The 72,089-nt window shown below is 42.3% G+C and overlaps 1 protein-coding gene and 1 pseudogene across 2 annotated transcripts in view; both read right to left on the bottom strand.

Annotated features, from left to right (window-relative positions):
* The window catches only part of LOC306961015 (NXPE family member 3-like), a 10,410-nt pseudogene extending 8,025 nt beyond the window's left edge, over positions 1–2,385 (bottom strand). Inside the window, exon 1 of the transcript XR_013794271.1 lies at positions 1,965–2,385. The product of XR_013794271.1 is annotated as an NXPE family member 3-like (transcript). The remainder of the gene's footprint in view (positions 1–1,964) is intronic.
* Positions 2,386–19,439: 17,054 nt separating this feature from the next.
* Positions 19,440–62,360, bottom strand: LOC306961014 (NXPE family member 3-like; the record flags this gene model as incomplete). The annotated part of the gene is made up of 6 exons (XM_079553623.1): positions 19,440–19,993; positions 20,859–21,053; positions 51,998–52,065; positions 54,549–54,566; positions 55,727–56,022; positions 61,941–62,360. The coding sequence occupies 6 exons, from the start codon at positions 62,358–62,360 to the stop codon at positions 19,440–19,442; spliced, it is 1,551 nt and encodes a 516-aa protein (XP_079409749.1).
* Between the last annotated feature and the right edge of the window lie 9,729 nt (positions 62,361–72,089).

Raw genomic sequence — 72,089 nt, 5'->3', positions numbered from 1 at the left:
GATGATGTCGGAGGAGCGAAAAAAGCTAGAAGATGATACAAGCCTTAGTGGCAGGATCGGTTCAAAGGTTAAGGTGAGAACTAATCAATTTAATGCAGTGTTGATGCGCCTTAAGGAAGGAGCGCTGCAACGATGCTGTGAGCTTTGTTGCTTGGATAAGCGACTTGGGACTGTTGACTTTCGCTACAAAGTGAAATTTTAACGTAACTTTGTTTTCCTAGGACCTGACAGCCAAGCCTGCGGTGGTGGTGGTGGATCCCCTGGTGGTGGCCCCCTTTTGGTTTGTGTTGCACTATTTACTGGTTTGGTTTGTTTTGTTGTGCTTTGATATTTGTTTAAGTTGTTCCACCCACGGTTGTCCCCTCTAAATCCACAGCTAAGCCCCACTCCCAGGTACTCATATTGATTGTGTGTTTTAAAGAAACTTGGTACCATTTCATTAGAAAAAAAATAACACATTTAATAAAGCTAAGTTTTAACTTTTCTACTATAAATAAAAATTGTCAAATTAAACTGAACAGTCTCCTGGCTCTCAGTAAAAGCGAACCTGTGTGCTGTAACTGTGGTATTCTCCAGGCGAAATTCCTGGAGTGGCGTTGTAGGCCCTTGTACCGTAAACATTAAGAGTTGTACCCAGCAGTTAGTCAAATCTACACCCCCCCCCCCCCCCCTCGCCACATACAGATTGGTGGCAGGGGTGTTTTTTTGCTAACCTTCGTCGATGCTAACTAGCTTAGCCAGGGCAGTCAACTGGCTACGCCGGTGGACAACTTGCCGGGCAATACAAGATCGTAGCCTACGAATTTTTGTGCATTTTTGTGCAGACCCAGAGACAGTTTTATCAGCATGTCGCGGGAACGGCGGGCGCCAGAAGAAGGAGTTGAGGGCAACAACCCCCGTGCTAATGGCAATGCTCCGGCGGGCGCAGCAGCAGCCCCGCGGGACGCGTCAAGGACTGTAGTTCACTATCGAATGGATTTGCCGCCATGTTTCCACGGCGATGGTAAGGACAAAGAAAGTTTTGCCCTATGGAAAAAAAGATTGGAGCTCGCAGTTAAAGCTTGCTCAGATGGACAACAGCTAGACATTGCTACAATACTCCCCACTCGCCTTAGTGGTGATGCGCTGTCATTTTCACCACATGTAAAACAGGACTATGACCAATGTGTGGCTAAACTCAATGAAGTTTTTGGCAGGAAGGAATTTTTGTTGCATTTCCAAACTTTTGTTAATTCAAGGCAACGCCTGCCCAAAGAACCATTAGAAGTTTTTGCTGTGGAAATAACGAGGCTGGTACTGGAAGCTTTTCCCAACTATGGGGAGGCAGCCATTACCATGGAACGCTTCAGAAGATTTATTGCCGGACTTGACCCCACTCTTTAGTCAAAATGTCATGAGCATGGTGCATCTACGCTCGAAGAGGCTTTGGCCATCGCCTGCAAATATGAATGTGCACAAGAGGCTCTAAGACTCCTTCCGCCTCCTTCCCCAGTGAGCACCACACCATGTGCATCATCTTCTATGCCCAGAGAAGAGCCGCTGTCTGCCATGGTGTCCACCAACAAAGAGAAGAGGCAGGTGGACCGCTCTGATGAACTTTTTGATGCGATTAAGTTGCTCACCAAAGATGTTCAGGCTCTGAAGCTGCATGTTGCGGGACGAGGTCATGAGGTGAGTCGCTCTAGACGTGACGACCACTCTGACCACCTAACCCTAACCATAAAGAGTTTTTAATGGGGAGAAAATATTTTAATCTATAAAGTAAAACACCTAGTGCCACACCTGTTCTAAATTCACATCAATGAAAGCCACATAAAAACAACAAAAAGCAGCAGGCAATGCCGGGTCAAAACGTTTCCAAAAATAGGAGATGTGTGGCCCGGGCCTGACGCCTCGGTCACGTTTGGTCTGAATACATCATTACAGTTCCTTCAGGTCATATATATATATAAGTCAAACCTCACCTCTACGTCAGCCGCCCCGTTCCACAGCAGAGGAAACACCGCGGTGAACGTCCCGTTGAGGTGGTCCTGCACCTGTCCCACCACGCCCGCCCCCAGCTTTCGGTTGTGGAGTCTGGTTGTGAGATAGTCCCCTCCACTCTTCTTTGGGTTCCCATTGTAGTCCCTCAGCTGGATCCTCACCGTCAGCTCGTCCCCCACTCTCCACCCTCCGTCACGCGGCACGATGGTGAAGGAACTTTTGGCACCGCTCGTCGTCAGAGCCAGAGAAAACGGTTTGGGTAGAGGAGGAGTTTCAGGCTCAAGTTATAGAGTCCAGAAGTCTGCGTCCCTCTTGAGTGTTTTCAGGGGAGAGGTATGTGTAGCTGCAGCGCTGTGGTGTGGATCTGTTAGAGGATCTGCTGGCGGGATCAGGTGCTGACATCAAGGACTTTAACTCAAAATCTGGTATTGTGAAGTGGACGACTTTTGTATACCACTGATTTGACATGAAGTGATAAACCTGTAGTCAGATAAAACAAAGCAGTGCTTCATTAACGTTGAAGTTATTTCATTAACATCTTCTACTAAGTAAATGTAGTCTCTTCCGGGGTCGAACCGTCATTCCACTGCACACCGCCAATCCGATGCACCGTCATTCCGACATCCCTCCATTGCAACATCCCGTCAATCCGACACTTTTGACACCGCTATTCCGACTTTTGGTCCTTAAGGTTAGGGCTAAGGTAAGGTGACGGTTCGTTAACTAACAACTAATGTATGTCGGAATGGCGGGACGTTGCACAAAAAATAAAAGTTTCACCACTTCGACAATGGGGGAAAAAAAAGACAATTAGACCTCAATGTCGGAGTGGGGGGGGGGTCGGAATGGCTGGGTGTAACCGTCTCTTCCTGCTAAAACTGAGCACAGAATACACAGTTTCTTTCAGTCTAGAGAGAGAATTTGTGAAGAAAAGGGGGGCCACACTACACAAGTCAATTTAGCGAGGCGCAGGGTTCACACAGTTCCGATACAGTCCTGAGCAAAAAGACGAGTTGAAAAATGGCAAAAAAATTAATTTTGCACAGTTGGATCTTAACAATGTTCCAAGTAGAATTTCAATATGCAACAAGAAGAAATGGGAGTGAGACAAGAGTCTGTCTTAATCGGGGGCAAAGCTCTCGATTTACCGATCGATCTACGTTCCCACCCTCACCTATGGTCAGTGGTTAAAGTGGGATTTGGGAGGTGGGGGAACTCTAACATTTAACAAACAGTAGAATGCACACTACATTTTATATTTTTATGTACTTATGTACTGACATGTAGTTATGGGTTCTGAACAGTATATAGTATTCACTAGCTGAGACCCTTTGGCTGGGCCTCGCTAGTCTCCACATGTGATATTTTGAGATTATGAGTTATTACATAGAAATGTCCTCTATAGTCCCTATAACCCGTCACTCAGTATAGCTGTAAACCCGCACTAAGTAGACCAGTGGTTCCCAACCCATTCCAAAAACTATGACCACTACAAATGTATAAAAGAATGAATGCTAAAACTAATTTCAAACAAACTGCAATTGGAGTGTTTGAAGCGTACTCCTTTCTTACATTTAATGATTTTTACTCATGACCCTTTGACCAGACAAAGCTCTGAGCCTCTGCAATCCAAGTACCACTGTAATGACTGTGTAGTCTAGTGCAAAGTTATCTACTCCTGCATTGTGCAGAATGTGCAGAATGAGCGACTACAATATGTTCGCTAAACTCAGGAAATAGAATTTGAGAGACAGTGGAATATTTATGGATCAATATTAGGGGTTCAGCTCTCACAGTTTGGTTCACGGTGCAGGACCAATCTAAAAAGTTGGTTTTGAAATGAAATAGCCTAATGATCATTATTAGACAGTATTTATAATCTTAGAATAAAATTGGCAATGCTTTCAAAGCTGCTTTATAATAAAATGTACCTCTGGGCTCATAATACGTGAAAGCAAAATAGGAAACAAATGGTACAACAGCAAAGGGGAAAAAACAAAAAAAACTACGCAGTGCAGGCCATGCACTCGTTAAGTGGTAGTTTCATTTTCGCTTTCCGCACACGGAGGCTAAAGCACTCGAGCAGCGCGTTTGATTTGAAGCTCGTGTTTGGCCAGTTGTTGGAGAACTTTCTGCGTGTACTTTTTTTCGGAGACAAAGCTTTGGAGACGGAATACGGCCAGGATTGGATCTTACGCATTTGTCTGCGCCTCTGACATTACGCAGCACTGGATCTATAATGAACCACAGCCTCGGTCACAGCAGGAGAAAGTTAAACAAAGACACACAGATGTCATGTGTTTTGGAGGATGTCACTGTACCTGTGCGGAGCGTCTCCAGCTGCAGTTTAGTGGTGAGTGACGATGACACACATCGCCCTGTTTGGTTGCACACACACACACACACACGCACACACACACACACGCACACACGCACACACACACACACACACACACACACACACGGCAGTCAGATCTTGTGCACTCGCGTTGTTGTGACGCCGGGTTGTCCTCGGACAGCAGCACCGCGGTCCATATGGACCCGTGGCCAATGCCCGCGGCCGGTGGGACGGTCACGTGGGGGCCGGCCGCGGAATTCTGGGAAATAAACATGCCGGCGCCCTTATGGAGCTTAAGCCCCGCCCTACTCGCGATTGCGTTTTATATTATAGATACAGCACAATACAAGGGGCCAGATCTTATGACTGGCACAGTCCGTGCGCAATTCTAAACACAACGTGGTTCATGCACGATCTTGCATGTGGCGCAGGTTTTACGCTAAAGGCTGCGCCACTAGGGAGAGGGGGTTATTTAAGAAAAAGAGGCCGACTGAGGCGTGGTTCATTACAAGCAGCACAATTGAAAACAAAAGGGAAATTGCCTTGAAAAGTCTGATTGAGCGTAGGTTACGCACAGGCTTACTTTAATAGATCAACGCGCACACCCCTAACACCAAAACAACAACAGTATTCCATAAATAAACCACACGTGCCTTTAAGTGCCACAACACCAGGTCTACTCTGAGTTTTAAGGAGACATTTCCATCGTGTGTCAGTGTTTACTTCCTGATGATGCTCCTTGTGTAGCCACAGCTCAGTCCAAAAGAAAGAAGCGCATTTTACAGGGTGCAAAGCAACTTCTTTTTTTTTTCCAATTCAGCCGCTCCAAAAATCCTGCAGCTGGAGCGCAAATGTTCCAATAAGCTACAATTTTCTTGTAACTGCTTCATAACTCTGCAACTCCTCCACAGCCGATATGACAGTTTCTGATCAATTAACTCCTTTACATTTTGTAACTTTGCGCATTTGAACGGTGTCTAACACGAGGCTGCTGCCTCTCTGTCCCGCCCGCTCATCTTGGATCTGCAGTGAGTGGCTGCAGCAGCGGAGGGACAGTTTTATTTCTTTAATCTTTATTAAACATTGCGCGCTGCATCATGCATGTTACGCGTTTACAGGAGAACCGCCCGCCCCCCCCTCGCAAATCACCGCCTTCCGCAGGTCTGGGGAAAGCATGGGGAGGGGGCGGCACCACAACATCACAATGCGAGTCTGTCCCCCCTCCTGTCCTGCCCACTTTTTGCACCAGGTATGACACTGAAGATTGCAAGGAGCGCCACCCGTCTGCGCACTCGTCTTCTCTACAGCCTGAGCTATGAACCACAAGATCTGGCCCAAAGTGTTTGATGCTGTAATTATTTTATTTTCCAATATTTCTTACGGCCTTGAATTATTTTTAGATATCCTTTAGCAGGTTTTAACAATCATAAATGATGGGGGTCTGTGTGATTTACTAAATGAACAAATTCTCCTTTTGCCAGATCCACTCATTTTATTTGTTTCTATAATATTATATGTTAAGCTCCTCTCTGGGTGGTCTGCAGTCCTACGACTAAGAAGAACCCATTTCTCGACATAATTGTCAGGATACACTTATTCAAAAGAGGCACAACCAAAGAAATGAACATGAGTGCTGAAACATTACAGATTAACAATATTGGCCACTGGGCCGATCGGGGGTGAGCCTCCCACCACCAAATATGTTCATATTTTGGGAATAAATAAACAAAAATGAAATTAAACCAAGTTGGTTGGATGAAGTAATTTATCAAGAGTGGGCAGTGTTGGAGCCATTTCAGCCACGTTCGGTCCTCCTGCCACCGTGTGGCGCTGTGTGTGTGTTTACGTAATTACCTGCCCTATATAAGGGGCGAGGAAGGCGCATTCAGGTGTTGCAGTATGGAGGCATACATCTTTTTGACCGTGTCTATGGAGTCGGAAATCTGTATACTTGTTGATGGCTGTGAGGTATGCCAAATAAACCTTTGAAAATACAGTATCAAGCGACGATTTGTTTTGGAAGACACGCGTCCAAGACGCCTAATTACTGTAGCCAGAGCGGAACTTTGCATAGGGCAAATCCTGGCCGCTACATTTGTCAAAAAGATAGCCTTGGGCACCGGGCGTACAGAGCTTGCGCCGGCTGTAAGAGGCACAGCGCGGTTTCCTGGAGTGGAGTGGACCCACCAACTACCGTGGCGGTGATCGTCGCGAGGTCTACGGCGAACCGGCGGACTGTTGGCGGGAAGAGGAAGGAAGGGGACTGTATGTGCGTCCTCTACCAGGAGCGGTGGTGGCGATTGGCGCGGGACGGGCTCTGCGCGGGAGCTTGGAACATGAGGGAGCGGCCCGCAGTGGAAGCCTGCCACGCCACGCATTTCGGAGACTACACGAAGCAAAGGCAGATCACCCACCTGGTATGCAACTTCGTGAGTTCGATCGTGGAAGCACAGTTTCTTTCTAATAATGGCACAGGAAAAAATGAATGAGTTTTGGGAACGGGACAGCGAGTGCACTGTAAAATTGAACACTGCAAAAAATGCACACCATATGTTTGAAGAATATGAAGTGGATTGGGAGGGACCAGTGATCTTTATCCCTTTAATGGCTGTCTGTGAAGACACAGGGGCCAGTGATGGCTTTGATGAGGTGGACTGGGAAGGGCCTGAGACATTTGTTCCACAGTGTGTTGCCTGCGATGATACAGGGGCCGGTAACTCCACTGAATTGCAACCTTCACTTCCTGATGTTGATCAGAAGTACACAACTCTGGTCAGATTGGACTGGGAAAATGGATCACTGGTCGACCAACCTACTGCCGAGGTTGTTGCTGCTGGCTCTCTCAAGGATAAGGAGCCAGAAAAGAACATCGTGAACAAGGACTGTTTCAACGCAGAGAAAATGTTGGTGTTTGTAGCTATGATGTTCGCACAAACTCCTGTAGAACCCACATGTGTGAAAGGTTGCTCAATGAACTCTGAAATCTGTACCGTTGCCATGTTGACCTGTTTTATGTTCTTGCTTGACACACAAACTAGTCCAAATTAAGCAATACAAAACCTTCAAAAGAAGGAGGTGGAAATGTATTTTTTGAACTAAATTAATCAGGATGCAAACTACGCTAATCTCAAAATTGACTTGACATGATTTTTGAATTTGGATTGATTTTAATGTCTGTATAAAGTAAACTGTTGTTGAAAATGTAAATGTATGAAATGTATTTGTCATGGCTCCATTTTATGTTGTGTATTTGTATTGGTAATTGCTTTCGCATCTGGCTTCAGCAATTAAGGGGCCGGTGTGTTGGAGCCATTTCAGCCACGTTCGGTCCTCCTGCCACCGTGTGGCGCTGTGTGTGTGTTTACGTAATTACCTGCCCTATATAAGGGGCGAGGAAGGCGCATTCAGGTGTTGCAGTATGGAGGCATACATCTTTTTGACCGTGTCTATGGAGTCGGAAATCTGTATACTTGTTGATGGCTGTGAGGTATGCCAAATAAACCTTTGAAAATACAGTATCAAGCGACGATTTGTTTTGGAAGACACGCGTCCAAGACGCCTAATTACTGTAGCCAGAGCGGAACTTTGCATAGGGCAAATCCTGGCCGCTACAGGCAGTATTTCCGTCAGTTCCAGAACTAAACCCTGGTTAATCAGTCCTGTAGAGCTAGAGCTGCAAGTCTAACCATGTCCTGGACAGAACCAGGTCAAACTGTACCGTACTGTTGTAATGACTTTAAGTAGTGCGAGAACATCAATTCTCAAATTAACATTATTTTAAGGCATACTTTGACAAAACTATTATGCGATCCATTTTACCACAAGGATTAAAGAAATTGTAAGACCCATGCACTGAAAATGTAATGTTTTTTTGTGTGTTAAATGTAATGCTTTTAAGTCCTTAAATTTGGAATGATCAAATGTAATACTTTTTTAATGATTTAAGACTCCGCGGCAACCCTGCTGATGTGGCAGGGCGTTAACGGCAATAATTCGAAGTAAACTTCTTTTTCTGATGACAACATTCTGTCCTATTTGGTACAAACGTGGCACACTTCATAATTTACCCGTTAATAACTTTATTCTCACATAAACCACGCTTTTTGCTTGATAGCACACAGGAAGTGACGTGTGGAGCGCAACTTTCAAATGAGGGGTTCCCAAAGGGGGGCCCTCCAAAAACAAAATCCTTATTTAACCTGTTGGTCACTGTTATTTGTGAATGGATTGATATGGACATTAATGAGGAGTTTATGACAAAACAGTTATTATTTAACTTCTCAACCCCCACCTGAACTGAGTGCAGGTTCTCCAGTTTGGCTTTACCCAAATCTAAAAGTTCCTCGGCTTTTTACTATGGCTATGATCAGTGTGACTGGCCTGTCCATGTGGATAATCAGCAGGAAGATTAACTTTGGTGTATTTTTTGTTTTAGTGTAAAGGCCCCATAGACTCCCATTATAAATGCAGGCTTTTAGAGACCCCCCATTATACAAAGCCCAAAAAACATTTTTTCTTACATTTGACATTTTTCAGCATCACACTGCTTCCAATTATGCAAAATGTCAGAATTTTTTATTTTTTTAAACTAAATTAGCACATTTTCAGTGTATCCTGAAACCACACATGTTACTGTTACTGACACCTAACTCAATAATGCTAAGACAAATTTCACTTTGGCTGATATCATTGTGACCGGCTCACCCATATGAATGATCAGTGGGAAGATTAAGTTTGGGACAGTTTTTGTTTTGGTATAATATCAGTTTGAACAATACAGTTACTTCCATAGTGTTAAACTACAGACGTGTCCCATTGATTTACATTGGAATTAGCAACATAAAGTGAAAAAATATATTTTTTCTTTTACTGGCCATTTTCTTGCAGCAGTATCCATCTAATAAGCAGAATTGTGGAGTTTTGCCATTTTTTCCCCAAAATTAACATATTTTTTCCCACAACAAAAAAAAGTCCCTGAATGCATATTTTTGACGACTATTTGAGATTCCCACACATTTCCCACGGCCTCCACGCCCCCACACGCTCCCACATGCACCCACAAAAGGTCAGTGGGTATTGAACATGAAGGTACGAGTCGAAGTTGTGCGTTTGCACAATAATATCTAAAAAAATTAAGATATTATGTCAGTGTGGCCTGTAATGTCCACATTTTTACAGTTTTCTGTTCATTTTTTACTTGTATTTTTTAGGCTTGGTTGTTTCTTTTCAGGAAAACTATTAAAAACCCTCTAAATCAACTAAATCTGGGTAAAAAAAAAAAAGAATTTGGACTCTTTCCTTTAAAATGAATGCCTGCACTTGTTAAGATTTTTTTTCTGTGCCTTACAAGAGGAGCAAGAAGTGTTGTTTTGTGTTGTTTTTACAGTTTTGTTTACTAATACAATGAGGAGGGTGGAGCCTGTTGAATAAACGTCCATGGACACACTTCTGGGACATATTTTTTCATTCCAATCATTCAGACTCAAAGAGGGGTTCACTGACAACACATCCAAACCATTTTAGGAAAAAAAGTCTGGTTTGTAGACCTGAATAAACCAATGCTGCCTGGTACTGGTTTAGGGCTATAATATAGGGTAGGGAAGGGGCTAAAAATGGCCCGAACTACATTAAAGTGAAGTACGGGGATGGTAGCATAAAAAAATGGAAAGTTATTTTTAGAGGGGAAGTCAAAATCTGAAATTATAATGGAAGTCAATGGGAAACACTGATTTGTGGGTCTGCAAGAGAGGCCGGGCGGAAGGGGTTAATAGTGGGCAAAATTTATAATGACCTTATTTTAAAAAAATGTAAAGGGTTTAGAAGGAAAAAAAAGGAAATTGCAGGAAAAATAAGTTTCACCTTGGTCAAAAAAGAGTTTTTAACGGAAGTCTATGGGTACGCAGATTTCCGAAGCACTCCAGAGGGGAGGAAACTTCTCACACCGTCAAAACTGATCAGAACCGAATGAAACTCAGATACGTTCAAACACATGTAAAAACACACCTCCGTGCCAATTTTCATGGGAATTGAAAAACCACAGCAAATGTTATCGCAACAAGTATACCCTCAGATTCGCAGATTTCCCTAAACAGGGCACAAGGGTTAAAGGGGGGGTATTATGCAAAATCGACTTTTTCAAGCTTTACATCATGTTATTAATTCATTCCCTCATTAAAAACATGCCTGAAGTGTTGCCTTGGCACATTCATGTATTGTCGAGTAATCTGTAAAAACTCTGATGGCGGCCATTTTAGGAATAAAACGCCTGATTCCTTCAGGGAACGCCTTGACCGCCTAGAGACGCCTCCGACCTTTCGTCACCAGCCGAGTAACCAACCACTGCTCCTCAGCAGAACCCCCTCCCCACAGTGTCTAGCCCTAAGATGTAAACAGAGTCATCATGGAGGATTAGCTTCATGTGTTGTGAACTGGAGCCACAGCAGACTTTTACAAAGACACACATCAGTGTTTCTGTTACCGAAACACCCAGGATTAAAACCGGTGACAAGAACACTTATTTCAGTGACTGGTTCTGTGCTGGGAATGTCTTAGGGCCTTGATGATGCACAGAGCCTCCGGAGAAAGCTAATGCTAAGCTAAACCTCGAGTCATCACGTGAAAACGAGAAATATGCACAAATAAAGTCAATAAAACCACCACACACATAAAGAACCGTTTAACAATGATCACACACGGAGCCTGGCTTGTTGATTTGGAAGTTTATTGCTCACATTTCATCTACAATGGGTCATAGCCGAGTGGCTTTCTCCCAGAGCTAACAAGCTAGCCGCGACAAGCTAACGGGAAAATTCACTGAATACAAGCAGCATATTATGCACTAAAAACATCACTAAAACAGGCAACTGCTTGAAGCAGCCTTTATTATGATCACACACGGAGCCTGGCTTGTTGATTTTGTAGTTTATTGCTCACATTTCATCTACAGTGAGTCGTAGCCGAGTGGTTTTCTCCCGGAGCTAAGGCACTATTAGCCGCGACAAGCTAACAACCTTCACCTTTACAACATTCATTGAAAACAGGCAGCATATTATGCACAAATAACGTCAATAAAGCAGGCAACTACTCGAAGCAGCCTTTACGATGATCCCACAATGAGCCTGGCTTTACATATGTGTGGTTTATTGCAGACTTTTCATCAACAATGAGCTGTAGTCGATTATAACAAGCTAACGGGTAACCTCGAAAAACCATTGTCCACCTGCACAGATAATGTCCGTCTTTTGAATCGTATGGGCTCCTGTAGATCCTGGTGTCGTCCATGGGGGTATAGTTAGAGATCCATAGGGCATGGCAGATGCAAAGAGATAGCCTCCAAACAGCAGTTATTTTTCAGGCAAGAGCCCCTTCCAAGTGTCCGGTGTGGAAGGTTCGTCTCCAAATAATATCCTGTGTGGCCATGTTCACAAGTGATAAACAGTAGCTCCTTTCCAACAATTAAAATTAAAATGCACCGATCATAGTTTCAATACTGTGGAGACAACGAGCGCAGTGTTGTTGTGATGCCACAACGATGATGTGTGGAGGGGGCGTGTCGGAAAGGGTCAGAGGTTCTTAAAGAGACAGAGGCCTATTTCAAGCCATTTGCTATGGCCATTTTGAAAGAGCAATTTTATACAAGGCAGTTTACTGCAATTACAGACCAACAGAAGGTTTCGTTATCATTGTAGTGTGCTATAGACTGGTGCTATGTGGCTGAAAAAAGCATAATACCCCCTCTTTAAGAAAATAACAAATTAGATTCATTAAAGGCTATAAAAATATAGTAATGAAATGAATAAATGAATAAATACATTTTGTTTCAATTATAAAATAAATAATATGTGTTTCCATCACAACTTAAAAATGTAGCCAATTATACCTGGTGGTTACCTTGGTTTATACAAAATAAACTTAAATATTGGAAATTACAATGAGTTGGTAATTAAAGAGAAACCATTTTAAATTAGTATCTAAAAACAAAATAAAAAGTGTATGCACGGTGTTTGTTGCTGAGGGTTAAACCATCTTTAGTCTCCGCTTTGCCTTACAGTATGTGACCAGGGTTTTCTTTACCTTTGTGTTGCGGAGAAGGAAAATGAGAGCAGTGGTGATCAGCAGGAGGAAGACGATCTTCTTTTTGCCTTTTGCAATGTTTAAATCATCGAGCTTCATGCTGGTGCTTCTGCCCCTGTCACAACAAAGCAGTGAAAACATATTCAAAGACATACTAACCATAACATAACCCTGACTGGTTTCAATGATTAAAGGAATAGGCCACCGTTTTTACTTACTGAGATATCTTCTAACCTAACCTTAGCCGAGTTAATATATACCCGTCTGGTCTTTGTCCGTGCGCTCTGTCACGCAAACGGAACACATACGCAGCCTCTCCCACATGTCATATAGCTCCAAAAAAGCTCATGATAGAAGCTACCAAGCTCTTCCACGTGTTCCCTATTTAAATAAAGTTACGTGAAGTGTTCCTCCTAAAGACTTCCCCCCGCTCACTTCCGTCAATAACCTTTAGGAGTTACTGCGCGGGCGTTGTGCTCCTCGTATCATTACGCCTCACAATATAGTACTCCTTTTTATCTGCTTATAAAATCGACATGTTACATTTCTGTGTAAATATACTTCGCTTGAAAACACTTCACGTAACTTTATTTAAATAGGGAACACGTGGAAGAGCTTGGTAGCTTCTATCGTGAGCTTTTTTGGAGCTATATGACATGTGGGAGAGGCTACGTATGTGTTCCGTTTGCGTGACAGAGCGCACGGACAAAGACCAGACGGGGATATATTAACTCGTCTAAGGTTAGGTAAGAACATATCTCAGTATGTAGAAACGGTGGCTTATTCCTTTAAGTTGAGCAGTGTTTCAAAATGTTAAAATGATGTATTTTCCTCCCCCTACATGTTCAGCCATGTCCTGATGTGTAGAATGAGCTCAGACCTGCCTCTAAAATCCTGCACTGTCACTTAAAAAGTTGTTACTTCGGGCCTGAAGTACTGTCATGCATGAACTTAATATAGAAACTGCAGTTACACGTAAGTCCTGAGGTGGCAGTAGCAAGTGCAAAAATGTATAAAAATGACAACTTCCATCTAGTCCATTTAAAATAAATCAAATAATTGTATTCAATTTTAGTGTAGTTTTAACTGACTAAAATTCTTCTCTCATCTCTTCCTGGGTAGACAGCAGTAATCTTCGCCATTTGGCCATTTTGATATTCTTTCATGAGTACGATGTCTCCTACTTTAACATTTGTGTTTGTTTTTGTCCATTTCCTCGGAGTTAGAAGAGTTTGAAGATACTCCTGACGCCGGCGATGCCAGAACTCGTCTGCGAATGCTTGCACTTGTCTCCACTGTTTGCTGTAGAGGTCTTTGCTTGTGAATTGTCCTTGGGGTGGTGGGACTCCCACTTTCTGAGTGAGAATCATGGCAGAGCACAATCTGGAAGGTGAGTCTGGGTCAATTGAGACTGGGACAAGAGGTCTGGCATTTACGATTGCAGCTACTTCACAAAACATCATCAGTGAGCTGAGTTTTCTTTGAGCAGGATAGCATTCAGGATGTGTCTTGAAAGTCCTATTAGCCTTTCCCAAGACCCTCTTATGTGGGATGCATGGGGTGGGTTAAATACCCACTCACAGCTGTGATTGCTCAAAAATGTCTGCATTGCCACATTTGGTCATTTTTGACTCAGCCCTAGTTCTTTGGCAGCTGCCACAAAATTTGTGTGTCCAAGGAGACAATGATCTAAATGTGGACAGCCCATGTACTCATGCAGCAGAAGAGCAAAGTCCACCGTTTGCTTTCGGCCTGGCCGCCTCTAGTGTGTCTGGAAACAACTGGCCAGGAGCCAAACATGTACACTCCAACGTACGTGTAGGGGGGAGACAATCCAATCTTTATTGCTCTTTAAAAACAACATTGCCAAAAAGTCCAGTAAAGTCACACAAGTACTGTGGTGCAAGCCCATGAAGGCATTTAAAAACAAATAACACAATTTTAAACTCAATACGGAAGCGGACGGGGAGCCAATGCAAAGATTTTAAAATAGGAGATACAGTATCTTCAATATGAAATAAGAAAATATGTAAGTTTCATTCACTGAAGAAACAAGATGGCCGTCCCAAATGTACTGACTGATATTCAGTTAAATTGTAATATCTTCGAAATTATACCAGATTTTCTGAATAAAAAGAAAAAAGGAAAAACTCACTGTATATAGACTTAATCATTTATGTATAAACACATATTACATTTAATTTGAGTCTAATTATACTATAAAAAGAGAACGCAGTACATAGAACATTTGCCCCTCAAAAATTCTCACATCTGCTGCCATCACTCACTTGAGGACCATCTCAGTTCGTCAGTAAAGCGAAAGCGGTACCTGTCTCTTGGCTCAAACCTGAGATCTGATATATCGCCCCCTCCCTGCCTCACGCCTGCATGAGTTTCAGTTAATCTCTCACCGTTTGGTCACTGTGGAAAATAAATGCGTTTAAACCACTCTTCAACACGCTTTCACTTATGTCCAGTTCAAACATGTGGTGGAGTAGAAAGGGCAGATAAAAAAAAGCTAAAAAATGTAGTAAAAAAAATCATCATTGATACTTTTCACCACTATTTTCCTTACTTTTTAACATTTGACACAATACCTTTGGCAAAGTACGTAAGAGACTAAAAAGGAAAGTAAATGCATGAAATGCTCCTACCTTTTCAAAGTGTTTGCAGTGGATACAGACGAGTGAGGTGTTTCCGTGTATCTGTATCTGAACTTTCAAACAAATTATATGTTTAAGCTCCTCCTCTCTGACACTGTCCATCTGTTTATGGGGAGCAGTAGGATGTTCCTTGTTTGATTAACAAAAGGAAGACGTCATAACATGATATGGAATTGTTTGCAACCTTTAAGTGTAAAATGGTCACAACGTTATGTGGGGAGAGCGAGCAAAGTGAGACACTTTTTGCTTTGGTGGTTATTGTATGAAAACAATATAACATAAATACAAGGTTTAACCATTTACATACATGTTTGAATATTTTCTTATTGTTTACATGTCTGAAAATATTCTGGAGCGTATGGTTATCCCAGCTACCGCAAATGTACACTGTCGTGGTGTCCTTGGGCAAGACACTTCACACGACTTGCCTCCAGTGTCTGTGTACACTGGTGTGTGGGTGAGTGGTTCCTTGCTGTAAAGCACTTTGGGCCTGATGAAGGTAGAAAAGCCCATTTACCGTTTACCATGGTTTTACAGAAATGGTCTTAAAAAATAAAAGTTGAAAATCATAACATTGCAGTTTTCCACTGGAGATTTTACGCTGTTAGTGATAGTCTGGAAGTCTAAATGTTTTACACATTTTATAAAATGTGCCAAACTGGCCAACTGGTCTTGTATTTTGATGTACAGGTGAAACTCGGAAAATTAGAATATTGTTCAAAAGTTAATTTATTTCTGTAATTCAACTTAAAATGTGAAACTAATACATGATATAGACTCACTACATGCAAAGTGACGTATGTCAAGACTTTGTTATAATTTTGATGATTATGACTTACAGACCTGTCGTGACGGCCGTGGGTTTGGTCATGGCGTTATGGAAAATGAGGAATGTTCTGGTTTAAGTAGGGCTGCTCGATTATTGAAAAAATAATAATCACGATTATTTTTGTCATAATTGAAATAACGATTATTCAAACGATTATTTGCTCCCTATAAAAAAGGTCTTTATTCTATTTATATATTTATTAATAAAAAAAACTATGTTGAATATTTTCTGATTTCTGAACAGTCATAAAAGTACAAATGATTTAAAGTTTGCCTCGATTAAGGAGTCTGTTTCACACCTGACCCCTGCAGGCCAGCCCTCACACCTGCGCAAGCAAACTGAGCTGCACTGTTTGTTTTTAAGTCAGGCAAAAGCATGAGCCATGGCACGTAAAATGCGAAGGGGAAATAATCCCAGCGCCATGAAATATGCAAGTCTGCTTTGCAAAAAATTAAAAATTAAAATAAAAAATGGGGGGGAAAAATTAAGAAAAAATAAATATTTTTTTCCCCCGATGATGCTTATTTTGTAATCGTTTAGTGGAATAATCGACATTGTAATCTCGATTTCGATTAATTGCACAGCCCTAGGCTTAAGTAACATGCTTTGCAGAAGATTTGCATACATCATATTGCTTGGTTTAGATGTTGAGTGCATTATAGGCCTATGGGGAAACCATAGTAGTCATTCATAAGTACTCATGGAATGGTTGCTTTTAATTATCTCATTTATTTTAATTTTATTATGCTTATGTTTTACATGCTATAAGAAACAATATTTGGATGCAAAGTACATTATGGGAAATCATACAAGTCATTTATAAGTGCTTTGACAAAGTTAATTGTTGTATGTGATAAAACAAACATGTGTTTGAAACCTATTTTATGCAAAGTCAACGATAATTTTGTAATATGAATAAAGTTCATGACCATGAGCTTTTACTGTTGAACTTACCACCTTATGAAAATGAAGTGTTGGAATGTAAGCCTATAAAAAGAGGGTGTGGTTTTGTGGCTGATGGGGAAAGATACAACCACAGATTTAACTTTCAATTCCACGTGCCAGACATGCTGTCTGTAACCGGTTAGAACCGGCTGAGCAATTAATAAATATGCAAGCACTTCTTAGAAAACTAATGAATATTCAAAGAAATTCCTAAGAATAGGGGGGCTTACAGGCGGTTCCTCTTTTGAAGGTATATAAACTTGTGCATGCTCATTGCATCTTTGGTAGAATTTCCTACTTGAGCACGGCACGCTACTAAACACTGTAATTTTCAAACCTCTTTTGTACATTTTAGCTTTTTTGTGGTGGCTAGTTGCAGGAGTACAACCAGTCCTTATTGAGGATACGAACTGAGAGTGTAAATTGGATTTATTGAGACAACTGATTGTCACAAGCCAACTTTTATGCCTCTTCTAGATTAGGCCTGTAACCGTGGAAACAGCTAAACACAAATAAAGTCCCCTGAAACACAATTTCTGTTGCCCAGTGCTCATTGTAGTGAGACTACCTCTTACATTTAAAGTTATTTCCGAACATCTGACTGAAGACCTTCTTTGTTGGGGAGTAATCCCTCTTTCTTGCACTTTTCAAGTAAAGTCTTTCAGCCTTGTGAGGGTCACAACATTAGGGAGTCCACTGGGATCAGCTCCTGGTAGACAGAACAGTTGCTCGAGACTGCAGAACCCGACACACTAACCTGAGCACTGCCTGGATTGATTACAAGAAAGCCTACGACTCAATGCCAAATACTTGGATCATTGAATGCCTGGAGCTATACAACATCAACCGGAGCCTTCATTGCAAACTCGATGAGGTTGTGGAAAACCACCCTTGAAGCCAATGGCAAGCCACTTGCACAAGTCTCCATCAAAAGTGGCATATTCAAAGGAGACGCCCTGTCCCGACTGCTGTTCTGCATAGGTCTGAACCCCCTCAGCCAAATAATCAACAAGACTGGCTATGGATACCGACTCAGGAACGGGGCCATTAGTCACCTCCTCTACATGGATGACATCAAGCTGTCCGCTAAGAATGAGCGAGACATCGACTCACTGATCCATACCACCCGGATATACAGTGCAGACATTGGGATGTCATCCGGACTAGAGAAGTGTGGTCGGATGGTGACTAAGAGAGGGAAGGTAGTCCACACAGAAGGGGTGTCACTCCCAGAAGGAACAATAGCAGACATTGAGGACAGTTACAAGTACCTCGGAATCCCACAAGCAAATGGAAACCTCGAAGAGGTGACAAGGAAAGCGGCTACGGCCAAATACCTCCAACGAGTAAGGCAGGTCCTAAGAAGCCAGCTTAATGGCAAGAACAAGTCCCGGGCAATAAACAGCTACGCCCTGCCAGTAATCAGATACCCTGCAGGAATAATAAGTTGGCCAAAGGATGAGATACAGACCACAGATGTTAAGACGCGAAAGCTCCTAACCATGCACGGAGCGTTCCACCCCAAATCCAGCACTCTGTAGGCTAGCCGTAAGGAAGGAGGCCGAGGACTAGTGAGTGTGAGAGCCACTATCCAGGATGAAACATCCAAGATCCATAAGTACATCAAGGACAAGGCTCCAACAGATGACGTGCTCAGTGAATGTCTCAGATAATGGGGAACAGAAGATGAGGTGCTGGAGGTCCCGTCATGGGAGGACAAGCCCCTACACGGCATGCACCACCCAAACATAACTGAAGTGGCGGATATTCAGAAATCCTACCAATGGCTAGACAGAGCAGGACTAAGAACAGCACAGAGGCACTCATCATGGCTGCACAGGAGCAGGCCCTGAGCACCAGAGCAATAGAGGCCCAGATCTACCACACCAGACAAGACCCCAGGTGTAGACTGTGCAAAGAGGCCAACGAGACAATCCAGCACATAACTGCAGGGTGTAAGATGCTGCAGGGAAAGCCTACATGGAGCGCCATAATCAAGTGGCTGGTATAGTGTACAGGAACATCTGTGCAGAGTATGGGCTGGAAATCCCAAGGTCAAAGTGGGAAACACCTCCAAAGGTGGTAGAGAATGACCGAGGCAAGATCCTGTGGGACGTTCAGATACAGACGGACAGAATGGTGATGAACCAACCAGACATTGTGGTGGTGAACAAAGAGCAGAGGAAAGCCGTTGTGGTCGACATAGCAATACCAAGCGACTTCAACATCAGGAAAAAGGAACACGAGAAACTAGAGAAATACCAGGGGCTCAGAGAAGAGCTGGAGAAAACCTGGAGGGTGAAGGCATCAGTGGTGCCCGTGGTCGTTGGGGCACTCGGGGCAGTGACCCCCAAACTGGAGGAGTGGCTCCAGCAGATCCCAGGAAATACATCAGACATCTGTTCTAGGAACAGCAAAGATACTGCGCAGAACCCTCAAGCTCCCAGGCCTCTGCCCGCGGAGGGTGAGGGAGGAAGTTTATATATATTTATATATATATATATATATATATATATATAATTAATTAAAAAAAAAAAACATCCTCACCCTTAATTTATTTATTGTTTATTTACTTACTGTTATGTATCTCCCCAACTATCATTAACATTCAGCCTCTGTTTTCTGGGCATGTGTTGGACAGAATCATGTCAACCATGAGTTTGATGATTTCTGCTGGAGGATGAAGGTTATGAGGAAGGTAATGGGCCTGTACCATCTCCCAAGCTTCCAACAAGAGAACACCTGGATGGTTGAAGACGGCCCGGAGCACCTTGTCCCGCTGCAGGGAGAACCAGTCACTGTTGTACAGGCTTCCGTGCACGTTCATGTCTTTCATGTTTGCAGTCCGGACGATCACCTTAGTGCCTGGAGCTCTGTTTAGCAAGCGTCCCACAGCCCTGCGAATGGCCATGAGCCGCTGATAGTAGACCTCCATGGGGAAAGAGTCGAAGTGCGCCCAGACGCCCACCACCACCACGGTGTCCGGTCCGCCGTTGAGTTGGTCCAGTTCGTTCGCCACGTACTGCATCTGAGACAAGTTGATTTTGTAGTTGCGCAAGGGAGGGCCGTGGCAGCGGAAGGTCATCATGATGTCGTTGGTGTGGTCGACAGCCAAGAACGGGCCACACTGAGGTGTACTGTGCTTTTCAAACCTCAGCAGATCTGAAAGAGAAAAACTCATGAAAACAGGAATGTAGTGCTGATTCCAAGCCTTGAAGACCTTTGTATTTTAGGAAAAGTGATTATTCTGTCATTTCATCATGGACAAGGCGCCCTCTGGGATTGAGATTTATTGTATCGTTTAAAAAAACAGACTCCAATTTTTTACTGCTCAACATCTAGTTCTGCATCAGTTCAATTGAAGTTTATTTGTATAGCACATTTAAAACGACAACAGTTGACCAAAGTGCTTCACAATAACAACAGGTGACATAGAAATAAAATAAAAGTAAAAGATAACAGGCCAAGATACACTGAACTAGCTAGTATTGAAGGAGGTGTGTTTTCAGTCTGGACTTGAACTGTTCCACAGACTGAGAGGACCTGACAGACAAAGGAAGACTGATCCATAGTGAAGGCTTTATCTCCTCTCGTTTTTTGTCTAGTTTTAGGAACATCCAATAAGTGCTTGTCAAATGACCTCAAGGCTCTGGATGGTGTACAAAGTTGCAACAGATCACTCAAATAAGACGGGCCCAAGGAGTGGAGACATTTAAAGAAAATCAACAAAAAAATTGAACACAAAAACTGTCAGGGAGCCAGTGTACGGGGCATAAAACAGAAGTGATGTGCTCACGCCTCTTTGTGTTAGTCAGGAGATGGGCTGCAGCATTTTGTACACTCTGCAGGCACTGCAGGGAGCACGGGCCTAATCCAATATACAAGGCATTACAATAATCCAGACGCAAAGCTACAAATGCATGGATCGCCTTTTCAAAATCATGTCGAGGAAGGTAGGACAGAGTCATCATCAGAATTCTACTGTCTACTACACTGAAGTCATTGAGTAGGTAAAAAAAAGCTTTACTTGGTAGTTTTTTCGTGATGAATTCGTAGAACTGTCTGGTGGTGGAGTCTCCAAACATATGCAGCTGTTTACCCTTGAGGCAGGCAGTAATGACCGAGGCGTTATTAAACTGGTGAACTTTGGGGCCTCCAAGTGGCCGCCATTCGTTTCCGTAGTAATATCCAGAAGGTTCCGTTGTAATTTTCTTTATCTCACCTGCACAAAGAAAAAATAGATGATTAAAGATAAATCGAAGTATTTGAGATGTTGTTGATATACATATTAAACAATTTTGGGCCTAGAATGGAACCTTGAGGTAAACCACACACAACTTGACTGATAATCACCAATTTTCACACATTGTTTTCTATTTGTTTTAATAGCTGGTAACCCACTGTTGTGCTAACCCTAATCCCATAATGTTCTAATTTATTAAATTAATATTTCATAATTTGTTGTGCCAGGTCAATAAATAACCCTATTGCATATGTCTTGTAATCTACAGTTGTTGAGTGATTGATCCTAAAACCAAACTGATTATCAGAGAGTAATTTATACTTTTCTATAAAGCTGTCAAGTCTAGAATTTACTCAGAAGTCACGTCTCGCTGGTGTGGATAGAGCCCATTCAGCCCTTCACTTTAGCGGTACCTCTCACTGCAAAACAGAACTGGGATACCCCTTGATCTCTCGTGCATGCACAGAATGAAGGGGAACAGCTAAGGCAAGGGCTAAAACGTTCAAATGGAATAAGAACCAACTCCAAAATTAAAATGTTTCAATTTTTACCTGCTTTTGGCAAAATTGTGATTGTCACGTTTCCCAAGTCCTGAATGAAAACTTTCATGTTGATGCCCCTAGAAAAGACACAATGCTTAATAGTTGCACAAACAAGTGCATGAAAATTTCAAGGAATTTCGTCCTGGAAAACTATAGCACAGTTCACAAATCAACAAACTGCACCAAGACAGCTGCGCCAGCGTGTGACGTCACGGGGTGGGAGGTCAGGTGAGGGAAAGTGCGGATGAAGGTAGTGGCCTTTTATAGGCAGGAGGGGTAGCGCACCCCGAACTACCACACTTACTAGAGCACATTGTTATAGTGTGTGCTAGAGATGCGCGGGTCGGCTTTTTTTCTGACCCGCACCAACCCGACCCGCTGTAATTTAAACCTGACCCACCCGACCCGGAGAAAAGCCTCTCAGTTTGCCGACCCGATCCGACCCGCGCACATTAAAAAACTGCTGCATGAGTCACGCTGCAGCTGGATATCACTCAAACGGGAGCGCGTCACGTGACGCCGAATTTACAGGAGAATTAGCACTTGATGCTTTGTTTTGCTACTTACTGCACCACTGAGGAACCTTTGAAATCGCTTATGGACTTATCAGGAAACAAGGAGCAGAAACTATCATGAGACTTTACTTCCACCACGTCATGGACGACTCTTTCTGTCAAAGTAAACGGAGTTTGGACTGAAGTGGAGCAGCTTACCCGACCAGACGCTAAGAAGTTGCCCTCCTGAGGTCAGTAAGATGCTGTGTCTTTGATTTTAGTTTGACCTTGCTTCTTGTTGATGCATTACTTTTATCACATGCACGTGTCATTAGGTGCTTGGGAATGGCTATTGTGACACATTTGTAGCGGTGATCAAAGTCATACAGAAGCGATCGTCCAGGTGACATCTAAACATAACATGCTAATGATACATATACCCCTAAAACTAAACATTCAACTAAACACTGTCGACTTTTGTGGCATTTATGGATAAGAATGCACTGTATGTAGTAAGCCAACAATATAAGGACAAAACAAAAAAAGTGCGCTTTGTAACCCGACCCACCCGCACCTGAAGTTTGCCGTAATTTTGAGGTACCCGACCCGACCGAATCCGCGGGCACCGCGGGTTGACCACGGGTTTCAGGTTGACCCGCGCATCTTTAGTGTGTGCACAACGTCTTATGCTGTAGTCGCCTGCTCCACCTGCTGGTTCATGAGATGCAGCCATGTTGTAATGCTGTTGTAGCAGAGGTGGGCAAACTGTGGGCTGAGGTGGCCCCCCATGCAATTTTGCCTGGCCCTTTTTTTAAATCTTTTTTCTTCACCGAATTGCTTACATCAGAGGCACCATCACCATCCTCTGCCAGAGTGGGCTCTATATTTGTTATTTTAATTTTTTCCACTTAATTTTTTCATTCAAAAGTGGCATGAACATCAAAACTACTAAGTCAATGCAGTTTGAATGAAAACGCCCTTTGTTAATGAAACATCAGCACATCTGAATATTTCAGAGAAATTGAAAGATTTGTAGATTTATGTGATGATAATCACCTAGTTTTAAATGCGAGCAAAACCAAAGAGATGGTGTTTGATCCCAGGGCGATCAGCGATCACAGGCCAGTGGTCATACATGATCAAGATACTACTCAGGTGTCCTCTTACAAGTATTTAGGAGTTTTCATTGATAATACTCTAACGTGGAGCACACACGTCGAGTATCTGTGCAGTAGACTGCAGCAACGGGCCAACAAGATGCCCCCTACGGATCCACAGCCAAATGATTCTTGTCCCATATGAATCGACGTGTCAATGTTTAGACAGTTTCTCAAAATGTTGAAAAGTAAAAGGTTTAATTATACAACCCACTGTATGTGACGAATATCAAAAGTTCCTAAAAACACCTATTCACAGACAACTTTCACATATAAGCAAGGTGGCCAAAGGTGGAGTGTCATTTTTGGTTTCTGGGCACATACCGTTGAGTAATCACATTGACTGTAATGTACATAAATCAGACTTCAAAGTACTGTTTATACCTTTGGAAGAGGAGACTTTCTTCTTTGCTGATTTTCAGGCCGGGCAAAACCACCACATGGCTCACGCGGGTGTTACAGTCTAGAGTTTTGGGTTTGTAGCAGAACCACTGCTCCCCAGTGTGGAGGTCAGTGAAGTTGCACAGAGGAGCCTTGTCCGGATACAGACACACGTTACAAGTGCTTGTCTCGGTGACATTTCCCAACCTGAAGTCACTGCTAAACTGGATCCTGTCAGGCTGCTCCTCATCCACACGCTTTAAAACTGTGATGGACTCACTCGTCTGCACCAGCAGTACCTGGAACCAGTTGACATTCATTCAGAGGGTTTAAGTCAACTTTCACATGTCATGTACAGTGTTGGGTCCTGGCTGAAATACCTATGATGTTGATACAGGAAAGACATGCAAGGAATTGTAATGGGCCTCACCTCTACGTCAGCCGCCCCGTTCCACAGCAGAGGAAACACCGCGGTGAACGTCCCGTTGAGGTGGTCCTGCACCTGTCCCACCACGCCCGCCCCCAGCTTTCGGTTGTGGAGTCTGGATGTGAGATAGTCCCCTCCACTCTTCTTTGGATTCCCATTGTAGTCCCTCAGCTGGATCCTCACCGTCAGCTCGTCCCCCACTCTCCACCCTCCGTCACGTGGCACGATGGTGAAGGAACTTTTGGCACCGCTCGTCGTCAGATTCAGCGAAAACGGTTTGGGTAGAGGAGGAGTTTCAGGCCAAGTTATAGAGTCCAGAAGTCTGCGTCCCTCTTGAGTGTTTTCAGGGGAGAGGTATGTGTAGCTGCAGCGCTGTGGTGTGGATCTGGTGGAGGAGCTGGTGGAGGATCTGGTGGCGGATCTGATGGTGGATCTGGTGGTCTCAGATGCTGGCATCGAGGACTTTAACTCAAAATCTGGTTTTGTGAAGTGGACCACTTTTGTATACCACTGATTTGACATGAAGTCATAAACCTGTAGTCAGATAAAACGGTTAGTTATTTTAAGTTATTTCATCAACATCTTCTACTTAGTAAATGTAGTCTCTTCCTGCTAAAACTGAGCACAGAATACACAATTTCTTTCAGTCTTTTGATTTTTTTACTGAAAGTTCCCACACAAGAAACAGACAACTGTGAAGTGAAAGCAAAATAATACATGATTCTGTTATTTTTCGAAAAATAGAAAAGTGGAAAGTGGGGCGTGCATAAGTATTCATACAGCATTTTCTGAGTGCATTAAATTGCCTTTATAACATTCCTCATGACTGCAGAATGTTCACACCTTGGCTTAACGGTTAAATAGAGGCCACCTGTGTGTAATCTACTCTCAGTATAATTACAGCTGTTCTGTGAGGGCCTCAGAGCTATGGTAACTAAACAACATCATGAAGGCCAAGGAGCACCCGAGACGTCAGGGATAAAGCTGTGGAGAAGTTTAAAGCAGCGTTAAGTTATACAAAGATTTCCCAAGATTTGAACATCTCACGGAGCACTGTTCAATCCATCATTCAGAAATGGAAAGAGTAAAGCACCACTGCCAACTTACCAAGACACGGTCGTCCACCTAAACTAACAGACCGAACAAGGAGAGCACTGGTAAGAAATACAACCAAGTACCCCAAGATAACTCTGGAGGAGCTGTGAAGTCCTGCCGCTGAGCTGGGGGAATCTGTACATGGGACAACTATAAGTCGTATCTACACAAATCTGGCCTTCATGGACGAGTGGAAGAAGAAAGCCATTATTGAAAGGAGGCCATAAGAAATCCCGTTTGAAGTTTGTAGAAGTCATATGGAGGACACAGCTCCATGTGGAAGAAGGAGCTTTGGTCAGATGAGACAAAAATTAGACTTTTTGGCCCAAATGCAAAACGTTATGTATGGAGCAAACCTGACACTGCTAATCGTCCTGAGTGCACCATCCCCAGGGTCAATTATGGGGGGGGGGGGCATCATGCTGTGGGGCTGCTTTTCCTCAGCGGGGACTGGGGAGATTGTAAGAATAGTTGGGAACATGGATGGGCCAAATACAGGGACGTTTTGGAGGAAAACCTGCTGGAGTCAGCAAGAGAACTAAGGCTGGGGCAGAGATTCACCTTCAGCAGGACAATGACCCGAAACACAAAGCTAAATCTACAATGGAATGGTTTAAAAAAAAAAAAAACATATTAATGGCCCAGTCAAAGTCCTGACCTAAATCCTATTGAAAATCTGTGGAAAGACCTGAAAACTGCTGTTCACAAACGCTCTCCTTCTAATGTGACAAAGCTTGAGTTGTTTTGTAAAGAGGAATGGGCTAAAATGTCAGTCTCTACATGTGCAAATCTTGTACAGTCAGACCCCAGAAGACGTGCTGCTGTTATTGCAGTAAAAAGGGGGTTCCACAAAGTATTCATTCATGCTGTATGAATACTTAAGCACGCCCCACTTTTCGGTTTTCTGTTTTTAAAAATAACAGAATCATGTATCATTTTGCTTTCACTTCACTTACTACTACACTTACTTGTGTGTGAATTTTCAGTAAAAAATTCAAAATAAAATCTTCATGTTTTTGGTTGGAAACATGACAAAATGTGCAAAAGTTCAAGGTGTACTTTTGAGAGGCACTGTACATATTCTATATTAGAATTGACAATAATGTACACAATTCAAAAGATACTCACACATCTTTTAATAGTATATATTTTTTAATGCCGACCTGCGGCCTTGAGCGCTGTGGGGACGGGCATAAGAAGTTGATTAAGAAAATATTGCATGTTTGAAAGTTGTTCGAGATACGAACGTAGAACAACTTTACACATGTGACAAATTGATGCATTAATTGTAGAAATAAATGTGTCCCAGATTTGAATTTTTCCCGGATCCAAGTATTTTATTTCCCGGGTCCAATAAAGCTGAAAATTCCGATTTCCTGGTATGCATTATATTAAGCACTGCTTGTACAATGACAAAGTGCGTTACTTACTAAAGGAAGTTTCTTTGATGATTCACCGCAAATAAATGCTACATATTAAAGTGAATGGAAGGAAAAATAATCAATTCTATCTGTTTCATGGTTCAATATGACAAATATTTTTGTATAGGTATTAGGGATGCACCGATACCACTTTTTCTAAAACCGATACGAGTACGAGTACTTGGATTTAAGTACTCGCCGATACCGAATACCGATACGAGTACAAGGCATTTTCTTCAACATTCTTACTTTTTTCCACAGCAGATTGGTTTGTAATTAGTTAATTTACTCATTTACATTTCCTTAAGTAGGCTACACATTTAAGAGCAGTTATATTAGAATTGTGCTGATGTCATTTATTTATTTATTTTTATTTTCATTCAATATAATTTTTATTGCACTGTCCATCATAGACAGAAAAGCCCATGTCCAAAAGCTCCCCAATTCCTGTGCTTTATTCATATATTTTTATTTAACAATAGTATTGAAATGTTTCTTAAATGGTCTCTTTTCGTCTTTACTTCAGCTCCGTGTGGATTTTCTCGTGTGTTTGTAGTAACTTAGCGAGTAGCTACAGCGTTTTCATTGTTCTGCTGCAGCTCATTTTCGCCCAATATGGACATGCTGTATGTCTTTTATTTGGATTTTCTGAGGACTTTTTAGTCGCTGGGTTAGTTTTTCAGAAGAATAAACCCCTGGGCATAAAACGGCGTCAGAATGGCCAAAACTGCGCTAGCCGCGAGTTAGCAACGTTAGCCTGTATGTTGTAAACACTGCAGACGCTGCACCACAAACAACATTAAGCTCTGGTTAAATCCAGCACAGACTCTGATTTAGAGAGCGCAGTCTGTAATAAAGTCAGCTCTATGTGGATTATTGTATTTCCACTAAAGAATTCTCCAGTTTGTTGCTTCTTCTCTCCTCAGCTGAGAGGTGCGCCTCGTAGGTGCGCTGGCCGCACGTCAAATGGTATCGGTTTCTGGTATCGGGACCTCATGAATGAGTACGAGTATGAGTACAAGCATGTGGTATCGGCCCGATACCCGATACTGGTATCGGTACCGACCCGATACCCGATACTGGTATCGGTACCGACCCGATACCCGATACTGGTATCGGTATCGGTGCATCCCTAATAGGTATCGTAAAAAGTATCGTTCAGGTATCGGTATCGACGTCCAAATATCGTTAAAGAAAAAAATTGTAACGGTACCCAGCCCTCGTGCTGAAGGGCCAACAATGCTAGTATTCTACAGAAAGTACATTGCAAAAGAAACAGAGAAATATTGCAGGTCATCTCCCCCACATACCAGGCAGTATATTAAAATAACTTGAAATGAGTTAAAGAGACACCATTTGAAATTGGTATCTAAAAATAAAATAAACAGTGTATGCAGTGTTGCCGCGGGTTAAACCATCTTAGTTCGTCTTCGCTTTGCCTTACAGTATGTGACCAGGGTTTTCTTAACCTTTGTGTTGCTGAGAAGGAAAATGAGAGCAGTGGTGATCAGCAGGAGGAAGACGATGTGCTTCTTTTTGCCTTTTGCAATGTTTAAATCATTGAGCTTCATGCTGGTGCTTCTGCCCCTGTCACAACAAAGCAGTGAAAACATATTTAAAGACATACCACCACCCTGACTTGTGTCAATGATTAAGTTGAGCATTCTTAAAGGGACTAGATGGACTTTGAAAATGTTAAGATCATGTATTTTCGACCCCTACTTGCTCCAGCAATGTCCTAATGTGTAGAATGAGCCCAGACTGCCTCTAAAATCCTGCACTGTCACTTAAAAAGTTGTTACTTCAGGCCCAAAGTACTGTCATGCAGAAGCTTAATTTAAAAACTGCAGTTATATTACGCGTACCTGAGGTAGTGAGTATGAAAATGACAACTTCCATCTAGTCCCTTTAAGATAAATCAATTAATTGTATTACATTTTAGTGTAGTTTTAATTGACTACAATCCTAAAATGGGTTTCTGAAACGTAGTTTAGGCTCCTTGCTCTGACGCACAGGCAATGAGTCGGCAAGCCTGATGGCGGGCCTATCGCGGCCAACGCCTCCAAAGCGTCAGGTTTACATTGAAAATCCATGGAGGACGCGGCTCAGGGAGCGTCAAGAGATCTCGCAGAGTGTCTGTGTTGCAACACAGATGTGATGCCGGCCGGCAGGTGTAAACAAGTCATAGTCATGGAGGTTAGCTTCACCGTGTTCTGAACCGGCGCTACAGCAGCTCTGGGACTTTTACAAAGACGCGCATCAGTGTTTCTTTTACCTAAACACACCCAGAATTAAAAGCGGGAAATGTGTTTGGGCCTTGATAATGCGCAGATCATTCCCAAAGCTAATGCTACAAGCTAAAGTGCCAATCGATGTGAAAATGAGAAATATGCACAAATTAAGTCAATTAAGCCCCATTTACATGACGGACCATTTAGTAATGATCACACACTGAGCTTGTGGAGTTTGAAGTTTGCTCACATTTCATTTACAGCGGGTCGTAGTCAATTTGTTTTCTACAGATTGAACGTACAATTGTCTTGTGTAAAGCGCTTTGTGACCATGTCTGTGAAAGGCGCAATATAAATAAAGATCTTCTTCTTCTTCTTCTAATCAGGTTCACCTCGCCTCACCTCAGCACAAATGTCCAGCATATGGGCTGATTATGTAAGGATTAAACAACTCGGAGCCATGCATTAGCCGGTTATAATGCACGACGCGGAGTCAAGAACACCACGGCGTGCAGCGAAGTGCATTATAACGTCTAATGCGGCTCCTCGTTGTTTAATCCGCTTATACCAGGGTCCCACAAACGTAACATTTATAATAAATGTTTTTTTCATTTACTAAACACGAAATATGCCAGACTACCGGGACTATTTTATGTGGGTTATTAGCCGGCTCGTCTCAGAGCGAGTCATTCTCAGCAGCTATTACAAGGATCTCAGTCAGGCTCAACGACACAACATCAGCACAAAATCACAACACAACAGGACTAACCCGGCACTTTTCCGTGGAAGTAAACATCGATATGCGGCACTCGTGGGCAGGAGTTATTTCACTTTTACGCTGTTTTACCTGAAGCCAAATATGCTTAAATGCAGGATCATTTTATGTACACCTGAAAATGATGAATAGTGCCTTAACCGTTTTCAATAGAACTGGCTGCTCACTCTCCTCTACTTCCCATTTATCAAACGTTTTGTTTTGGCCAAAAATGTTGAAATTAACACAAAATCCATCTCACTCGTTCCTGTCAGTCACTAATTAAGCGTTTATCTGATTCAGCTGTGTCATGCGTTGCTATGGCGATGCCACAGCTGATGGTCAGAATCACCTGGCTGGAGGATTCACCTATTATACATGTTAGGAGGTAGGAGAAACCGGAGTACCTGGAGGAAACCTACGTAGACACAGGGAGAACATGCAACCCCCACACAGAAAGGCCCTGTCCTGGTGGGTTTCGAACCCGGGACCTTCTAGCTGTGAAGCGGAAGCACTAACCGCTAAAGACGTCCCTATTAGTCTCGTGCGAAAATCAGAAATGTTAAAGGGGCTGGATGCAAGTTAGCCATTTTATACTCACTACTGCCACCTCAGGTCATATGTGTAACTGCAGTCTCTATATTAAGCTCGTGCATGACGGCACTTCGGGCCCGAATTAACACAGTTTTTAGTGACAGTGCAGGATTTTAGAGGCAGTTGTGGTGAACAGGTCTGGGCTCATTCTACACATTAGGACATTGTTGGAACATGTAGGGGGAGGAAAATACTTTGTGATTCTGGTGTGTTAGGGGCTGCCATGTTTTTAAGTTAATATAAGACCATGAGCATGTTTCATGAATATGCCACTCGTGTGTCGCCTTTGGTTTTTATTGAAGAAATAAGAGGAGAATGTTGAACGAAAGTTTGCATTTTCAGCTATCTGTCAGGTAAAATGAAATGTCTTTAATATAAAACAAGATTCTCACATGAAATTGGCCTTGAAATTTTGGCCGAACAGGTTTAAAAATGAACAAAATATTTCTGTTTCATTCATAGAAGAAACAAGATGGCCGCCCCAACTGAACTGACTGATATTCAGTTAAATTGTAACATTACTATTACACCAGATTTTCCAAATAAAAAGAAAAAAAGGAAAAACTCACTGTATATAGACTTAATCAACGCTGTGTAAAAAATGTATTCTGTATGCATTTATGTTAGAGGTGGGCATAGATTAATTTTTTAAATCTAGATTAATTTTGGAATTAATCTAGATTAATCTAGATTAAAATGGCTCGCTTGAATTCTGCCGAAGCCATTCATGATATGTGTGCTACCCAAATAATGACTAAAAGTAAGTCTTTGAGAACGAGTTTCTCAAGTCAGGTGGTGCATTAGTCCAGGGGCTCATCTCCTGTTTCCAAAATGCATCACAAACTGCTTGAGAACGTTCTACTATGAAAATTGGTCATGAAAATAATTCATGTTCAAGAAGAAGCACTTGTGTTTACTAACTGTTTATTCACTTAAACATGAATTTTGACCTGTAGGCCTACTACATAAGAGGTCCTGATGAACTGTGTACAGTCAGTAGCTTTGTGTCAATCACAGGGCTGCCAACTTTTCATCAAACTTTGCAGTGAGACATTGGTCGGTCCCGAGCTGGGTGGCCTTTTTCATGGCGATAGTGTCTCGTGATCGTATTAAATTCTAAGCCAAAAACAAGTACACGTTATAAATAATAATTGTAGCTGGTCTATTTACTGGTGCAAAAGAATTATATTTCTGGGCCCCTTTCAAATTGGGGCCTTTCAGTAAATGCCCAGAGGCCCCTTCATCGCTACAGCCCTGGCTAAAGATACAATGACACAATGTCTCTGTTTCTCTGCATCAGTCAATTCCAATTATTACCAACAAAAATTTTGAAAATATGAACATTTGATCCCTGTATTTTGCAGTATGTTAGAGCATGTTTGATGATTAAATTTTGAATATGTTTATTCAATGTAATAACTGCTTTTTCTCTGCCTACCTCTCACTCGCGCAAAAGGGGAAAAAAAACAGAAGTAAAAGAGGTCTAGCTTCAACTCGATCTCCGCTGTAACCCTTGTTTATTATTTCATTAGGACTTTTATTTCTCAAACTCGTTTGCGTGCTCACTTTGAGCTCCTCGTGGGGCAGCGGAGGAGGAGGAGGCCGTGCGCGGTGATGTCGCTTCAGAGGCGGCCAACAGGTGGAAGATGTGAGTGTCGGGGCTCCTGTAATCGCCTCGTCACATACTGAACCCACGCGCCTTTTTCTCTCCCATGGCCCGGGAGAGCTGCCGCTGTATGGGAGCATTTGGGCGCGTTTCCCCGGAGCCGCGCTCTAAAACCCTTTCTCCGCAGGCCGCGCTCGTTGCCTCTGCAATCCCTCCGTCCGCCCCACTCCAGCAGTGACTTTTGTTTTGCAAAATAAGCATGCACAACTAAAGTACGCCCCTCCTCCGAAGAGGAATAAAATAATAATACAAAGAATGAGCCGACACATCACTAGAGCCGCCAACAAACACACACACGCCAGAGGAACCGTGGACCGGCACACAGCGTCTGCAGCCGCTCATTGCAAAAAGTCAGGGATATTTTTTGGTTGAGCGTGTGATAAGAGGAGTGTGGCGTGAGAGCGTGTGAAGGCACTCAAATGCGTGTGTCTCACGGTGAAAGCGTGAGAGTTGGCAGCCCTGCAATCAGTCCAAGCTCGATTACTCCTTCCTCTCTCCACATTTTCTGGTGACAAACTAAATCTCCTCTTCCGCACACTATGACCTGCTAAAGAAAAAAGTCTCTTGCATCGGACAGTTGTGGCAGGAGTCCCCAAGTATTTATTTACGGGCAGATCATTATTTATGTTTTTTTTATTTACCAGATCAGAAAATATAGGCCTCTGCTCTGTTTGTGAGCGTAGGAAACATGTGCGCGTCTCCTGATTGGTCAACAGTGTCAACAGTGTCACGTGATCACTGTCACAACAACGCAGCTCATGCTGCTGCAGCTACTGCTACTACGAGCTTCTACCTGGCGATAGTTCTGTCAAAATGGAGATAAACGTTGACAACACGAAGATGCGGGACGTATTTCTTTGGATTCAAAGGAATAGGCCACCATTTTTACATACTGAGATATGTTCGTACCTTAACTTTGATGTGTTCTTTAGGACCTGTCTGGTCTTCCCCCGTAACTTCAATCACGTAAATGTAGCAGGAATATTTTTTTCTTAAGTGAACATCCTCAAAACTTTACAGTGCACTCCTATAATTATTTTTAGTATCTTAATTTTTGGTAATTTTGTGATATATTTTTTATTTTCATAAGTGTTGTTACTGAGTAATAGTTCCTTTAGTGCCTGTTGCGCAGGGACCATAATTGGTGCGACACACCCCCTCTATCTAGCGCGTGGTCTGCTCTGTCCCTCATGGGCTATATGCACAGTTTCCCCACGTGACGTCTTCCTGGACAGTCAGCCAGACGCAGCACTTCCTGTCGCTGGTTGTTTACGTTCACAATTAGCAGGTTCCCACACAAAAATAGCGATAGCTCAGGATCTGGTTAAGGACAACGAGTTACTGATGGACAGTCACAGCAACGTATTACAAACATCATGTTCGCTGTGAATCCAGCACCCAAAGGAAACGCCAGCTGTCGTAAGGTAGGAGCTTTTATCTTAGAGCTAAAGGCTAGTGTTGAAAAATGATAATATAACATGTAAACAAGTAAATATTATTTAAACTACTAACAGGACGATTCTTTTTTGCGCTGGCTCGTTCAAAACTTTGCGCTAGTTTTATTTTGTATTTTGTTAGCCGCGTTAGCCTCAAGACAAAAACATCCACCGTTATGAACACGGAGTTTCCTCCAGTGAAGTCGTTACGTCTCACGTAATATTTTTTAACCTGCTCCAGCCACATCCGAACTTTTACTCGCTATCCTTTACCAAATCTTAAGCTATTGCTTCATTTCTGTGGGACCTGCTAATTTTTAATGGGAAGAGATGACAGACAGGAAGGACAGCCTCTGGCTGACTGTCCAGGCGGAAATCACGTGGGGTCACTGTGCATATAGCCCATTGAGATGAGCAACCTGCTGGTAAGTTGTGCTCCTCGAGTCTCCCTATGAGTTTAGCTAACATTTGTTTAAGTTCTGTTAGTGAAATAAAAGTGTCAGAAACACGAAAATAACATCATAAACTGTGAAACGAAGTAAAAGTTAATTAGGTCACGATCTATTTTTAGCCTGAAACACGGACTTTTTAGCGCAAAATTGTTGACGTTTTTTTTTTTTTTATTTAGCCCTCTCAGGGAGCTGTGCCATGGTGTGTCCTCTGATTGTGTCTCCTGTCGCTGTGTTTAAGGTTTGTTATGGGTTTTAGAAAAATATATAATTTCTGGTACTGTACATTTTTATGCTGTAGCCTATTTTATTTTTTATAATATTTTCAAACTGTACATCCAAATTAGCTAATTAGTAAACAACAACCAAAATATTTAAATTAGAGAGAATTGTGTAAAATTCTATAAATGTTATTTTAAATATTGTATACTTTAGCATTGAGATGAGCAACCTGCGTGCTGCCCTCGTAGGGAGCTGTGCCATGGTGTGTCCTCTGATTGTGTCTCCTGTCGCTGTGTTTAAGGGACGTGGCATTAAAGAGCAGTACCCAGAGTCTGGCCTCCAGTGTCTGTGTGACCATCCAAAACACGCTACATAAACACAGTGCAGACGGCGTTAGCATTTAGCCTCTCCCTCTCTCCACTATAGCTCCAAAACAGGTCAAGATAGAAGCTACCAAGCTCTTTCACGTTTTCCCTATTTAAATAACGCAGTAACTTCACTTTACTGTGCGGATGCCAAACTACTCCTGGTATTATTACGCCTTACAATATAGTCCCCCCTTTTATCCGCTTAGAAAATCCACATTGTTTAATTTTGTGTAATTATATTTTGTAGTGTAACACTTCACGTAACCATATTTAAATAGGGAAAACGTGGAAGAGCTTGGTAGCTTCTATCTTGACCTGTTTTGGAGCTATAGTGGAAAGAGGGAGAGGCTAAATGCTAACGCCGTCTGCGCTGTGTTTACGTGACTGAAGGCACGGGGGAAGATCAGACAGGTCCTAAAGAACTCGTCAAAGCTAAGGTAAGAACATATCTCAGTATGTAAAAACGATGGCCTGTTCCTTTAACAAGAAAAGGAAATGGACACGAGGCGGAGGAGACAGCGGGGAGCGGAAAAAGAGAAGCTAACGGAGAAAAGTAGCTGGAAAGTCCGTCTCCAAACTCAGTAAGTGCTGCGGTTGAAATGTAGCTGGAAAAGGCTCTCGTGAACTTTCGGTGATAAAGTTGCGCTGTTTTGTGTGGGGCTGTGGCCATGAAATAAGATGTTTATGTTGCTGTTTTGAAAGAGAAGTGAACACGGAGGGGCTGCGGTGTTTTTCTGTCAATTTTCACTCTGTCATTGGCCGCTGCTTCTGTGTGTTTCTCTTTGGAGACGCTATATTCACTCATGTTTCTCTTGTGCATCTGAAATTGGGCATAAAAGTCGTGTAATGTGTGCTGACCATAAAATATCACGGTGAAAGTCATCATAGCTTGCAGAGTATAGACCCAGCTCCCAACCCAGCTTTAACGGCGATATTTTTTTTATCGCCCGATAAGAGTCTCGACGGCCCACCACTAATTTATGCATCAAGAAATATTACATTTAATTTGAGTCTTTATATACTACATATTATTATGTATTACACTACAAAAAGAGAACGCAGTACATAGTACATTTGCCCCTCAAAAATCCTCACACGCTGTGACCAGGGTCTGATGTTTGAACATGTTGATGTGAGGGTGTTCCTGAAGGTGGTCGAGTCGGTCACTGACAACAGGTGTGTTTGAGATGCCGTTGCCTGGATGATCGAGAGTAGCCGACGCAACGGGGGCGGAGAAAAAAGTCTGAAGCCCATCCGACCGCTCCACATGCAGAACAGCGAGAGCCTCAGATCACGCAGCGTCTCGTTCATCGCGTTCATTTAAAGTTTATCCTAAATAAAACTCATTCACCTCCTGCCCTGTTTCCTTTACTCCAGTGACATCATTCTTCATCAGAGAAAACTGTCCCATTTGTTTGTTTGTTCAAGTTTGTGAGATAAAACACGTCCTTTTAAATCATGAGTTGTTCTGTAAAAGCATCAAACATGAGCTCTATTTTAGGGGCGATACATAACTTTAATAGTTTCAGTCATAGTTTATTTGTTCAGATCTAAAGAGGAGAGAGGAGGGGGCGAGGAGCACGTTTCTGATCACACAGACTCATATCCAATCACCTGAGCCTGAGCCACGGACAGGTGGGCGTTTTCCCATCATGTACAGGGCTGTGGAGCCGCTGCAGGACCTGATCAGCCGGCTGGTCTCGTTGGGGTCTCGCGATCTTTCCGTGCCCCACGTGCCCGTGACATCAGAGCCCGTCTGCAGTCGGCTGTAAAACTGCGTCTGTCTGGCTCATCTCCAACACACCTAATGTGAATGTGCACATGTGCGGGGGAGGAGTGTGCGTGGCGGCAGGTGCGTTAGAGCGGTGGGAGGAGGAGGCAGGAGGAGGAGACAGGAGGAGGAGGCAGGAGGAGGCAGGTGGAGACAGGAGTGGGCAGGAGGAGGCAGGAGCCAGGAGGAGGAGGCAGGTGGAGTGGGCAGGAGGAGGAGACAGGAGTGGGCAGGAGGAGGCAGGAGCCAGGAGGAGGAGACAGGAGTGGGCAGGAGGAGGAGACAGGAGTGGGCAGGAGGAGGCAGGAGCCAGGAGGAGGAGACAGGAGTGGGCAGGAGGAGGAGACAGGAGTGGGCAGGAGGAGGAGGCAGGAAGAGTCCAAACACACGTTCAGGAATAATTTATTGGTCCTTTGAATTTGGAGCAACAAAACCACCTCTTCTACATCATAAAACACATTTAACAAGGCACTGGATTACAGGCATGTTTTATATTTGACATGACTCGAGGCTGGACAGACTCCAAACCCACAGAGATTTGCCTCAAGTGTCAGAGAAATGAAGGCTGGTAAAACTATTCCACTGTCACTAAAGTACAAACAAATCATTCATATCTTTATGCCCCCAACCCCCCCCCCCCCCACAGCAGTGGCTCCGCCTGCAGTGAACACATACAAGCGTCTGATTACAGCCTTTTCAGCGTCCAAATACAAGCAACAGCGCGATCCATGCAGTTAGGTGTGTAGGCAGCTTGACAACAGTTGTGGCTGTGTGTTAAAGAGTCAAATGATCACACACTCGTGATGCGTGGGTCCGGGGTTAAATGATCACAGCTCTGTACTATTTATTATTATAAAGATAATGAGGTTTTTATGTTGTTTTGTAACACAAACTTCAAAGTTTTTGTTTTGAAAGTGATTCTTGAGATTTATGAACATGTTTTGACAAAAGATGGAAGTATGGTTTTTATAGCAGTTGAAAAAGCAGTTTAAAAAGCACTGGATTATGGAGGACCATGGCTGCCAAAACAATAAATATATCTATAAATAAATATATAAATAACTAAAATAAAGATCAAATGTGCAAAGAAATGCATGCATATGCATTTATTATAAGTGAATTTATATATATATATATATATATATATTTAATTTCTGTATTTATTTCTGTATTTGTTTATTTATTTTTGTATATATTTATTTATTTCTGTATTCATTTATTTATTTCTGTATTTATGTCTGTATTTAATGTATGCAAATCAGGGGGTGGGTCTTGAGGCCGCTGCTGTAAGCTCATTGGTTAATCGTTCTTCATGCACACAGACTGATTTCAGACGCCTGCTTCAGTCTATTGACAGTGGCACAGATAGTAGAGCGGGTCATCTTGTGACCAGCGGTTCGAATCCTGCAGGGGCACACTGTCGTTGTGTCCTTGGGCAAGACACTTCACCTGCCTTGCCCCCAGTGTCTGCGTACATTGGTGTATGAATGAGTGTGTGAATGGGTGAGCGGATCCTTGCTGGAAAGCTCTTGAGTGCCTAATGAAGGTGGAAAAAACGCTAAACTAAAGCAGAGCTCATGTTTGGCAGTGTCTCTGCTGGATAAGGCGTCTGAAATCAGTCTGTGTGCATGAAGAAAGATTAACCAATGAGCTTACAGCAGCGGCCTCAAGACCCACCCCCTGATTTGCATTCATTAAGAGAAATACAGAAATAAATACAGAAATAAATAAATGAATACAAAATAAATGAATACAGAAAAAAAATTAAGAAAAATACAGAGATAAATAAATATATAAATAAACAAATGCACTTATAATAAATGCATGCATTTCTTTGCGCATTTGATCTTTATTTTATTTATTTATTTGTATATTTATTTATAGATATATTTATTGTTTTGGCAGCCACAGTCCTCCATACATAAGGGTTAAACAACAAAGGGCTGCAAATGAGATCATAAGTTTATAAAAAACAACAAAATCAACAATACAAATTAGCACCACCACTAAATGAATAAAAACAATCAGAAATAAAAACAGATTTAAAAACAATAAAAATAAATAAGAATAAAACAGATTAAAAAAAAAAAAGGAAAAAAAAAAAAAATGTGTATATATATATATATATATATATATATATATATATATATATATATACAGTGCCTCTCGAAAGTATTCATACACCTTGAACTTTTGCACATTTTGTCATATTTACAACCCTAAACATAAACATTTTTATTTTTTTACTGAAAGTTCACACACAAGTAACCGACAACTGTGAAGTGAAAGCAAAATGATACATGATTCCGTTATTTTTCCAAAAATAGAAAAGTGAAAAGATGGGCGTGCATAAGTATTCATACAGCATGAATGAATACTTTGTGGAACCCCCTTTTACTGCAATAACAGCACAAGTCTTTTGGGGTTTGTCTCTACAAGATTTGCACATGTAGAGACTGACATTTTAGCCCATTCCTCTTTACAAAACAACTCAAGCTCTGTCACATTAGAAGGAGAACGTTTGTGAACAGCATTTTTCAGATCCTTCCACAGATTTTCAATCGGATTTAGGTCAGGACTGTCACTGGGCCATTCTAACACATTAATATGTTTTTATTGAACCATTCCATTGTAGATTTAGCTTTTTGCTCCGGGTCATTGTCCTGCTGAAGGTGAATCTCTGACCCAGCCTCAGTTCTCTTGCTGACTCCAGCAGGTTTTCCTCCAAAATGTTCCCATATTTGGCTCCGTCCATCTTCACAACTATTCTTACAATCTCCCCAGTCCGCACTGAGGAAAAGCAGCCCCACAGCATGATGCTCCCCCCCGTATATTTGACACTGGGGATGGTGTACTCAGGACGATGAGCAGTGTTAGGTTTGCTCCATACATAACGTTTTGCATTTGGGCCAAAAAGTTCAATTTTTGTCTCATCTGACCAAAGCTCCTTCGTCCACATGGAGCTGTGTCCTCCATATGACTTCAAACTCAGAAAATGCTGTATGAATACTTTTCACTTTTCTATATTTTGAAAAATAACGGAATCATGTATCATTTTGCTTTCACTTCACAGTTGTCTGTTACTTGTGTGTGAACGTTCAGTAAAAAAATCAAAATAAAATCTTTATGTTTAGGGTTGTAAACATGACAAAATGTGCAAAAGTCCAAGGTGTATGAATACTTTCGAGAGGCACTGTATATATACGTTCCACAGCTCAGGGCCGACAATAGAGAAGCCTTTGTCCCCTCTGGGTTCACAGTTTGAACCACAAAGCAGTTGGCAAGGCAGTTGTTTCATAATGTTTATCTTGCTTTATGGCAGCTTTCGGATAATCTGTTCGTCAAAAAAAGGTCACTGTGGAAAATAAATGCGTTTAAACCACTCTTCAACACGCTTTCACTTATGCCCAGTTCAAACAGGTGGTGGAGTAGAAAGGGCAGCTAAAAAATTTAGTAAAAAAATCATCATTGATACTTTTCACCACTATTTTCTTACTTTTTAACATTTGTCACAACATAATACCTTTGGCAAAGTACGTAAGACACTAAAAAGGAAAAGTAAATGCATGAAATGATCCTACCTTTTCAAAGTATTTGCAGTGGATACAGACGAGTGAGGTGTTTCCGTGTGTCTGGATCTGAACTTTCAAACAAACGATATGTTTAAGCTCCTCCTCTCGGACACTGTCCATCTGTTTATGGGGAGCAGTAGGATGTTCCTTGTTTGATTAACAAAAGGAAGACGTCATAACATGATATGGAATTGTTTGCAACCTTTAAGTGTAAAATGGTCACAACGTTATGTGGGGAGAGCGAGGAAAGCGAGACACTTTTTGCTTTGGTGGTCATTGTAAAACAATTTATGGCGTATTTAACTGTACTTTGAGAGATGTTCAAAGCTTTGGAAATCTTTTCATAACTTTATCCCGGTCCTGTCTGGTATGTTCTCGGACTTCATGATGCTGTCTGCTCCCCAATAGTCTCTTCAAAGACCTCTGAGACCATCACAGAGCAGCTGTATTTGAAGTGAGATTAGATTACACACAGGTAGAGTCTATTTAGTCATTGGGTCAACATGTGATCGTTCAGAAATCTTCATTCAACTTCTGAAGGCAGTTGGTTGCACTAAAAGGAAAGGGGGGCCGGTACTTTTTTCGACACCTATGTTATTTTAATTTAATTAATATATAGATTTCCTTGATGCTGTCAGTTCTTCTTTGTTTTTGGGTCTGGTCTCCCTCATTTTTCTCTTAATAAAACCCCATAGACTCTCAATGGAGTTTAGGTCCGGCGAGTTGGCTGGCCAGTCGAGCACTGTGATGGCATGGGCATCAAACCAAGTTTTGGTGCTTCTGGCGGTTTGGGCAGGGGCCAGGTCCTGCTGGAAGATGAAATCTGCATCTCCATACAGATCCTCAGCAGAAGGAATCATGAAGTCCTCTGAAACATTCTGGCAGACTGATACAGTGACCTTGGAGTTAAGAAAGCAGAGTTTACCAACAACTGCACTGACATTGCCCTAAATCATGACTGACTGTGGATATTTCACACTGGACCTCAAGCAGCTTGGGTTCTGTTCCTCACCCGTTCCTCACCCGTCTTCAAACCCTTCAAACACCCTCCAAACCCTTGGACCTTGATTCCCCAATGAAAGGCACAGTTCACTTTCATTGGAAAAGAGGACATTGGACCACTGGCCAACAGTCCAGTCTTTCTTCTCCTTGGCCCAGTTGAGAAGGTTCCTACGTTGGCTCAGGCTCAGAAGCGGTTTGACCCGAGGAACCCGACAGTTGTAGCCCATCTCCCGGGTGCGTTTGAATGTGGTGGTTTTTGAAGCTGTGACTCCCGCCTCATTCCACTCTTTCTGGATCTCTGCCAGATTCATGAATCTTCTCTGTTTGATAATTCACTGAAGTCCACGGTCAGCTCTTCTGCTGGTGCACCTTCTCCTGCCACATATTGCCCTTCCACTAGACTTTCCATTGATATTGGACACAGCACTCTGTGAACAGCCAGCCTCCTTAGCTATGAACCTTTGTGGCTTACTCATCCTATGGAGGGTATCAATGATGGTCTTCTGGACAGTTGTCCTGCCTGCAGTCTTCCCCATATTGATCCTAACTGAGACAATTGAACCAAAGTGAACGACACCTGGGAAAACCTGTGCAGGTTGAGTAGTGTGTGACACTCAGTTTAAAACATTCATGCCCTGTAAAGTTTGGGCTGATTTCTTCACAGTATTCTAATTTTTGGAAATCCTGTATTTGAGGGTTTTGTGAGCTGGAAGACCAAATTATGTCCAAATAATCAACTAACTACTTGAAATCATTTAAGTTGTGGGCCCTGAATCTATAATCTTTGGAAGTTTAATGTTTTGAATGGAATTATGGAAATAAATCAACTTTTCCATGATATTCTAATATTCTAATAATAAAGGATCTGTATATCCCAACTATCATTAACAGTCAGCCTCCGTTTTCTGGGCATGTGTTGGACAGAATCATGTCAACCATGAGTTTGATGATTTCTGCTGGAGGATGGAGGCTATGAGGAAGGTAATGGGCCTGTACCATCTCCCAAGCTTCCAACAAGAGAAAACCTGGATGGTTGAAGACGGCCCGGAGCACCTTGTCCCGCTGCAGGGAGAACCAGTCACTGTTGTACAGGCTTCCCTCCACGTTCATGTCTTTCATGTTTGCAGTCCGGACGATCACCTTAGTGCCTGGAGCTCTGTTTAGCAAGCGTCCCACTGCCCTGCGAATGGCCATGAGCCGCTGATAGTAGACCTCCATGGGGAAAGAGCCGAAGTGCGCCCAGACGGCCACCACGACCACGGTGTCTGGTCCGCCGTTGAGTCGGTCCAGTTCGTTCGCCACGTACTGCATCTGAGACAGGTTGATCTTGTAGTTGCGCAAGGGAGGGCCGTGGCAGCGGAAGGTCATCATGATGTCGTTGGTGTGGTCGACAGCCAAGAACGGGCCACACTGAGGTGTACTGTGCTTTTCAAACCTCAGCAGATCTGAAAGAGAAAAACTCATGAAAACAGGAATGTAGTGCTGATTCCAAGCCTTGAATATTCTGTCATTTCATCATTGAATGCGTTGAATGAATGATTTTCATTTTGACCATATTGTGGAGTCAAGTAAATTAGGACACGTTTTAACTCATTGGTAAAAAAAAAAGGTTAAAGTTAAGGCAAAGCACCTCCAAAAAAACATCAAGACATGGGAAATACACAGTTCACGAGGTCACGTGTTGGATTTTTTTCTGAGTCACAGGAAGGACAACCGACCATTGACCAGGGGGTGGGGCTGAGGAAACGTGTTGAGGTAGACGCAGAATGACGGGGGAGTTGTTCGGGGGCACTGGTCTTTAATTGATACAGATTTACTGTATCCATCCATCTATCTATCTATTTTGTTCTGCTTTATCCGGACCGTGTCACAGGGGCAGCTGTCTAAGCAAAGACGCCCAGACTTCCCTTTTCACACACAAATCCAGCTGTTCTGGGGCAACACCAGTTTCTTTACGGATCCAACTTGACAGCAGCAGGCACAAACCGATCCCTCTTCACCACAACAGTCTGATACAGCGACCGCATTAATGCTGACTCTGCACAGATCCGTCTGTCGATCTCACTCCATCCATCCCTCACTCGTGAACATGACCCCGAGATACTTGATCTCTCACTTGAAGCATGGCCTCGGATTTGGAGGTGCTGATCCTCATCCCGGCTGCTTCACACTAACAAACCGCACCAGTGCACGCTGAAGGTCCTGATTTGTTGAAGCCAACAGAACAACATCATCTGCAAAAAGCAGAGATGAGATCCTGAGGTTCCCAAACTGGACACCCCAACGGGTCTGACTTACTGCCGGCAATGTGGACTGGTTGGGCAAACTCCCACGAACCCTCAACCACCTGATGGAGGGTATAGAGCTGGTCCAGTATTCCGCAACCGGGACGAAAACCGCATTGTTCCTCCTGTATCCAAGGTTCGACCATTGGCGAGTGAGGAGTGGGATCCTTCTACAGTATAGTTAGAGAATACCCTCCGGTTCCCCTTCTTAAACAGAGGGACCACCACGCGATTTTAGGGATGTGTCAGCCAAGACAGTCTTACAACATCCAGAGACTAAGGTATTCAGAATGAATCTCATCCACGTCTGGAGCCATCCCACCGAGGAGCTTTCTAACTACCTCTGTGAATTCAGCAGGGGTGATGGAGTCCACTTCTGGGTCCACTTCTGCAGCAATACACTGCATATACACTGATAACCTGTTAAAACGAGTTCTAGTTCTGCATCAGAATTGTACTGTCTACTTATACACTTAAGTCATAGAGTATGTAAAAAAAACTTTACTTGGTAGCTTTAGTGTGATGAATTCGTAGAACTGTCTGGTGGTGGAGTCTCCAAACATATGCAGCCGTTTACCCTTGAGGCAGGCAGTCATGACCGAGGCGTCATTAAACTGGTGAACCTTGGGGCCCCCAAGTGGTCGCCATTCGTTTGCATAGTAATATCCAGAAGGTTCAGTAGTAATCTTCTTTGTCTCACCTGTACAAAGAAAATATGTAATATTGTTTTACTATGGCTATATTTCATTACACCAAGGGCCGGGTACCTTTTAAATTCTCTTTGATACCGGTGCTTCAATGATGCCTGGTTTTCGATACCTATACCTGAGCGATACGTTTTTCGATACTAAAATAATTGTCATCTAGAACCAGAAAACAGAAAGATAATGTTTATTTCTCCCATAATTTCTTTCTTTTACATTTGTTTCATTTAATTGAGCTGAAACAATGAAAAGTCAGTTCCTGTAGTGCTGTCCCTGGACCAGCAGGCATCATTACTTGGGCTTTTTTTCGATACCTGCTTTCTCATTAGAGATGCGTGGGTCAGAGTTTTTTTCAGCACCGCAACATTGTTTCTATTTTTACAACCCGACCCGACCCCAACCATTAAATGTATGCGTTATCAGTATGATCTGTCTGAATGGACCACGACTTTAATTCAATACAAAAATGTGTTTCAAATGAACGAGACTGGCATGTCTTATCCCCTCGCATTCTCTCTTAATTCTGCGCAGAGCGGTTACACCCCGCCTTTCCGACATTGAGGCATCTTTGTCGGAGTGGTGACACTTTTATCTTTTGTGCAACGTCCTGCCATTCCGACACACAAAATAACAATAATACTAACCTTACCTGAGCCCGAACCTTAAAGATAGTGGAGTTTACAAACTAAAGCTAACCTTACCTTAGCCCTAACCTTGAGGATAGTGGAGTTTACAAACTAACCCTAACCTTAGCTTAGCCCTAACCTTAAAGATAGTGGAGTCTACAAACTAAAGCTAACCTTACCTTTGCCCTAACCTTGAGGATAGTGGAGTTTACAAACTAACCCTAACCTTACCTTAGCCCTCGCCTTGAGGATAGTGGAGTTTACAAACTAATCCTAACTTTACCTTAGCCCTAACCTTAAAGATAGTGGAGTTTACAAACGAACTCTAACTTTACCTTAGCCCGAACCTTAAAGATAGTGGAGTTTACAAACTAACCCTAACCTTACCTTAGCCCTAGCCTTGAGGATAGTGGAGTCTACAAACTAAAGCTAACCTTACCTTAGCCCTAACCTTGAGGATAGTGGAGTTTACAAACGAACCCTAGCCTTACCTTAGCCCTAGCCTTGAGGATAGTGGAGTCTACAAACTAAAGCTAACCTTACCTTAGCCCTAACCTTGAGGATAGTGGAGTTTACAAACTAACTTTAACCTTACCTTAGCCCTAACCTTAAAGAGGGGGTATTATGCTTTTTTCAGCCACATAGCACCAGTCTATATCACACTACAATGATGACCAAACCTTCTGTTGGTCTGTAAATGCAGTAAATTAGAATAACTGCCTTGTATAAAATTGCTCTTTCAAAATGGCGGTGGCAAATGACTTGAAATAGGCCTCTGTCTCTTTAAGAACCTCTGACCCTTTCCGACACGCCCCCTCCACACGCTGTCTGTGGCATCACAACAACACTCCGCTTGTCTCAACAGTATTGAAACTACGATCGGTGCATTTTAATTTTTATTGTTGGAAAGGAGCTAATGTTTATCACTTTGTGAACAATGGCCACACAGGATATTATTTGGAGACGAACCTTCCACACCGGATGCTTGGAAGGGGCTCTTGCCTGAAAAATAACTGCTGTTTGGAGGCTCTCTCTTTGCATCTGCCATGCCCTATGGATCTCTAACTATACCCCCATGGACGACACCAGGATCTGCAGGAGCCCATACGATTCAAAAGACGGACATTATCTGTGCAGGTGGACAATGGTTTTTCGAGGTTACCCCGTTAGCTTGTTATAATCGACTACAGCTCATTGTTGATGAAAAGTCTGCAATAAACCACAAATGTGTAAAGCCAGGCTCATTGTGTGATCATCGTAAAGGCTGCTTCGAGTAGTTGCTGCTTTATTGACGTCATGTGTGCATAATATGCTGCCTGTTTTCAATGAATGTTGTGAAGGTGAAGGTTGTTAGCTTGTCGCGGCTAATAGTGCCTTAGCTCCGGGAGAAACCACTCGGCTACGACTCACTGTAGATGAAATGTGAGCAATAAACTACGAAATCAACAAGCCAGGCTCAGTGTGTGATCATCATAAAGACAGCTTCAAGCAGTTGCCTGTTTTAGTGACGTTTTCAATGCATAATATGCTGCTTGTATTCAGTGAATTTTCCCGTTAGCTTGTCGCGGCTAGCTTGTTAGCTCCGGGAGCAAACCACTCGGCCATGACCCATTGTAGATGAAATGTGAGCAATAAACTTCCAAATCAACAAGCCAGGCTCCGTGTGTGATCATTGTTAAACGGTTCTTTATGTGTGTGGTGGTTTTATTGACTTTATGTGTGCATATTTCTCGTTTTCACGTGATGACTCGAGGTTTAGCTTAGCATTAGCTTTCTCCGGAGGCTCTGTGCATCATCAAGGCCCAGCGCAGAACCAGACCCTGAAATAAGTGTTCTTGTCACCGGTTTTAATCCTGGGTGTTTCGGTAACAGAAACACTGATGTGTGTCTTTGTAAAAGTTTCAGAACTGCTATAACTCCGGTTCACAACACATGAAGCTAATCCTCCATGATGACTCTGTTTACATCTTTGGGCTAGACACTGCGGGGAGGGAGTTCTGCTGAGGAGCAGTGGTTGGTTACTCGGCTGGTGACGAAAGGTCGGAGGCGTATCCTGGAGGTCGAGGGCGTTTCCTGAAGGAATCACGCGTTTTATCCCTAAAATGGCCGCCATCAGAGTTTCTACAGATTACTCGAAAATACGTGAATGTGCTAACGCAACACTTCAGGCATGTTTTTAATGAGGGAATGACTTAATAACATGATGTAAAGCTTGAAAAAGTCAATTTTGCATAATACCCCCCCTTTAAGGATAGTGGAGTTTACTAACTAACCCTAACTTTACCTTTGCCCTAACCTTTAGGACAGTGGAGTTTACAATCTAACCCTAACTTTACCTTTGCCCTAACCTTAAGGATAGTGGAGTTTACAAACTAATCCTAACCTTAAGGATAGTGGAGTTTACAAACTAATCCTAACCTTAAAGTGATAGTCTGGAGTTTGTCAGGAAAAAAGAGAGAGAGCTCTCTTTTTTGAAAAAAACGGCTCCAGCTCCCGCCCCCTCCCCTCCTGATTTGTCTGGGAAGCCACGCCTGTTTTCCCGTGCACGCGCGAGGTTCAATGGGCCAAGAAGTGACGAGTAGAGACATTACGGTGACAGTGTCAACAATGGAGTTTTCCAAGGTAACAATGCATTTTATGTTAGAAAATCTTTGTGTTTTTTGACGGGGATAACACGTTTATGCAGCTAACTTTGTACTGAAATGTCAAATAAACTGGTGTATCCAGTTAACATGTAGTTTTGACATCGTTTGGCATGGTTTATAGCATGCTACATTGTGTTTACTTCTTTGATATGCTAACAGCTAGCGTACGATTGATTGTCCTGTCATGTTTTTGGTGTGTGTTAGACCACTTCAGATTTAGGCCATATTGCTTTTGTTTTTCTAATTATTTTATCTTTCATCTTCTGCAAAGCTCTGTAATGGGAGGATCCTCCGATGATGAATAAACCCCACCTGCAGCATCAAGCAGACCATCTCCAAAAGCATCTGTGACCTGGGTCGTGGAAGCATGTTGGAGACCCAGCTTTAGACCTTAGTGAAGAGGATTTAGCCCCTGGTCATAATCAGAGGCTACACTTCGAACGTGTAAGTCCCTTCAGAAGTCTGTGTAACCATTTACAACAATTGTAATAAAAAGTGTTAGTATAACAAAACTACTCTTTCTTTTGGTATGCACATACAGAATATGACTCTGGAGGTCAGGACGGTGGACAAAGACCCTGATGTCATCATCTCTCACTCTGCTCCTCCTGGACACACCCCAGTGCAGAAATGCCCACGGATATTGAAAAAAACATGCTGCTGCAGCCTCCAGTGAACTGCATATCTAAAGTGTCACAGAGACTAAATCAGACACACTGATCCTAGTAGGCCCTACATTGGATTTATGCCACATGTCGAGTGTAATTAACATTTCAGTTGAAGTCAGTTTGCTTTGTTTTCATGAGAATAAAGAATGCAATGTAATACAGTTTGTAATTTCTAAGCACACACAGCTAACACATTACCTAAAAAAGAACATGCACAGAAATACCATCTCATAAGTAGTCAGGGAAACATTTGGTTACACATAGAATCAAACAATGGTCATATTTTTCAACAACTATTTATTCATTTATATATATATATAAAAAAAACATCATGACGTTATTTCTGTGGCAATTGTTGACCTGTAAAAAACAAGGATAATGTTATGGATACATAGACGTATGCAATTTCTCTAGTCAATATTGTGAGAAGAATAAATGAGTCCATACCATCTCCTTATGTGCTGGTGTTGGAGTAACTCCCGGGTTGTTGGGTCAGAGACATTTTACAGCAAACCCAGTTGTCTGAGGATCTCACTTTTGCACGGCGTGCAGCAACATCATTGTCTGGAGCTCTAGAATATATGAATTGTCCTTCTCAACCTTCACTGTATACATCCTGCAGCACCTGGACTTTTTATTGAATACTTTCCGGTATCTGAAATAGGGACAAAATAATGCTAAAAAAGTAAATCGCAGAAAAGCAATGAAGATACATAGTTTACAAAATGTGTACATACTGAATGCAATTATACATCCATCAGTATTCCTCTTTGCAGATCTGTGTACATGGTGAGGGCTGAGAGTGGCATTCTTGTATCCATGATGGGCAGGTCATAAGTCAATCTTTTGCGGGCGTACATAAGATGACTGTGCAATGTCTCCAGGCGTGCTGTTGATCTACAAAAATAATGCATACTTTGAAGCTTCTATAATTTACATTTAAAAAGAAATTGCAAATACAATACCTAAACTTCACATACTTTGGTACTTCTTTGAACCAACGTTCTTTCAGAATGACCTCACGCTTTTGAACCTTTCACTGTCCACTCGTTCACTTTCCAGTGCGTTACGTTTGTTCCACTGTAGTACTGTGAAACATCCCTTTTGCTGGCCTGCCTACACAGAACAGAGACAAAAATCAAATACATGTACAGTATAATGCACAATAAGCATCTTTTACAAAGCTCACCATTTTACTTACTGCATGGAACTTTTTGCCAAAGTTCTTAGTCCCAGCCGCATCATGTGTGCTCCACACCACTGTCTTTGTATATTCCATTTCCTGTGTCAGGATTATACATTTCAAATAAAAATTATAATTGCTTTAGATGTGTCCAATTATAAGTTTTATAACCAAAAAACGATGACACTGAAAAGAGCAGAAATGTGTGAGTGGGCATCAGTACTCACTTCTGTAATGTTGACCTCTGCCTCCTGCTCACGTATGTGCTGAAGGTCATTCAGGTCTGTTTTCCTTCTCAGAGAGGCCCCTGAACACAGTGTGAAAAGTGTGTATTATGTACAAAGGTTTCCATGTTCTGTTGCATGTCTATATCTGCATGTATTTATGTGGAACAGGACTGGATTGGTTTAAACACAAGCTCAAATCCTCACAGTGTGGCTGTTCTCCTCCTTAAGAATACCAAGTGATGGTAAACTAAACAAAAAACAAAAACATTATTTTCATTTCAGTGACAACTTTACAGACACCAAACATGTTTTACTTACTCTCCGGTTCTTGAAGTAGAAGCTTCCTCTCGCTCCAAGATGTTCACTCCCTCTTCAAAATCATTATCTCTACAAATACAGGATAATGGCAGTTTATGAATTATTTCCTAAACTGACACTCAACCCATGATGGTTGTTTTGTGGTGTTTGGTTTCTGTTTTTCCATAGCATCAGCAAGGCTTACCTATCTTTAGTAAGTAATGCACACCATTTGATTAGACTATTATCCTCAACCCACTACAGTTCACACGTCTATACTTTGTTTCTGTGGTGATTTTTTTTATTTCAATGCACATTTTTGTCTGCCCTTTACACACTGTCGTGTTGTGTGATAATCTCATTCACCCCAAAAAATTCTTACCTCTCAGAGAAGTCCCGGACTTGATAGTGCTGACACAGCAATATGAGCAGGAAAGAGTGGTTGTTTTTTTATATTTTGGAGTAGATATTGGAACTCCTGATCCGGTTTGGTAACTGGAAACATAAAGTTATGTATATTTACACAAAATGTAGCAACGACATTGTGCAAGTCTAATACAATTCTTACAGAGTAAGCTATAGTTTTAATCACATTTTCTTCAATAACGCACGTAGCCCACTGGCCCTCATTTATTTATCGTACAATAAAGTTCAGATGCTAGCACTATATTTAGGTTTTGACATTACATATACTGCGTGTCTGCACGTCTGCAAATCTCAATGCTACATTTGATGTAACGCCAGTTTGCACAGAAAATTACATAGTCAGTTCACGTGCATGTAAAGTAGTGAAAACATCCGCTGTGACCAGTGTCAGTGTTTACAGTAGGCTAACCTTATAGCTTTATAACGCCATGCAAACAGGTCATAGTTAGCTAGCGTATTAGCGCTTAGCATATGCAAAAACCCTAATCATGACGGACTAAATTCAACTAATTATCGTCATGAAAACTTCAAAATGTCATGCATTTACCTGTAGAAACTGCCATCTCTCTTCCTCCGTGCTGAAGTTGGGCTCACGTAGCTCCGTCCATCTGTTGAACAACTTTCCGATTTAAATTCCACATCTGTCTTGCCCTCGTTTTCCTGCTAGTTTAGAAGATGGACTTTTGAACTGTTTACATTTCTGATGAGAAGGAGCAGGCAGTCGTAGCTTCTGGCTGTTGTTGTCCAGAGCGGCGCTCGGGCGTAATGGCGGATCCAGGTACGAGAAACACTCTCTGCGCGTGCTCAGTTCTCGGGCGCGAGCCTGCAGCGCGCATGAAGTGTCAATCATCGTCTTGCTCGCATTTTATTGGTCTACGCGATCGGCGAGCGGGCTCTTGAGTAGTTGCTGAGATCAGGGAAGGAGGGACTTAAAAAATATATAATAATATATATTTGTACTCACTATATATCAAAGTTTAAGGCCAGGAGGTCAATTTTGTGCATTTCTTAAAAAATGTAAAACATTTAGACTTCCAGACTATCACTTTAAGGATAGTGGAGTTTACAAACTGAACTCAAAGCTATTGTCGGAATAGAGGATGAAAAAGTGTCGGATTGGCGGGATGGAGGGTTGTCGGAATGACAGGTCGACCCTGCTGAGAGCGCTGGGATCAGGAGAGGGGCAAACCAAAAAGCAGAGGTAACGTGAACTTGTGCACAGAAGCACACACTGTGGAAAATAGGAGACACTGAACTCCATAAAAGTGATGTGCAACCCGCACATCACTAACGCTCATCCCTCCATCATAGAGCACCCACAGGCAAAAACAGCCAAAGCTTCACAACAACAAAGCAACACTGTTAGTCACACAGCTTTTGTTATAAGAATAAGAATAGCTAATGGATTATGAAAAAAAGCATTGGATATTAGTTAAATCTGACGTGGGATATATGCATGGAAATGACATGCAACAAATTGGCCACATAAATAAGATTACATGACAAATTGTGAGTTATACTGGCAGCATTACAACACATTATGGATATTAATACTGGTGGAAATGTCTGCGTTCAATAATGTATGTGAGCTAATGATTAATGTAAAAATATATACATTTTAAACAACTTTTACGTTAAAGGGACTATACAGAGTTTAAAAATGTTAAAATTATGTATTTTCCTCCCCCTACATGTTCCAGCCATGTCCTAATGTGTCGAATGAGCCCAGACCTATTCGCCACACTAAATCCTGCACTGTCACTCAAAAAGGTGTTAATTCGGGTCCGAAGTGCCGTCTTGCACGAGCTTAATATAGAAGCTGCAGTTACGTATAAGGCCTGAGATGGCAGTAGTGAGCATAAAATCAAAACTTGAATCTAGCCCCTTTAAAGGCAGGCTGATTATTTTTTGTGCTGGCTTATATAAATCTTAGCAATATTTACATTTTCATCTCATTTATGACAGTATAGAGCTAAACAGTCCCCACTTTCTGTCACGTGTCTGGACGTAAAAAATCCCATTCATTTTTAGCATCGATAAAATAAAAAAATAAAAATATATGAAGTCTAATCAGAGAGGAAGGACAGCGGCGTCTGGAGAATTTACTCAGAAGTCACGTGTCGCTGGTGTGTGTAGACCCTGTATTTCTCACTGCAAAACAGAACTGGGATACCACTTGATCTCTCGTGCATGCGCAGAACGAAGGGGAATGTCTAAGGCAAGGGTTAAAATTTGGAAATCAAATAAGAACCAAGTCAAAAATTTAAAAAAATGTTTTACCTGCTTTTGCTGAAATTGTGACTGTTGCTTTTCCCAAGGCCTTTATGAGAACTTTCATGTTGATGCCCCTAGAAAAGAATAAACAATACTAATAGTTTTCACAATTTGTATCCACAGTCAGTCACACAAACAAGTGCATGAAAATTTAAAGGAATTTCATCCTGGAATATAGCATAGTATATATAGCATAGTTCGCTATAGCATAGTTCTATTTGCAAACTATAGCATTGTTCGCAAATCAACAAACTGCACCAAGTTGATCACAAATGCAGTTCAGCTCCATCTTTTTCATGCAGATGGAGCCGCAATGTCATTGTCCCATTGCAGCTCGACTGGATCGCGTGATGCATGTTCTCCGTCTTGTGACACCCTCGCCACTCACCATGTTTAGTCCTGCATCTAATAATCACCAGATTCACCATTGAGTGGGCATTTGACACAAATGCGGCGTGCTACAGCTCATGACACGTGACAGCGGTTTACCATGCGTCCTAGAACTTCAACGATTAACCTACTGTGAGCTTTTAACCATTCTACATAGAGCTCATTGTTATAGTGTGTGCACGTCTTAGTAGTCAACTGCTCCACCTGCTGGTTCAGAAGATACAGTCATGGGGTCATTAAAACTGCTCGAATCTCCTCACTCATTTCCTCACTAACCCAAACGGGTGTCCAAGACGTATAAAACATTTGACATTAAGGAGTTCGGCAGATCATCAACATTTGAACAGGGGGTATCTTCTAATCTAATTATTTCCAAAAACTGTGGCCTCGTTTAGTCTTTGCTGAACCATTGCAGGCCCACCCAAAAAAAGGGTATACATTGGTGATGTGAAAACAAGAAGCAATCTCCCTCTCTCCTGGTCTACTTTAAGAATCCAAAATGGCCCTGAAGAAAGCAGTTTTTTAAAGGTAAAGAAAATGCTAGCTTATCAGCTAAACACCTACATATTTCTTCTTCTGAAACACTTTAGAGCAGGGGTGTCAAACTCATTTTGGGTCGCGGGCCGAAATTCAGTTCCCACAGCGGGTCGCGAGCCGCATATAATAGAATTGTTTTTATATATTAGGGGTGTAACGATATGTTTTTTGACCGATACGCTACATATCAATTTGAGGCCAAACGATTCGATATAAAACGATATATCAGAATATATATATATATATATATATATATATATATATATATATATATATATATATATATATATATATATATATATATAAATATATATATTGTCAGGCTGCCATTGGATTTCCCTTGGTATTTATACAGTCAACCACCAGCGACCCGTTGTCTGATGATTATCATCTTTCTTGCAAAAATAAACGCTTCCTCGATGAAAGCGCACAACGTGCTTCTGTTATTGTTGCTCCTGACGTAACTCCCCTGCGGCCACTGGCCGCTGCAGGTGCTCCATGATGACGTAACGTCACCAAAAACGGGTTAAAAGTTGAATAAAGTAACATTTAGCCCAATATTTTAAGCGAAAATAATGTAATTGTATTTTGATTTAATGTCTTTTTCCAATATATCAACACAAATCGATCATTATTAATTAAAAGCGATGTACATCGATGTGTGGCCAGGATCGATGCAAACTAGCCGAGCGCTGATCGATGTAGCGGATCGAAGACATAACATAACGATACATCGATTAAATAGATGAATTGCTACACCCCTAGTATATATAAATGAATAATAATGAGCTGTGATTTGGTCAAAGCCCCAACTTGACTGTAGCTTCATTAATAACAAGGGCTTACACTTGTATTGCACTTCACAAGCCTGTGTCACAAGTTTCTACATAGTCGTCATTATTCATTCTCTCCACACTGGTGGTAAGCTGTTATTGAAGCCACAGCCGCCCTGGGGCAGACTGTCCATTTACCACGTGGCTTTATCATGTGTTGTTCACATCCTGAGCTCTTATTATGTCAGTGCCCTCTGCTGGACACACGTGGAACTCTTTCCTTTTTTAATTTATTTAATGCCCCCTAGTTCCGAGAATGAGCATTCTGGTTATTCTTTAAAAAATCATAACTCCACACAGGAATGGGCTAGAGACTTACTTTTTTCCCCCTACATACTCCTCCTACATACAATTTATGCTCTACAGGGCAGGGGCCGGATTAAGTCATCTCGCGGGCCGGGCCGTATGTTTGACACCCCTGCTTTAGAGGCACCAAGAGTCCCCACACAGCACTGTGGAGGCGTCACAAGAGGAGCTACAGGAAAGAAAAAACGTACAAATGAGGAGATGGTGAAAGACTGCTGTGGAGCGGAGGGAGCTGCAGGAGGAAGAGGGAGGAGGTGGTGGTGGGGAAGCTGACCAGTGCAGGACACCACGCTCTGAAACAGGGACAAACCGAGGAGGTGGTGCACCATTTCAGAGGAGACAGAGGGCAGCCAGCCAGGTTTCTTCCGAGTGCTACAGTTTCCCGGTCCTCCAAGGTCATGCGGGTTAGGTTGACACACAGTGGCAGCGCGGCTCAGGACTGACTCCTGAACACTATTTCGTTGTACAATGACAATAAAGCGCTTACTTACTTACTTACCATCTGTTGGCTTGGGTTTAACAGAGAGGTCAAAGAAAATACAGAATTGATCTAATAAACTTGCAACATCAACAACATTCACATTTCAATGAACACCTTTTGTAATGAGGATGGGTAAAGTGTGCCCTCTGTTACTGGTGGCCTGAGTCACATGCTGAGTTTCAAGGATAGCACTGAGTTCCACATCCATATGTATATTCAGATCACCAGCAATAACTTCACAGTCAAATTCAGTGGCCACAACTGAAAGTAATTCAATAAAATCACCAATAAAAGGAACAATTATGGGGCGGTTTTCAAATAGCACATAAGATACACATAAGAGATAACTGGTTCCATTCAGCACCATTCATAGTAATGGTCCCGAGTGGTCTGTGATATTAACATGGCAGCCCGATCTCCTCCTATGAAACCTGTTCCATAGGCCAAAAAGGGAAACCGCACCCTCACGTGGTGTGGGGACCAGCTACGAGCCTTCACCGTGCTGCAGAGCCTGTCAATCATCCTGTATGTCAATCGAATTGAATCGTCAATCAAGTTTTCTATAAGCCCTGCTCTATAATAGGGTATGGAAGACTTTTACAGAAATGACCGACATCCGCGTCATGTCTGTGCTCTTCCAATAAGACAGCAGGAGCCTTTTTCTCAGTTCACCAACTGCATCCAAACTTTCCCTCAGGCCCACCATGTTGGTCTGTCTAATGCTTTGATGGCATAATTATACTAATATACTGTAGCTTAAATGCGTGCACAAATATACTGTTAAAAATAGTTTTTTTTTATTGAATGTTGCCCTTAGTTAGACTTCACACACAGCTGAAAAACTTTCTAAACATCAACATGTCGATTCGCATGGGACAAGAATCACCTGAGGCCCTCGGAGTTCGGAGAATTACCCAAAAGGAGAAAATCTGGAAATTTTTTACCTTCCAAATGACCAGCATGGTAGATTTGCACAGGAATAGAAACTTCAGGGGGACGTCAGTCATTTTTATTTCTTCCCTGAGGGCAAGGTAATCCTAATCTAATACTTGCCCTGATGAAGACTTGAAACGTGCCGTCAAACCTTTGGTTTATGGGCACATACCGTTGAGCTACAGAGCTAAGATTAGAAAAGTATTCACATTGACTGTAATGTACATAAAGCAGAGTAAAAAGTACTGTTTATACCTTTGGAAGAGGAGACTTTCTTCTTCGCTGATTTTCAGGCCAGGCAAAACCACCATGTGGCTCACGCGGGTGTTACAGTCCAGAGTTTTGGGTTTGTAGCAGAACCACTGCTCCCCAGTGTGGAGGTCAGTGAAGTCGCACAGAGGAGCCTTGTCCGGATCCAGACACACGTTACAAGTGCTTGTCTCAGTCACACTTCCCAACCTGAAGTCACTGCTAAACTGGATCCTGTCAGGCTGCTCCTCATCCACACGCTTTAAAACTGTGATGGACTCACTCGTCTGCACCAGCAGCACCTGGAATCAGTTAACATTCATTCAGAGGGTTCAAGTCAATTTAACATTTCACATGTAATGTACAGTGTTGGGTCCTGGTTGAGACAACTGTTGATACAGGAAAGACATGCAAGAAATTGTAATGGTGAATTTACACCGGAAGCGTGCAAGTACGCACCTAGTTTGTTATTCATTATTATTATTATGCCCAAGTGCGGCCGGGACGCACAGAGGTATCATGCATGATGCTGAAGTGTCTCTGTACACTGGTGTGTAAATGGGTGAGCGGTGTCTTGATGTAAAGCACTTTGAGTGCCTAAAGCAGGCAGAAAGCTACTGTCTTCACAGACATTTTCAACACCTCCCTGAAGTTCTGCCACATGCCGTCCTGCTTTAAATAATCCACCATCGTCCCTGTACCTAGAGGTGGGAAGTCACAAAGTACTGTACTTACGTAGACTTTTCAGGGATCTGTACTTTACTTGAGTATTTATTCAGGGCTATCGACTTTTCACCCAACTTTGGAGTGAGACATCGGTCGGTCCTGAGCTGGGTGGCCTTTATCTTTGGCTATAGTACCTCGTAATCGACTGAATTCAAAGCAAAAAATAAGTACATTCTTTTGGTGACTGAACATATCAGGAGCTGCATAGACAAAATCTACTTGTACCTCAAAGTATTTGTCAGAGGGGAGTAATGCACCAACACAAATGACCATTAAAAGCCATTTAAAGTGTGGGAGAGCACTTAAAGGGGGGGGTTTGGGGGTCCTCCTCCGAGAACATTTGTACAATTCAGATGTGATTTCCTGCATTCTGGTGGATTTAAGATCATGAATAACACTTTTAGCTGGTCTATTTACTGGTGTTAAAGAATTGCTTTTCTGGGGCCCCCTTCAAATTGGGACCCTTCAGCAAATGCCCAGTGAGCCCCCTTCATCGTTACAGCCCTGACAAAAGGTACAATGAAACAGCATTGTGCATATTTGAGGACAGTCAGTCACATGAAGATCAGAACCACGTGTATACAGTGCCTCTCGTTAGTACTCATACACCTTGAACTTTTGCACATTTTGTCATGTTTACAACCCTAAACATAAAGATTTTATTTTTATTTTTTTACTGAACGTTCACACACAAGTAACCGGCAACTGTGAAGTGAAAGCAAAATGATACATGATTCTGTTAATTTTCAAAAAATAGAAAAGTGAAAAGTGGGGCGTGCATAAGTATTAATACAGCATTTTCTGAGTGCATTAAATTGCCTTTAAAACATTTCTAATGACTCCAGAATGTTCACACCTTGGCCTAACGGTTAAATAGAGGCCACCTGTGTGTAATCTACTCTCAGTATAATTACAGCTGTTCTTTCAGGCCCTCAGAGCTGTGGTCGGAGTGTGTTGGTCACTGAACAGCATAATGAAGGTCAAGGAGCTCACCAAAGAGGTCAGGGATAAAGTTATGGAGAAGTTTAAAGCAGCCTTAAGTTAAACAAAGATTTCCCAAGATTTGAACATCTCCCGGAGCACTGTTCAATCCATTGTTCGGAAATGGAAAGAGTATAGCACCACTGCCAACTTACCAAGGCGTGGTCCTCCACCTACAATATCAGAGCGAACAAGGAGAACACTGGTCAGAAAGGCAACCAAGTGCCCCAAGATAACTCTGGAGGAACTGCGAAGTGCTGCTGCTGAGCTGGGGGAAACTGTACATGGGACAACTATAAGTCGTATTCTTCACAAATCTGGCCTTCATGGACGAGTGGCAAGAAGAAAGCCATTATTGAAAGGAGGCCATAAAAAAATCCTGTTTGAAGTTTGCTAGAAGTCATGTGGAGGACACAGCTCCATGTGGAAGAAGGTGCTTTGGTCAGATGAGACAAAAATTGAACTTTTTGGCCCAAATGCAAAACGTTATGTATGGCGCAAACCTAACACTGCTCATCGTCCTGAGTGCACCATCCCCAGTGTCAAATATACGGGGGGGGCATCATGCTGTGGGGCTGCTTTTCCTCAGCGGGGACAGGGGAGACTGTAAGAATAGTTGTGATGATGGATGGAGCCAAATAAAGAGACAATTTGGAGGAAAACCTGCTGGAGTCAGCAAGAGAACTGAGGCTGGGGCGGAGATTCACCTTCCAGCAGGACAATGACCCTAAACACAAAGCTAAATCTACAATGGAATGGTTCAATAAAAACATATGAATGTGTTAGAATGGCCCAGTCAAAGTCCTGACCTAAATCCTATTGAAAATCTGTGGAAAGAATTGAAAACTGCTGTTCACAAACGCTCTCCTTCAAATCTGACAGAGCTGGAGTTGTTTTGTAAAGAGGATGGGCTAAAATTTCAGTTTCTAGATGTGCAAATCTTGTAGAGTCAAACCCCAAGAGACTTGCTGCTGTTATTGCAGCAAAAGGGGGTTCCACAAAGTATTAATTCATGCTGTATGAATACTTATGCAAGTCCCACTTTTCACTTTTCTATTTTTACAAAAATAACAGAATCATGTATCATTTTGCTTACACTTCACAGTTGTCTGTTACTTGTTTGTGAACGTTCAGTAAAAAAATCAAAATAAAATCTTTATGTTTAGGGTTGTAAACATGACAAAATGTGCAAAAGTTCAAGGTGTATGAATACTAACGAGAGGCACTGTATCACTTTTAAAAACATTTGTTAGGCGTTGTTTGGATTCTACTTGAGTGTTTTAAGTCGTGTCCCTCCTGTTTCTCTGCCTCATGTCAGTCATTCTACTTCTTATTACCAACAAAAAGCAAGCAGCATATAATAAAGAGAATCTTCTGGAGTATTTTTTAGCATGTTTGATTAAACTTTTAATATAATTATTCCTTTTAATACAATAGCTATCAGAGTCACAAAAAGAACGCTGTATAAACTAAAACAGCATTAAACTAGAAAAAGAGCAATAAAACTCTATGCTAAATTGTACAATTTGCATCATGAGCACACACAGGACTTTGCACAATACTTTTTTGTCAGGTTCAACAGAGAACACACACAAATATATATTTATATAATTGTGCTGATATGTAAATGCAAGAGTGCTGGGTTAGAAAAAAAAGTAAACAAATGACTCTGCTGCGAATCCACTTTTGCTTGTGACTTGTTTTGCACATGAGCAAACACTTCCATATGTAATCGTGTCTTTACACTCACCATGGAGCTGCCTTCACCACAATGGTCTATTGTTGCATATGACATGAATTTGGTCCAGCGGAATTCTCTACCTGCTGCTATTAGATTAAACTCCCATAGTATGAAAACTGGTGCTTTAAGTAACAGACTTCCTACTCATTTGTCAACAGATCTAACAGGACACTTTACATGCACAGAACATTGGCCTGCGTCCTCACCCGCTCTGCATCGTGTCTCTTTGCTGTTACGCTAAAGTAGCTCCAAATCAAACCGCACACAGTTTCCTTCGAGTAACTGCACATTGGATTGAGACAGAAACTATGACTAGATGCTCTGATGCTGTGGCATACAAGCAGTTAAGAGGTTCACACACATTTGACAGTCTAGCTCGAGCACTGAATGACATTCACACAGAATTCAACATTTGGGACAAAATTGTACGTACAACAACAGACAATGGGTCAAATTTCATTAGAGCTTTCTGGGTGTATGGAGAGGGGGAAATACTAACTAGGAAAGGCAAAGTGAATCAGATGCAAGTGAAAACAGTGAAGATGAAAGAGGACAAATGGGAAATACAAACTTCACTGAAGCAGCAACATTGTTGAGCTAAGATGATGGCCCTAGCACCTCCTTAACTTGGCGTCAACTGTTGACGTTTCAGATGCCAATGCAAATGCAACTCTAAACTAAACAACTCTCCCGGTCAGCCTTGGGGCCTGTGGAATGAAAGTGGGAGATCTACTGCTGTGGCTGAAATCATTGAGGAAAAATGTAAACTCCAGCCCCTGAGGCCCAATGATACAAGGTGGAATTCCCTTTGCCTTGCTGTTGAGAGAATAGTAAGAATCCTGAGAGAACAAGGAGAAGGAGCCATCACAGCTGTGTGTACTACACTTACATTTCCCATGTGAGTAGCTTTTATGATATTTGTATTATATTAATCATGTACCATACATACATAAAATGTGTGATATAGTTTGTGCTTGTTTAACTTTAGCAGCCACTGATGTTTTATCATTGTTTTTATATATTATTTAATTTTTAATTCAGGTCCTCTCCTGCTGAGATTGCCTTTCTCTGTGAATACGTCAAGATAATGTGTCCTGTTGCAAAGGCGATTGATGTTCTTCAAGGAGACACCAGTGAGCAGATGGGTTGGCTCATTCCCACTGTTTCTCTTCTCAAGACTAAACTACAACACCTTCAACTCTCATCCAAGTGCTGTGTGCCGCTCATAGATGCTCTTCAATCTGGACTTCAGAAGTGCTTTGGTGAGATGCTCAAGGATCCGGAGCTCATTGCAGCTTCTATTCTGGTGCCCAAATTCAGAAGATGCTGAACCACAAATGAGGGCATCCCAAAATTGGATTGAAATGTCTTAACCAGACAACCAAGGATTTATAAAGGAAAATCATGAAAATCTACAGGGGTGCACAAACTTTTGCATGCCAACAAAAACAGCAATTCACAAAAAGCAGCAAAAAGAGGCAATGCAGGGTCAAAACGCTTACAAAAATACGAGATGTGTGACCCGGGCCTGAGGCCTCGGTCACATTTGGTCTGTATACATCATTATAGCTCCTTTAGGTCATATACAGCAGGAACAAGATGTTTACATTCACTTTATAAAAAGACACATTTGCATTTTTTTTCTCATTGTCTGACATGAAACCAGAATGAACTTCTTCTTTTCAAGGTCAATTACAATTGCAAAAATGATTTCTATTTGCAAAATGCCAGAAGAATGAGAGATATACTTTTTGTTTCGTTTCTGCACCATCATGCTGTGGAGGGACTGGCGCACTTCACAAAATAGATGACATCATGGTGAAATGAGCAGTGGGCGTGTTGCACCTGATTTGCTATTAGAAACTGCTTATTATTAGTGCCGCAAATGAGTTTACTACACGAGCACAGTCTGCGCAAAACTGCTACTGCTGTGCAGATGTCGGCAATCAATAATTATCATTTAAATTAAAAAACGAATATTATTTATTATTATATTAAATTATTATAGCAAACCAATCATCTTGGCTTAAAAATAGCCTGTAGATACTGCCTGATTTGTGTCTGTTGCCTTATTTAATCGTGTAAGTGCACGTGTTGTTGCTGGAACAAAAAAAAACTAAGTCCAAGCGCTCCATGCGCTCATCCAGCATGCAGGCCATGGTCATATCTGGGACTTAAACTAGCTTTTGCTCCATTTTAGTGCACTCTACCGTGTTTGTACGTGTTAAAACGCTCATTAAATGACCCTGTTAATATTGGAGCAACATCTCAAGGCACCAGCCCTGAAGTTAAAGCATGGGCGCAGATGGGTCTTCCAAGTGGCTTCAGGATAATAAAGTCAATGTTTTGAAGGGATTATCACAAAGTCCTGATCTCAATCCAGTTGAAAATGTATGAGCAGAGCTGAAAAGGCATGAGCATGCAAGGTGGCCGACAAATGTGTCTCAGTTACACCAGTTCTGTTTGGAGGAATGGACCAAAACTCCTGCCAACTATTGTGAGAAGCTTGTGGAAGGAAATCCAAAATGCTTGACCCAAGTTATACAGTTTAAAGGCAATGCAGCCAAACATTAATGAAATGTACGTAAACCTTTTGTTTTTTGAAAACTCTCATTCTTTTGGCATTCATCAAATAGAATTATTTTTTTTTAATTCTAATAGTAAAAGTTAATTCTGGTTTAATGTCAGACTGTGAGAAAAAAAATGAAATGTGTCTTTTTATAAAGTGTATGTAAACATCTGGTTCCCACTGTATATAAGTCAAAGCCTCACCTCTACGTCAGCCGGCCCGTTCCACAGCAGAGGAAACACCGCGGTGAACGTCCCGTTGAGGTGGTCCTGCACCTGTCCCACCACGCCCGCCCCCAGCTTTCGGTTGTGGAGTCTGGTTGTGAGATAGTCCCCTCCACTCTTCTTTGGGTTCCCATTGTAGTCCCTCAGCTGGATCCTCACCGTCAGCTCGTCCCCCACTCTCCACCCTCCGTCACGCGGCACGATGGTGAAGGAACTTTTGGCACCGCTCGTCGTCAGAGCCAGAGAAAACGGTTTGGGTAGAGGAGGAGTTTCAGGCCAAGTTATAGAGTCCAGAAGTCGGCGTCCCTCTTGAGTGTTTTCAGGGGAGAGGTATGTGTAGCTGCAGCGCTGTGGTGTGGATCTGTTAGAGGATCTGCTGGCGGGCTCAGGTGCTGACATCAAGGACTTTAACTCAAAATCCTGTATTGTGAAGTGGACAACTTTTGTATACCACTGATTTGACATGAAGTGATAAACCTGTAGTCAGATAAAACAAAGCAGTGCTTCATTAACGTTGAAGTTATTTCATCAACATTTTCTATTTAGTGGATTTAGGAATGTGGAAAGTGTAGTTAAAGGAAGTTTCTTGGTTGTTTCATCTCAAATAAATGATACAAATGCAATTGATTGTAAGGAAGAAGAAAAAATTCAATCTGTTTTATGGTTCAATATGACAAATACTTTTTATAGGTATCGGGAAAAGTATTGATAAAGTACTGGTATTGAAATTGAATTGAAATGTAATGTTACCCAGCCTTAGTGCTGAAGAGCCAACAATATGAGAGTGCCATGTAAAGAACTAGAGAAATATTGCAGGTCATCTCCCCCACACATATTAAAGGAAAAAAATGATGGGTCTTAAAATGATTTGGTAATGCCAGGGTTAACATTTTAAGATAGTATCTTGTTTGTTGTTGAGGGTTAAGCCATCATTAGTGACCAGGGTTTTCTCTACCTTTGTTTTGCTGAGAAGAACAATGAGAGCAGTGGTGATCAGCAGGAGGAAGACGATCTTTTTGCCTTTTGTGATGTTTAAATCATCGAGCTTCATGCCGGTGCTTCTGCCCCTGTCACAACAAAACAGTGAAAACATATTCAAAGACATACCACAACCCTGACTTGTTTCAATGATTAAGTTGAGCAATGTTAAGACAAATCAAATAATTTTCTTCAATTTTAGTCTAGTTTTAATCGACTAAAATTGCAGGTAAATTAAATATGAGACCCTCATTGGAAGTTTGAATGATTATAGTCTTATTTTTATTAGATCATCAGTTGACGAAAATACCTGGACATTTTAGTCACAGTTTTAGTCTCATAAACAAAATTTAATTTAGTTAAAGTGTAACTTTACCGAGACTAAAATTATGACAAAATATTCTAGTCCACAAAATGAACACTGAGGTTGATTGAGCATGTGTGTGTCGTCCGCCCGCTGAAGCACACTGCCGCCACAAGTCAGGATTAGAAAGCCGTAACAGTGCATCATATTCTGCTCATATTGATGCATTTTGTCTTCATTCTCGCAGAGATTGGGGAGTTTTATCTATGTACTACTATGGGCTATATGCACAGTGACTGTCCTTCCTGTCCCGTATCTTTTACATAGATTCACAATAGATACAGACGGCATCTCTGGATGCCCATACACTGCGTTCCAAATTATTATGCAAATGACATTTTTCTAAGATTTTCTAAATTGTCAACTCAAATGAGAGTCAGCATAATTTTCAGGTCTTTAACTGGTAGAGGATCATTTAAATGTGGTTGAAAAAATCTCCCAGTGAAAACAGTATTTTTTTTTTCAAAAATGAATGTAGTAAAAACCTCAAAATCCACTGTTCCAAATTATTATGCAACTCATCGTTTCAATACATTTTAAAGCTTGTAATTAACTGAAAATGGTCATTTGTTGAATTTGTAGTATTAGGAGGTCATATTTACTGAAATCAAAAGCTATTTCAATCAAAAAAATCTTAACAGGTCAAGTTATATTTTACCATAGGAGCCCTTGTGTGATAGCAGCTTCAAAATACTTTAATCCATTAAACTTGTGAGTTTTTGGACAGTTTCTGCTTGGATTTGTTTTCAGGAAGTTTTTTTTGTTGAGGTATTCTTTACAGCAGGACATGGTGTGTTGTCATGCATGAAGAGGATTTTGTTAGGGAAAGCACGGCTCTTCTTTTTGTAGCATAGAAGACAGTGGTCAGTCAGAAACTCCACATATTTTTCAAAGGTCATTTTCACACCTTCAGGGAACCTAAAAGGGCCTAAAGGGGCCCACCAGCTCTCTCTCCATGATTCTGGCCCAAAACATGACACCGCCATCTCCTTACTCACGTCACAGCCTTGTTGGGACATTGTGGCCATTCACCAACTATCCACTACTCCGTGATCGGAAATCGGGCCCGATCACGTGGTTACAGACTCGATCGGAATCAGACAACACCTCCCGATCAGGACTCGGATATTTATGCGTGTCCATTCTCGTTACTTTTGATCAGATTTCGAGCTACCGCGAACCACTTTCTGTCCTCTCCCCCTGGCCCAGCGCCTCTGTCACTCACTCCACCTGCTGCCTCAAACCACTCGCACCATCGCTCAGTCCGTGTCCCCCCTTCGTCTGAGAAATGCCCAAATCCACACAAGTGCCAGCGCAGGAGAACAATAACAACATGGCTGTAGGCTAAGAGGAGAGAGGAGTGAGAACGGACGGGAAGACAGGGCAGGGAGAGAGCGGTAAGAAGTAGCAAACAGCTGTTTTTATCGCTATTACCCCGCTACATGTGATTAAACCATGCCTACTCAGACCCGCACTGAGCAGAGAAACCCTTGCATTTCTGCGGAGATGTTTAAAAGTCCATGGACAGAGACAAGAGCGCGGCCCGCTGCGCTCATACGTGCGCAAACGCTGAAAGACGAGGGGAAACTTCGTCTCTATAACCTGATAACCACTGCCTCCTCTCTTCACCACTGCCTCCTCTCTTCGCTTATCCCCGCGCTATGTTCAGGAGGTGAATTGAAGCACTTGTACTCTCTCTACTCTTGCACTCTGTACAGTAGGTGACCCGCGCTCAAGCCACGGTGAACGGCGTGCGTGCACAGCTCGGTGGACGGTGTACGTGCACAGCTCGGTGGACGGTGTACGTGCACAGCTCGGTGGACGGTGTACGTGCACAGCTCGGTGGACGGTGCACTGTGCGTGCGGACCTCGACCCTGTCGCCGGTTTCCAGGCTGGGAAATGTGGCCACCCTATATCTACTTATTAAAGAGACTGTAATCAAGCTAACATGGCACATTTAGCTTTTGGCCAAATATATTCTGTTATTTAACTGCCACATTACTGCAGTGTTTTTTTTTCTGTGCTGCCACACAGTTTTTTACATTGCAGTGCATACAAAATGTATTGCCCAAGTTTTGTTTTCATTGCCAATCAACAAACACATTTAATAACGAATGGGATTTTAGATCACCCTCTCTGTGTAAAACTATATTACACTGTAAAGAGTTACTCTCTATATCCAAAACCATGAATGAAAACAAGTTGAATAATATAGTTTTTTTTCTTAATTTTTAAAATAATGTATTAGGTATCAGATCGGACTCGGATCGGGGGCCAAAAATCCTGATCGGGACATCCCTAGTTTATGCACAACTGCAGCCTCTGGAGGGACCTACACCTTGATGTCTGCTGCTTTGTAGCATCTGTTCTATTAATCTGATGCGTTTGTTTGGCTGAAACCGTCCTTATTGTGCCATTATCTGCACAAACCCGAGTGTGCTCTGAATCATCTACAAATCTCTCATCAGTATGATGATTACGGTTTATCTTTCATGAAATATCGAAGGTTTTCATACCTAGACCAAGGCATTCAACTATTTTACGCTTTCCATCAGTAGAGAGACCCCTTTTCTTTCCCATATTGCTTGAAAATGATGATCTGCTTAATAAAGTGGAACACCCTTTTTCAGTAGTTTTTCCCTTAACTGGGCTTAACCTGACAACTAATTACCCCAGGTCTCTGAGATTAATGTCAGTGATTCATAGAACCCAGAGACACGATACCATCCATGAGTTTCATGATTTATTTTTATTTTTTTTACCTTTTTGACACAAAAATACAATTTGCATAATAATTTGGAACGCAGTGTATATGGTCATGCTTGAAAACAGTTAAGTGGGAAAACAATTTGAAGAAAAATGTAAACTTTCTCTAATTATTCAAAAACTACTTTAAATGCAGAACCATGAATATAGCTTTCTATTAAACTAGCTGAGACCCGGCCTTCGGCCGGGCCTCGCTAGTCTCCACATTTGATATTCAGAGATTGTGAGTGACTACAAAGAAATGTGCAACCCGTCACACAGTTCAGCTGTAGGCCAGTGGGTCCCAACCCATTCCAAAAACTATGGCCACTACAAATGAGTAAAAGAATGAAGGCTCAAAAAAATCTCAAACAAACTGCAATTGGAGTGTTTGATGCACCCGTGCTCCTCTCTTATAAAGTACGACAATATTTTCGCTAAACGCGGGGAACAGGATTCAAGAGACAGTGGAATAATGATTGATAAATATTAGGGGTTCAGCTTTAACGGTTTGGTTCACGGTGCAGGACCCGTGGTTTGGTCCATCACGGTAGTGCACAATAAAAAAAAAGAATGAGTAGGTTTTGAACTGAAATAGCCTAATGATCGTTGTTAGACAGTATTTATAACCTTACAATAAAATTGGCAATGTGTTCAAAGCTGCTTTAGAATCAAATGTACCTCTGGGCTCACAATACGTGAAAGCAAAATAGAAAACAAATGGTACAGCAGCAAAGTTAAAAAAAAAAAGGAAAAAAAACTACGCAGTGCAGGCCATGCGCTCGTTAAGTGGTTTCATTTTCGCGTTGACTCACACGGAGGAGAAATCAGTCGGAGCAGCGCGTGTGATTAGAGGCTCGTGTTTGAGCAGGTTTTGGGCACGCACGCACACGCACACACATACACACACAGGTACACATCGCCCTGTTTGGATGCGCGCACACGCACGGCAGTCAGATCTCGTGCACTCGCGTTTGTGTGACAGCGGGTTGTCCTCGGACAGCAGCACCGCGGTCCATATGGACCCGTGGCCAAGGCCCGCGGCCGGTGGGAACGTCACGTGTGGGCCGGCCGCGGATGTCCACGCACACACTCAGTACTGTCGCCAGGCTTCCTGGTGTTCCCAAACGGTCTCCCATCCCAGTCCTAACCAGGCCCTTCCCTGCTTAGCTTCGGAGGAACGGTCTCCCATCCCAGTCCTAACCAGGCACTTCCCTGCTTAGCTTCGGAGGAACGGTCTCCCATCCCAGTCCTAACCAGGCACTTCCCTGCTTAGCTTCAAAGGCGGTATGGGAAATAAACATGGCGGCGCCCAGGCGGCAGCCATTGAGATAGCGTTTTCTATAATAGATAAAGATATAAAAAGACATGGGAAGGAGCAAAGTGGTTCAACAGCCCATAAATACATAACAGAGAATGCTAACGTGATGCTACATGTTAGCTAGCGCTAGCTATGACTGCCATTTTTCCGTTTCTACTGAACAATCTGCTGTGAATAAACATCCACAGATTTAGACTTTATTTGTATGTGATAAATAACTTTATATTTCACCACAAATAGGCTAAAAACTGTGAAAAACTGTATTTCCCAGAATATTCTATTTTTTTCCTCGACGAAACCACGCCCCCTTCTATGATGCCATGCCGTCTGTATCTATTAGCAGGGTCCCACACAAATGAAGCAATAGCTTAAGATTTCATAAAGCACAGTGAGTACAATTTGGGATGTGATTGAAGCAGATTAAAAACATTATGTGCAGAGCTGGTGCTGGCCCTTCTGGGGCCCGAAGCAAACCACACGGGGGCTCCATGGTCAAAAACAGTTCCTCTGTGCAGTAGTGCAGGGCAGAAGGGGAACATAATGACCTCAATTCAGGCCCTGCCACCCTTGTGAGAACCACTAACCACTATGCCATTGTAAGACTGGGATTTAGGACTATTAGTCTATTTCCCCCATAGTAAATGTTCCCATTCTCACCTCTGGTCCCTGACCCACAGTTTGGGACCGCCTGGCGCCTGCACCTGACGTTATTTCTGTCTTACCACTGTGAGTAACCCAATTCCTTTTAGACTGTGCACATTCAGAGAACCAGAGTTACAAAAGTAACTGTGCTCATGAGAACTGTGTGGATTAAACTCCCCTTTGAGACAAAAAGGCCACGCTCAAAAAAACAACTCTTTGAATGAACATTGAAAAATTATAGAAAGTATTTCCACGTGATTAAATGGCTTTCTTTCAGCATTAAGCAATTTTGTTAGTCCAACATGATGTACTTGACTTGGTTCAGTGTCATATATTAGGGTTGATTGAACTTACAAGGTTACTTAATTTAGATGTGTTGGGTTAATTAATTCATTGATGTTGATTTAACTTGGTTCTTAGGGCTAGGACTGACTAAATATAATCATATTAGATCCACTAATTTGACTGTAGTGAAATTACAAAACTATCTTAAGTTGATCCAACCCAAGTAAAATTAGTTAGCCCAACAGAAATAGTTAATGCTGAAAAAAGGCCATTAAATCACGTAGAAATACTTTCTATGATTTTGTATCAACAAAGAGTACAGACTGCTTGGTGTCAAGGATAGAAAGAAAAGACAAACCGCAGATATTGCCATAAAAATGTATTTTTTCCAAAGTGCACCAAAGTTTTACATGAACAGTTGCTTGCCACAGAACAAAAATTGTTCGATTTTTTTATGACAATCTGGTATAATACAGTACACTGCTTTTTTTTTTTTTTAAGTGCCAAGAGAATGAATTACAGAAGACCTGAACTTCAAGATACTGGGAGTTGGATCCCATCTTTGCAGTCCCCTTTTAACGTTTTACTTTCTATGCACAACACATTTAAACTAATGTCAATGTAAACTAATATCAAAGGTAGAAACATAACATGTAGATGCTACCATAAAATTGTTTTGTCCTCCAAATAAGCAATAATGCAACAGTTTTTGCACCTGTATGTGCCGGTGAACTTACTGAAACACAGGTTAACAGAAGAACATGTCCAGACCACATTTAGGGGACTTACAGTATAGAAAAACAAGAAAAAAGTACTTCTTGACCGCCACCTGAACTATGCACATTTTCTCCAGTTTGGCACTACCCAAATCTAAAAGCTTGAAAAAAGTGTCAGAACAGCAACAAAATTTTGACAAAAATTTCAATACGCCAAAAAAAAAAAGCAATGAAAAAGTGACAAAAAAGTGCTATAAAACTCAAGTTACAAAAAAGATTCCAACATCCTCAGGGCCATCACCAGGCTCTGCTCCTTCATGTCACATGACAAAGATTCCAAAGAACGTCTCTGCCATGACCGTTCCAATGTTTTCGTCAGCCGTCTGTGACAAATGAAAACAAAAAAAACATTAACAAAGCTCCTCCTTAATTAGCCATTCAGACATGGATCTTTTTAAGTTCATGCCTATGTGGTGGTTGGAAGGAAGAGACAGGAGGAGTTGAGAGTGAAAACACACACACACACACGCTTCAACTGAGGGAAGTTGTTCGAAATCTTGAAGAAGTTTTGGTGCAGTCAGGGAGAGCGCGTGCGAGACGATGATGGAAATACCAGTAAATAAAGACTCCAGTACGACACGCCTTAAACTGTTAAAGAATCAAAAAAAGCTTAAACTATGTAGCTTATTCAAATTTGAACAAACTGTTACCTCCCTCTAAGTAAAGCTGCGGTTCTTTGTTTGTTTTTGCCTTTTTCTGCAAACTGCATTTGGGTTTTCTGTGTTCCACATTGTTTTACTGGATGCTTTAGTACATCTTTGTCATGTTTTTGTGTGGTGTCTTTAAAAGTAAACAAACAGCAGCTTATGAGCTAAAGACATTTGAGACTTGACACATTTCTTCTTCTGAAAAACTAAAGAGGCGCCAAGAGCCCCCCACAGTGGAAGCGTCACAAGAGGCACTACAGGAAACAAGGAAGGGGCAAAGGAGAAGTTATCTGGGTGAGACTCACACAAGCCTTCTGTCCCTACTATTGTTCTGGGAAATGGATGTTCCCTGGAGAATAAAACAGATGAACTGCCAAGCTCTTCCCAGAAGATGGTAAAAGGCTGTTGTGGTCAGGATGGAACTGCAGGAGGACGAGCTGACCAGTGCAGGACACCACACTGTGAAACAAGGACAAACCCAGGAGGCAGTGCATCATTTGAGAGGAGACTGAAGGCAGCCAGCCAGGTTTTCCATACCTCCAAAAACATGCTCGTCAAGTTGGCTCAGGACTAACACCTGAACACAATTATGTTGTACGCTTGTACAATGACAAATAAAGCACTTACATTCTTACTTACAAGATTACGATAGACTGATTACAATTTGTAATCTAAAGTAGGTAGATTTAAACGACGGTTTTTAATACCTTATCTTGCCAAAATGTACAGCTGATTGGAACCTAGAGGAAACCCCCTTCATACCAATTGATCAAAATCTCAAACATAAAAGATAAACACACCGTGTATTCCGGATCTCCGGATCTTCATTCAAGTAGACACAAAGACCTTTGAGGACGCATTCTCATCTAACGTCAGTGCTGCTCGTCTAAGTAAGTAGATCAGAGAGGAAATGCAAAACAAAAAAACAAACATTAGGAAAAACATCTCAACCTTCTAGCAGAGCAGGGTTTCACAGGAAGTTACAAATTTGAAGGTATTTAGAGATTAGAGTAGTAGTGAATACAGTGGTTCTCCAAAGATTGTGTACCATTCATGAATAGTCAGTCTTTTCATATATGATAATGATTTGAAGAACAAGCAGAGCTGCTGGAATGGGACAGCAGGGGGCCTGGACCAGGTGGGAGCAGGCCATGGACCGCAAGGTCACCTGGACGGAGCTTTGGCAGAGCGAGCCGCACCGCATAACCTTCCTGATTCGGGCAGTGTACGATGTCCTGCCTAGCCCAGCAAACCTCTGTACGTGGGGAAAAGCAGACACACCAACGTGCCATTTGTGCCCAGCTCGTGGAACGCTGGCGCACATTCTGAGCTTCTGCCCAACAGCACTCGGTCAGGGTCGCTACACCTGGCGTCACAACCAGGTGCTGAAATCTATCGCAGACACCATCAGCAAAGAGATCAGCAAAGGCGGCCGAGGGAGCAACACCACTCCCTTAATTGCATTTGTTAGAGCAGGAGAACAGCCACAAGAAGGGAGGAAGGCACCAGCAGGGATCCTGGCATCAGCCAAGGACTGAAAACTCTCAGTGGATTTGGAGAAGCAGCTGAGATTCCCCCAGCACATCGTCAGCACATCTCTGAGGCCAGATATCCTCCTAGTCTCAGAGAGCACCAAGTCTGTCATCATTATGGAGCTGACCGTGCCATGGGAGGACCACTTGGGCGAAGCTCACGAAAGAAAAATGACCAAATATGAACATCTGGTCACAGACTGCCGAGCACAGGGCTGGAAGGCAAGGTGCATGCCTATCGAGGTTCTCTGCAGAGGCTTTGTGGGGCGCTCCCTCCACAAAGCCTTACTGTGCTGGGCATTGCAGGAACAACAAGGAGCAGAGCCATCAAGAATACCACCGATGCAGCCGAGAAAGCCTCGAGATGGCTCTGGATTTGAAGAGGAGAACCATGGGGGCAAGCGAGTGCTACCTGAACACGAGTTGCGGTCTGATCAGCCGTGTGGGTCGCCTGAGCGAGGGTGTCTGATGTTGAAAGACCCGAAACACCCATTGACCCCAAGTTACATCACTGATGATGTGTTCAGGTGCATCTGAAGATGTGTTTTAAGAATTGTACAATTTCAAACTGAAGATTCTTTCCTGTAAATCTACCCCCTTCAGTTAAATATATAAAAGTGTACAGGAATTGATTTGAGCATGTCCCTTACTTCGAGAACATTAGCCATTTCTGCAATGGTCAGGCTTTCAGGTAATTTCTTAACCCCCACTTTAACCAAGCACATTCTCTCCAGTTCAACTTGACCCAAATCTAAAAGCTTCTTCAAAAAAAGTGTCAAAAAGGGACAAAAACAAGACGTAAATGAGGATGAAAACGCAGCAAAACACGTGACAAAT

This window comes from Gobius niger (genome assembly GCF_951799975.1).
Source record: "Gobius niger genome assembly, chromosome: 3".
In the NCBI taxonomy this organism is placed as follows: domain Eukaryota; kingdom Metazoa; phylum Chordata; class Actinopteri; order Gobiiformes; family Gobiidae; genus Gobius; species Gobius niger.
This window is presented reverse-complemented; position numbering and strand designations above follow the sequence as displayed.